At 32.4% G+C, this 72,089-nt stretch overlaps 5 protein-coding genes, 1 long non-coding RNA gene and 1 other non-coding gene across 7 annotated transcripts; 5 read left to right on the top strand and 2 right to left on the bottom strand.

Annotated features, from left to right (window-relative positions):
- Positions 1-2,343: 2,343 nt before the first annotated feature.
- LOC124848873 (18.1 kDa class I heat shock protein-like) lies at positions 2,344-3,135 on the bottom strand. The gene has a single exon (XM_047326689.2). The coding sequence runs from the start codon at positions 2,919-2,921 to the stop codon at positions 2,496-2,498; it is 426 nt and encodes a 141-aa protein (XP_047182645.1). The 5' UTR covers positions 2,922-3,135; the 3' UTR covers positions 2,344-2,495.
- Positions 3,136-19,780: 16,645 nt separating this feature from the next.
- On the top strand, positions 19,781-22,357 carry LOC148200340 (uncharacterized). The gene is made up of 3 exons (XR_015786283.1): positions 19,781-20,021; positions 20,177-20,721; positions 22,059-22,357. It is a non-coding gene; the product is annotated as an uncharacterized LOC148200340 (long non-coding RNA).
- A 2,258-nt stretch (positions 22,358-24,615) lies between these two features.
- On the top strand, positions 24,616-31,065 carry LOC124848871 (uncharacterized). Its single transcript, XM_088112137.1, has 2 exons — positions 24,616-24,780; positions 25,105-31,065. The coding sequence occupies exon 2, from the start codon at positions 29,745-29,747 to the stop codon at positions 30,918-30,920; it is 1,176 nt and encodes a 391-aa protein (XP_087968263.1). The 5' UTR covers positions 24,616-24,780; positions 25,105-29,744; the 3' UTR covers positions 30,921-31,065.
- A 3,238-nt stretch (positions 31,066-34,303) lies between these two features.
- LOC124832159 (uncharacterized) lies at positions 34,304-35,527 on the top strand. Its single transcript, XM_088112906.1, has 3 exons — positions 34,304-34,438; positions 34,531-34,754; positions 35,197-35,527. Exons 1-3 carry the CDS (start codon positions 34,304-34,306, stop codon positions 35,525-35,527), a joined length of 690 nt encoding a protein of 229 aa, XP_087969032.1.
- Positions 35,528-41,330: 5,803 nt separating this feature from the next.
- On the bottom strand, positions 41,331-41,402 carry TRNAP-AGG (transfer RNA proline (anticodon AGG)). Its single transcript has one exon. It is a non-coding gene; the product is annotated as a tRNA-Pro (tRNA).
- Positions 41,403-51,274: 9,872 nt separating this feature from the next.
- LOC124832161 (pectate lyase-like) lies at positions 51,275-54,107 on the top strand. Its single transcript, XM_047306296.2, has 3 exons — positions 51,275-51,438; positions 52,734-53,474; positions 53,580-54,107. Exons 1-3 carry the CDS (start codon positions 51,326-51,328, stop codon positions 53,938-53,940), a joined length of 1,215 nt encoding a protein of 404 aa, XP_047162252.1. The 5' UTR covers positions 51,275-51,325; the 3' UTR covers positions 53,941-54,107.
- Positions 54,108-69,609: 15,502 nt separating this feature from the next.
- Positions 69,610-70,625, top strand: LOC148200342 (uncharacterized). The gene is made up of 3 exons (XM_088112907.1): positions 69,610-70,059; positions 70,142-70,333; positions 70,461-70,625. Exons 1-3 carry the CDS (start codon positions 69,610-69,612, stop codon positions 70,623-70,625), a joined length of 807 nt encoding a protein of 268 aa, XP_087969033.1.
- The last annotated feature ends 1,464 nt before the right edge of the window (positions 70,626-72,089 follow it).

Raw genomic sequence — 72,089 nt, forward strand, 5'->3', positions numbered from 1 at the left:
AATAATAATAATATATGATTAAATTATTCTATTTAACTACTAGTTTAGTTGTTCACATTAATTACCCAAGATATATCTTCCTCACTCTTGTCGCTATGGTTGGATTGATGGCCTTAGAGCTCATAGTGAGAGACATGTAAAACTGGAATGAAATCCTTTTATTTGTATCATATTAAGAAATATGTAAAATTTGAAGGTAAAACATGTAAAATTTATAATTTAATGGCCTATTTGATTTCTTAGTTTTTGTGATTTTGACTCTTGATTAATTTACCTATTATTATAGTTGTTTTATAAGTGCGTGGTATATAAAAAAGTTATGATGTTTAGGTTAAATGAAAATTTAATTATTAATACTGTTTTTATCATCTTAAAAAATAATTTTAAATAAAATAAATAATTTAATTATTTACTTAAAATTAATAAAAAATAATTAATAATTGAAATTTTTAAAATTTTAAAACATATTTTAAATAATTCGTGGTGGTTATAAATAAATATTAAATAATAATAAAATATAATATACTTTCTGACGGTTTTTAATTGTTAGAATATAATAAATTATAAAAAAAAGAGTAAATTTAGTGATATTTAACTGTTAGATTTTTTCCCCCCTTTTTCTAGCAAAAATACAGTTAAAATATTCTTGTCTTTTGACATATGCAATTTTTGTGGTTGGTTTAACCACTAAACTTTTAATTGTGACAATTTTTAACGTTTAATTTAGAATTTTAATTGTCATAAATATCATATTATTTTTATTGGTCAACTCATAAAAATCCATCAACCTAGATATCAAATACTGAATTTTAGTGAAACATTAGACAATTAAAACTAGGGGGAAGACATAGAAAACTACAAGATGTAAATAATTAGCTACCTTAAAATAGCATTAGACATATAATAGAAGCTAATTGTGTTTGGTGAAATAAGTCAATGCCAGCATTTAATAACTTTTAAAAAATAAAAAATTTAGTTAGAGGGTAGGCTGATGCTAAAAAGTTAATTTTTGAATCAAAAAGAAATAATGAGTCTGGTCGACGCTAAAATTTAATGATTTTTAAAAGTTAAAAAATTCAGTTATATTGGACTCCAATGATGTTAAGAAGTTAATTTTTGAATTAAAAAAATAAAAAGTTAGCATGTGTTAGGTCAACACTAAATAGATAAAATTAATAAATAAATAAAAACATTAATTAAAGATTGGTTAAGCCCATTCTAAATGGACGCATAACAAATTAATATAAAATAATAACATTAAATATGGCATGGGCCAAGCCGACACTACAAAATATTGTAAATTCGTTATGTTGGTTGGAACGAATAAAAATGTTGATTAATTTTATATAATGGTCCATTATATAAAAACGATTATTGTAAACATTTACATTATCATCATCTATCTCCAAATCACCATCACCATTAACATCTTTCTCTTTCTTTTCTTCATTTTCTTTTTCTTCGTCTTTCTCATAAGATATTTTCAATAATGCAAATTTTAAAAACTAATCATCAAAAGTGTTCCTTAGGTCGATGCTATCACTCATATAGTTCTTTTTGGGAAATATAAACACTAGAGGTAGTCGAACAATTTAATTAAGCTTGTCAATTTAAAAACTTTATAACATTATAAAATTCAAAATTAACAAATCAAAGAGATCTTTAATATTTTTTTAATCTTATTTTCTATCAAATTTTAATATATTTTAAATTAATTATATTAAAAATGATACAAAATTTAATAAGTTATTTGATATTTATTGAAAATGATTTAACTGAATATGGTATAATAAATTGAAAAGTTTTAAAACTAAAGAGGATAATACTAAAATGTTAGGTCTCTATTTCAAAATAATAAATAAACTTCAAGTTAGAGTAATTAAAAGAGCTAAAATTCAATATATCCATTTATAAATAAAATAAAATTTAAAGATGAATTAAGATAAAATTAAAGTTTAGGATATTTCTTTTAAAATAAATTCAACTTTAGAAGGTTGAATATTTCTTTTCCATTTGATATTATTAACTGCTTATTTCTAAATATGTGCATAAAAGATTCCTTGTAAGTATCACTCTATATAACAGAGAAAGTAAGGATTGAAATTAGAATAACAACTCCAAGAACGTAGGAAGTAAACCAATCTATACATCATTTTATAATAAAGAAAGTAAACATTGAAACTAGGATCATAACTCCAAGAACTTTGGAAGTAAACCATATATTATATATATATATATATATATATATATATATATATATATATATATATATATATATATATATATATATATATATATATATATATATATATATATATATATATATAACACTCTAGACGATCATATCAAACACAGTACAAAACACAACAATGAACAATGTCACAAACATGTAAGGTACATAGCAAAACCCGTTTATTTTCTAATTCACACATCTTTCACACAGAACAACAACAAAGTCTAGTGTTGAATTTGCCATGGAAGGTTCCGAAATTCTCTTAGTTTCCTTCAATTTGAATCAGCTTGGTTTGTGGTTGCTTGACCTCCTGCTTAGGGACAGTGACAACAAGAACACCATTCTCCATGCTAGCCCTAACTTGATCGACCTTAGCATTCTCTGGAAGCTTGAACCTTCTTTGAAACTTGCCATGGAAACGTTCAACGTGATGCCATTTGTTGTTCTTGTCATCATCATCATGATCATCAACATGTTTTTTCCTCTCACCACTGATGTGAAGCACCCTTCCTTCATCAATCTCAACCTTCACATCTTCTTTCTTCATCCCTGGAAGGTCAGATATGAAGATGTGAGCATCCTTGGTCTCTTTCCAATCTGTTGGGGTGCTTAGAACAGGACACCTGTTGATCATAGAAAGGAAAGGGTCGTAGCTTTCATCACCAAGAAGTTGATGAATGAGAGACATGCTTATTTCTGTATTCAACACACAATTTAGAAAGCAAAGATGAAAACTTTTGGAAGATAAAATCAAATGAGAGAGAAAGTAGTTGGTGATCTTCAATTGGGTTTTTTTGGGATGTGGTAGGTTTTTATTAAGAGAAAGACTGAAAATCTTGAAGGTTCATGGAGTTTCTTTAGTTTTTGCTGATGTTCCACCATTTTCGAAACCTTCTCGTTTCTTCCGCCATGTTCTTGCTCATTCTTTTCCTTTTGGTGTCTTTATTAAATTTTTATCATATAGCAATAATAGTTCAGGTCAGAAAATGACTTAATTGCCATTTTGTCTTCATGTACCATAACTGTTGGATGCCAATTTCTTTGCATAATTTAAAAGTTTTTTTTTAATTTTTAAATTGTGTAATTTAAAATTTGAAATATGTTGCTGTGTAATCAAGAAATAAAAAACAATTTTGGATTATATAATTTAAATTTTTTGTAAAAAAATAAATTTTGAATTATGTAATTTAAAAACTAAAAATAATTTTCAAATTATCTAATCTGAAATAAAAATAACTATTAGATTTATTTTAAAGTTATTATTTTTTAAAATTATTTTTGTATTACACAATAAAATTATTTCACTTTTGGATTACATAATTTAAAAATACTTTTTGTTTTAGATGGTAGAATTTAAAAGTATTTTTTTTAATTTGAATTATATAACCCAAAATTTATTTTTACTTTTCATATTGTATAATTTAAAAATAAATATGACTTTCAAAAATTATAATCTAAAATAAAAAACATGGGAATTTTTTTTATAAAGACAAAAGTTACAAGTTGCAGGAAGAAAGTGCCTTGTTCAGTAATAGTATATTTAGTTTTCATGGGTTCAATTCGGTCTCTTCAATTTCATTACATCAATTATATCTATCACATACCACAATAATAGACATATTTTTAGTAAAAAAAAAATCTAATACTTTACCATTTTATCCGACACAATATACTCTAAAATTTAATTAATAAAATTAAAACTTGAGATCAGCCACATTCCAATATTGGAATAGGCAATATTAAAATTCTAATTAATCAATTATATTTTATATATATATATATATATATATATATATATATATATATGTTAGGGATAATTATAAAATTTTCCTCCTCATTTCTCAACTTTTTTTCTCTATTTTTTTTTCTTTAAGTTCCTGTTAAATTAAATTACTTATTGAATCTATTTTATTAATAAGCAAAATACTGATAAACGATGGGAATAACTTATTGAGAGTTGTTGCTAAAGTAATTTGATTTGATTTTACTCGTATATAAATAATAGAGAAGAAGAAAGAAAAAAGAAAAACAAAAAACCTGTTTGTCAAATGAGATTGACAATTAGTAGCGAAGGAGAAAGAGAATTTCTTCACGCACCCCCATATTTTCTTCCTAGACCTCATACTTTTAAATCCCGAAAACACCCCTGCTCCTAAAATATGATAGGGTTTTGGACAGCTGATGTTCGTCACTTTGAGTTGGTCTTCTACTTCTTTGTGGTGATTGAATTTGGATGGTGGAATACCTTTTGTAGATTGACAAATTTGTAACATATTTTAAGTTATTTAACATGCTATAATGTGATTTTGAATTGAAAAGTATTTTGAATTGCACAATCTAGCATATAAAATACATTTTGGATTATACTATCAGAAATACTTTCAAATCCAAAATCTACTTGCAAGGTAAACTTTCGGTAATGGAGGTACAGCAGCTCTATGGAGGTGTCGCGACTTGTCTGAGAGGTTTTTAATAATTTTTAAGTCAAGGGCAGTTAGGCCATTTCCTCTGTACTGTGTGCGTGCAGAAAGAAAATATGATGGTGTAGGAAGAAACACTCAAGGAAAAATTTTCATATTAGACAAGAATGTAATCAAGTTCTATACCATATGTGACCGTTGCTTCCTGCATCCTCATCAATTTTTACATGCACCCTATGATTCTTTAAAATTCAGTTTTTACCCTTGATTATTTTATATGAAAGTTATCACCTTTGTAGATATAGTGGTGACTATGAATTCTCGTGGGTTTTTCTGGAAAGCTTTATTGGAAGTGCATAGTGAGTGAAGTGTTGAAGGCAAGGTTTTCGAAAAAAGTATCATTCCAAAAAAAACTCAATACAAAAGTAATTGAAATGACCATGAGACTTCCGAAAAATGAATTTCGTATTATATTGTTGAATATGTTACGGAAAGCGAAATCCAGAAGCATAGATGTGCTTTATGGAAATGTCAGTCCGGAAATGAGAAAATGTTATTCGAGAATTCGTTATCGAGAAGTAAAATTTACAATTCTGAAATCCATTTTGCATAGGTGTTTCGGTACCGGTGCGCCATAACCAAGGAGGGAGAATCTATGCAATCCACGATGGTGAAGCTAAAAGTTGAATCCAAATCCAAATTCCTCCAAAACGAATTGAAAATCATAATGGTTCTAATATAGGTTTTGGGAAGGGGATGGGTAGTGATAGAAATGAGGCTTTGTCACCCTCCAATGCATCATCAAGGGCTCAGTGGAAGTTCGAGAGGTGATCATAAAGAATTATGAAGATCCTCTTAAGGAGGTTGTTGAGGATGACTTACTCTTGAGGGGATTATTAGTGGGTAGATTCCTTAGTTAATATATAATTTTTCAAGTTTAGGTGACTGTCCATCTTGAACTCATGGTTAAACAATAAATATACTTTTAAGAATGAGGAGATGGAGGATCAAATATTTTTAGGGGGATTTGTGCTACAGAGAATGTATGTCATGGTCGTGAAGAGTACGAAAAGGACCTTTTCTTTGTTTGTATGACCTTTTTTACTCAATTTCATGTTTGGCTACCTTTTGACGAGTTCACCACGAGTTTTTATCTTCTTAATGTTTCATTCACCCAACTTCGTCGAAGTAGTTGGGTTGCCCCCAAGCCTTAGATTGGTATGTAGAGTTCTTTAGTTATTGTCGACACCTTAATGTTTTCTTCACTTCTACCTACTTACCTGTCTGAGGCCTCTCGTTACGTGGTTATCCTTAGTTAACCAATTGGGTACTTGTCTGCTTAACACATACTCCTAATTGTTTAAGAAATATAAGAATATACTTTTTAGGGTTGTAGTAAGCCCTACTTGCCAGTGTCATTTGATGAGAATAATAGGCCTAAGTTGCTTTTCTATTGGACATATGATCCTTTTATGTATAAGGAATGGCCAAAGGACATTATGTTTGACGAGGATAAAAGGATCCTGAGTATCTTGGACAAGCTACCTTGCAAACTACTTAGTAAAAGTATTATTAGTATTTACCTGTCTCCACAACTAATGACTGACCTATTCTTTAAGTTTTAAAATTCTTGTAACTTGGATATTTTTCTAAGCTTTGAAGGTGTTTTTTAATTTGTAAGTTACATGGCTCAACATAAGTTAAGTTAGGGACAAAAGACATGTTCCACCAATTGAGGAACAAGATGGCAATTGAATCTAAGAAAGGAGGGGCGACCAAAATGGTACCTAATTTGTTAGGACTTGTGGTGGGTGGGAAAGTCCTTTTGCTAGAGGTAGAAGAATCACATGGGGTTTGAAATCCTAAGGTTCAAGTGATTCATTAATGAACAAAGATCTACAAGTAAGAGTACTTCTCAAAAGATGAGATTAAATATAATCGTAGATAATAATTTTAAGCATCATAGACTTGATGTTTCAAAGTTATTGCTAGAAAAGCTCTCAGTTATTTATGCCCATTTGAAGTTAACAAGGTAAGTAACAAATGGTTCTGCAAATTGTTCAACTAGGTTGGCATGGTAGTCAATAGGGAATTTCGAATCTTCAACTAGGGCCAAGAGAAATTTTGGTAGGAAGCTTAGATGTCTAAACCAAATACATGTTGATTTAGTAAGCCAACATGTACTCGGTCAAGAATAAGTCTTATGCCATCATAGTTGAGGTGTACTTGGATGCATACAGTACAAGCACATTTGATCCTTTTGGGAGTGAACAATGACATCGATTCAAATTTGTTAGGTTAAATAGAGGATTTCTTGGTGTAAAGCCAATGACTTTGGTCCAACCAATGGATCCATTGCTAGGGGAATGATATGGAGAATGCAAGAGGAACTAGAAGATGAGACATCCAAGACAAGAACATGACACACCAAGCTTTCTTGGAAAACAGAGGATCGCCCAACGTATTTAGTAGGACGCCCAACAAGACCTACACCTAGCGGACATGACTTGCTACTTCACATTTTTCTTGTCTTCTAGACTTGTGCCAGTAGAGCCAACCCATGCCCAACGCTAGTGAGCAGATAACATAATCACATTTTATGTCTTTCTTTTACACGTGCCTAAACCATATAAAACGTGAATCTACGTGCTTATTGATCTGTGAGACATGGTTGATGATTGGTCAAGCATGATTGATAACTTTTTGGCAAGTATACCAAATCGTTCCAAGTAATACAGTGGATGAGTAAAAATGTATCGTTCTCCCAAGGGAATTTGAGTTACTTTAATCAATTAAAATTATTTATCAAGATCAATTACTGATGATATTTGTGATTTTAATTTGGATTTAAACATTAAATTAACAACGTAAACAAAATTAAGATTTGAAAAATGCGATAAAAGATCACTGAAATTGGTCTTTAACTAACATTACAGTAAGATCCTGGACAACATATATTCTCTGTTCAAGCATTCACATGAGAGTATCTTGTTTCAATTCCTTAAAAACAAGTTCTAAAATTATCTATTGAATTATTAATTCCTTAATTAATTCATCAGATAATTTTGCATTAAGTTCAGATGTTAGAATGACCAAAAGCACAGAAGCTATTCCTAGCGTAATTTACTTTTAGTTTCTTTTCTTACGTTTCTGGTTCCAAAAATACTTTCCAGTACAAACGAACTTTTAAAGAGATTAATACTTCCGTATAATCAAAAACAAGTCAAGAAAAGAACATGAACAAAAACATATATTGCACAGGAATTTTACATCAATGTTTCGTCATACAACCAATTCCAATGAACAGAAAATTTAGCCTATCCTAGACATCTCAAACGTACTCTTTACAGAAATTCCTTGCATAAAGTGAAGTCTTGATGTCTTGACAAGTCTCCTGATCGTCTCCTGAATTCTCCAGTCTTTCTCTGCTATTTTCGTGTGTCAGAAGATGGTTTTTGCCTTTCTGTCACGTCTTTTAAAACCAATAACTTCATTAATTCGTACAGCGCACAGATGTGTGCGCGCTATGCGAATTTCGTGTAACCGCTGCCTCTCAACTGATGTTATTCGCACAGCGCACAAGTAATGGTGCGCTATGCGAATTTTCATTTCCTGGCAGTGCGAGCTTTGGCATGCACTATGCGAGAATTAGTTGACAGACTCCCAATTATACATCCTTTCCTGTACAATAATTTACAAACAATCTACTTCAGATTACAACATTTCACTGAGTAATAACATGAATAATTAGAAGATTGAGATCATTTATAAGTGTAAAAACAACTCTTTCACACTTATCAATGATGCACGAGCAAGGGGGTTGAATTCACTATAAATTCAACACCCTACACCATGTAAAGACACTTTTGTGATGAATGCAAGGTTACTCTGTTAAGATCACTCCATAGCTTTCTTTCTCTTCTTGAGAGTCACAATTTTGTAGTCCTAACAGGCCTCCTCTAGCCACCTTCCATACACTGATATTCCCTACACTATAATTCTTAAATCTGCCTTTACTACTTGTACCAGCAGGGACCGAACGCCGTACGAAAGGACATCCACGTCATCCTACCGGCCGCCCACATTACCATACGAGACCTAGAAAACTACCCTTTTACTTACTGATTGGGAAGGGTTACGTGGTGAAGGGCGGACGCCCATGTACCCGTAATTACTCACTGTTGTGAAAGGTTGTGTGGCAGGGTGGACACCCGTCCGCCCATATTCAAGGCTCACCCGAAGCCGGCCGCCCAGGCCGGACACCCGTCAGGACCGGCCGATCTTGAGGATAAGACATGCGAGGGCAGCCAATCGCGCTATTAATCATCTGAGTTTAAGGTAAGTAGGGTTTAAAAGCTACTGGGCTGAATTGGGCCGTGATTAACTTTTCACTAATCCCAAGCCCATAGCGAAAACTATAAATACAGATCCAGGGTGAGTGGTAGATAGGTTGCATTTACTGCACATTTATTAGTGTCTGAGAAAAACGCCATAGCTCTCAACTGACTTTGGCATCGGAGAATCTTTTGCAGGTCTCCCACCAGTAGACTGAAGAGTGCACCGAGGAGTGAACACGGAGGATAGGACGTACGGAACAGGAGTAGAGAGTGACGTGGAAACGTGGAACCAGCACAACCCCTCACATTCGAAACACTACTTGACCAACTAATTCAAACCGTCCTTCATCACTTCTTCATTTTGTTGCTTGTGTTCGTTGAACATTGCTTTTGGATTCTTCTAGTTTGAAGCTCATCATAGCTCATTTGTAAATTACTCTCTTTTTTTTCAAAAAAATATACACATTATAAAAACATTATACCAATTTCTAAGTATAATTCTAATTAGTGCTGCCAAAACGGGTAGCCCGGCCCGAGGTCCGGTCCATTGTGGGTTAGTCACTTAGTGAGTCAACCTAACCCGACTCACTTATTAGCGAGCCAAAAAAATTCAAACTCGATCCAACCCACCATGGGTTGGTGGGTTAAACGAGTTGGTGGGTTCACTTAATTGCAAGTTTTTTTTTCAAAACCAAACAAAAAATTACAAAGCTTTGTAATTGAAATATAAAAAAAATTTCACTTTAAAATAATGTTAAACTCCAAAGAGAATTAAAAAAAAGTACCATACAATCCAAATGTAATTCAAAAGTGAGTACAAAAGACGAACAAATAAGCTTCTAATATTGATCATTTTTGTGTTACTTATCTATTTATAATATTAGAGTCTTGTAACATCCCAAAAATACAGCAATAAACCATATGATAGAATAATTACATTAATAATAATCCAGATTAGTCTTACACTAGAGACGAGCGTACGCTCATGGCCGAACGACCTTACAGAAAGAGTTACAAATTAAAGTCGTACCTCACTACCCAAACTATGCGACCGGTTTACAAAATAACAATACCGATCGTTCATACTTAAACAAAAGGAAAGGTGAGCGGACGTCCACCTTACTATAATTAGACTATTGCCTGAACGTCCTACTCTCCGGTCTTGACTTCGATTTCTTCCAAATTTTCTTCTTCCAGCGCCTTATCCAGCAGCTCGACTCCTTCTGCTCACATCCACACGGATGATCATTGCAATGACAAGGACGGACGTACAAAACCAGACACGACAGGAAACGCAGGGTAAGCTTATGTAATTTAATTCATGCATAAACATACATTTCAAATAATTCAACACCAAATAAATTTCAACGTACGTATTACACAAGCCTATCACTAGACTGACTGTCCGGACTGTATGAAATCTGCGTAGCTACAGGCGTTCGTGCACCCGGGTGATGTAGTAACTGGAATACTCTCATCAGCTTCCGTCCAAAGTACCCCTAAGGACTAGGACCTCCTGTCGTTCCCACACATGACTTACCCTCCTCTACGTGAGGACGAGTACTCACGGAACATCAGGATGAACTGCCAGCATTAGCATGCCCACAGTCATATTTTACCAATTCCAATATTCATCCATGAGTCGTTCCTCCCTGGAACGCTCGTTCAAATCCACATCATTTCATTCATATCACATTCTCTTCCTATTTCATTCATAATCATTCTCAATTTCATCTTTCATTATCATTTTTCTCAAATTCATCTTTCATTACCAATAAGTTAAATTTCATCTTTGTTCAAAAATTCTTACAGATACTCGATACCGAACGTTCAATCCTCACTCAGAACAAGGACGAACACTTGGAACGAGACAGAGAGGTCTCCAGTTCCAGAATAGAATAAGACCGAGAGAGTTACTATCGAATTACGAAAGAAACCAAGGTCAACTACATATCGCAAGAATGACTAGAACGGACGTTACTTACAAAGTGAGTCAATTAGATGAACTGACCCTTGAGAGTTCTAACCGAACGCAGAAAGAACTAGGCCAAATACTAAAGCTCTAAGCCGGAACCAAATGGACGTATATACTTCAAGACTTTCATAGTAGAATACTTAAAAGGATTCACCTGAAGAAACCGAACGCTTAAGAATCTTTAGCTTATTTAAATTTACATCAAGAATTCTGAATGCCAGTCAATGACCGAGCACGGTGAAGGAGAAGATTTTATTTAGACGAACGTTACTTTGCATCAAAATAAATTATATAAGAAACGAGAACGAGCGCTTGGTGTAAGACCAAGCACTACTCAGTACGAGCGCTTGGTGTAAGACCGAGCACTAATGAATTATAATAAAAGGCTTAATAAATATAATAAGATATTATCGAAGCAGTGTTTACGAACAACAAAATATACCGTTACATATAGAAATTTAGTTTATTATAGGATACCCAGATACAACTGTGCTTGGTCGAACGCTCAAGCATAGTATTACCACACGAGGACGCTCGTCCTCAACTAGGAATCTCTCCAAATGAAAGAATCTCATTTCAACTATATTTACCAGAAGAACCGAACGGTCAAAGACCGTTCAATTACGAACGTACACTATCATGGCGAATACATATTCAGATTTCATTTATATTCAATTCATTTCTCAATACATAGTTTCATAACTTTATAAAATTCTAATCATAATCAATTTGATTACTTCATACAATCCATATCATACCAAGAAATCATATTCCACATCAACCACCATATCAGTATTCATACTTGATACATACATTCAACCATTCATCAACAAGCATTCATTATCAACGAACGTACAACAACATACAATTAAATTAGATAAGCTTCCCTTACCTCTGAGCGTGAACGTACGTCCTACAAACTGAGACTCAGTTCGCCGAACTACGATTCTTTCTACCCTCAACGCTCAACAACTCTTCGAACCAAAATAAAACAACAGTCCAAACTCGTTCAGAATGAAACTAAGGACCCATGCAACCAGAACTTGGTTTGCATGTTTTCAAGAACGAACGGTTAAAGACAAGGAAAACTTACCCGTTCAGAATTTGAAACCAATCGGATCAAACTAAAGCTTGGGACGCCGGAAGTGCTCCTACGGTGCCTGAATGGAGATCGGAGAAGGGAAATTATGCATGTTCTTAGAGAGAAGATGAAGAGGAGGTAGAGAGAAGGAGGAGAAAATGAGGTTCTTCAGAAACGTGAAAAGAGGGTGCCTGCAAAGAGTGGAGCAGATTTTCTGAAAATCCAAGTTTTTTCTGCACACGTCACAACGAACGTCCCCTCTTCAGTCGACACCTGCTTTCCACTAACTGATTCCCTGGGTCTCCTTTGCTTGACACCTGGCGTTCTTCACCTGAGTGTCGAGCCTTCCTCTTGACACGTGAATTCCACTAACGACACGTGTTTGGATTTTACTGGTTCTGATATTTGATTTTACTGGTTCTGACAAGTCTTGAATGGATAAATCATATCTCTTCAAAACAATTATAAAAGATAAAGTTAAAAGAAATTAACAAATATCTCATAATATGCTGGTATTTTAAATATAGGCAAAATATAAAAAACCAAATTATGTTATTGACTTTTGATAATAAATTATCAAATTTTACTTTTAATTCTTAATGATTTCTTGAATATCCTTTTTTTCTAATACGTTCTTATTGATGTTAAATGTTGAAATGAAATATTTTAAGTAGTACTTTAAGCACACAAAAAAGTATTATAGATGAACAAAGGTTTAAGAAATGTTGGGTTAAAAAAAGAAAAATCCTGTTATTTACCAACACGTTTAATTAATTATAAAAAATATATAGAATACTACAAATTAAAAATGTCTTACCTGCTTATTCTATTATGAGTGAATAAAAATTTGAGCCCCATAATACTGTTTAATGGGAGTGAGTTTTTTTTATAATAAATTGCTCTATTGGGATTCTTGTTTGATCAATGCAAAATCGAAACGTAGCAAAGCATATATAGTAAAAAAACAGTGACAGTTTGAGATGAGACAATGAATGAAGGACAACGTTAAAGTACATTGAATAGAAAAAGGTGATAACAGTGCATAGATCTTATCTTTTTTTTTGCGTCGCTTTCTTCCCTAACTAAGTTAAATGTAGCTGGTGGGATCATAAAGAATCATTCTTCCGGCTTTTACGTCTGCTGTTGGTAACCAAAAAGCTGTTCCTAATTTTATCATACACTTCTCTTTTATCCAATAGTTAAGACCAACAAATTACTACTCTTTAGAGCGAAAATATAAAACAAAAAGATAAATTTCATAACATTAAGATTAATCTGTCACTAAATCATAAAAATGGGATATGAAACTACAACATGCACACATATGTATAGTTTGATGGGTCATTTTGTTTTACAAAAGAATATAATCAAAAATAAAAAAAAATATAATATGTAAATAAATAGGATAATAATAATGTGACAACATTTTAACACTATCTACGTGTCATTCTGTGATTGGTCCAAAAATTACTTTACAATCAATAATAATAATTATAAACACCAACATAAACCGATCACATAATAACATGTAAATAGTGTTAAAATGTTGTCAAAAAATACTGTATACGTATCATTATGTGTAAACCTTATAAATTGATTTTATAAAGTTGAATTAAATCTAAAATATATCTATATAATAAAATACAACACGTTGTAATGAAAAACTAATAGGTTTATTATTTTTTCTAATGATATATTATTTATTTTTATTTATTTTTCTAATAATATAAATTCATTACTCTTATAAGAATTGGTTATAATTTAGAAGAGCACCTATTGTGAAAATAATGATATAAAAACAAGTAAAATGCTTCAGAAAATAAACAAAAATAGATTAAACTTTTGTTTTTTAAGAAGAAAATAATTGAGTAATTGGCTAAGATATATATCATGATAAATATATTTTTTTTTTGTGCAATTATGCTATCCATTTTCTCCTAGTGTAATAAGAATTATGACTAAATTAATAGTTTTTCAGTATATTAACTTTTTTTTGTCAGTTGTTTTAATTCATGATTCTTTTTCTTCGTTTTTTTTAACCGACAAAGATGCATTATTGATCAACGAAAAGGCATAGGAAGAAGTGCCAAAACTCACAAACAACCATGGGTCTGAACATTGGTTCAAAACAAACTAGAATAACGTGTTCTCTAACATTGTAAACAAACAAATACAAACCATAAACAGAAGGCCATATAAGGTAATAAAACTTCACTAAATACTTGGGATTTTTTCCCACTCACATGGGAATTTTCTTTATGATTCTTCTGGATTTGTTTTCCCAAAAAAATCCATAGGAGTTTTTTTGTGTATTCACTCTAACAAGAGAAATTATTATTTTAATATGTGAAAAAAAATGGTGCATTATGAAATTTACTTAACATTAATTATCCACAAGGGAATTTCTTAGGAATTGAAATTAAGAAGAAAAAATCCGTATAAAAAGTAAAATTCTCTTAGTCTTATAGCTGTTGAAAGTACGTTGAAAAATAGGCATAGGAATAAAGCAATAAAAGGAATGGTATGATAAAAGCGACTTTCACTCTTGAAGGAAAGAGGCAGTGCATCTTTGAAGTAGCTATAAGTGTATGGGTTTCTTTTTCTTAGTCCTTTTCTACGATCAAGGGACCTTATTAAAAAAAACCTCAATTCTATAATCAGAATAAATTTTTTGATGAATTTTCATTAATCTGATTCATTTTTCAATCTATTTTTACTTAGCTTATTTCTTAAGATATTTATATTTGTCTCACTAAATAAGTGGAAAGAGATCAAATTAAAAATATGGCCAAGAGGTACCAGAGAACAAAATATTCTTATGGTAAATTTTTGAATTATAAACGATAATTGTGTATAAAATCATCTTATTAAAGTGTTGCTAAATAGATTGTTTTGAAAAATTATAGATAATTCACATTCAATAATCATTAAAGGGAGAAGAATGCTAGATAACAGCTTTCGAGATAATAAAGTTTTGAAAGAGAACAGGAGGAAGAAAAAAAACATGATTGTTACTGTGGATCGACAGGGTGACAAAGTGCAGGACAAAACGGAGTGGGTGAATGTGTAAGAAAGTGTCTAGTAACCGTTCGGTCTGATAACCGTTGAACAAAGTTAAGACGTAATTAATGTCGCAACGACTACTGTTAAGCAGTTAAGATTTGTATTAATGATCATTAAGAGGTAAAATTAATTAGTCAGATTCTTCTAAACTCTATAAATAGGGGTATACTTTCGAGGTAAACAAACTTTTGGACTTACTATTGAATCATAAAAGACCTATAGAGAATGCTCGTTATAGAATCAGCACAAGCGATTATTCTCATCCCATTTCAGCAGAAACATTTTGGTGCCCACATGGGGCCGAGAATTTTCGAACACACCCTAACAAGACCATAAGGATGGCTCAGGACCCAACGACATTTATGTAGGAGATGAGGAGGAGGATGGAGGCCATGCAAGCTGAGATTGAGACCTTGAGAGTCGAACGTGATGCGGCATGGGGGGCTCAGTCGAATCAGCAGTCGTCTGCACGCACCCGAACCCAACCCATTGTAGAATTTCCAAAAACTGATCAAGATACTGATACGAACACTGATCAAAACGCCGACCAGAGCGATGATCAGGGGAAAATAGTTCGAGAAGGAGTTTGGTCCGCCCAGTTAACGCCGCTCGAGCAAGGGCATTTCATCCCTTTACGGCTGCAGTCTTGGAGGAGCCAATGCTTGAAAGGGCATTCCCCACTCTGGAAAAATATGACGGGTCGGGGGACCTAGAGGAGCATCTGAGGTCGTTTATCGATGCCATGGCTATCTCTCCCCTAGTGAGAATGTGTGGTGCAGGGTTTTTTCCCTGTCAATTAAAGGAGAAGCTCTAGCATGGTTCCATTCGCTTCGGCCTATAACCTAACAACTTTGCAACCCTGAGAAACCTGTTTGAACAACAATTTTCTTCCAGGAAGACGCGAAATCTTACGTACTTGGAGTTAACTAACATCAAGCAGGAGAAGGGAGAAAACCTCAGAGATTTTATAGATCGTTATAATCGGATCGCACGACAAGTGAAAGACGTGGGCAAAAAATTCATAACAAGTACTTTGGCTACTTCGTTGAGACCTAATTCTTTTGCGGACAGCCTGTTCATAGAGCCACCTATGACCGTGGATGAATTGCAAGATAAGGCGGCCAAGTTCATCAGAATTAAGGAGATGCGAGCTGTCCAGAAAAGGTAGCATGAGCAAAATACTTTGGTTTCAGTCCAAGAGAAGAAAGAGGGAAAGAAGACATTCGCCCCAAACGAACAGAAAAAAGGGCAAAAAGTTCAAAGATGGTCCGAAAGGGCCCATATTTGAACGGTATACCCAGTTAAACGCACTAAGGGCAAGAATCTTGGAGGAAGCCTTGAGCGTGACTCTCCTCCCGCCCTTGAAGCCAGCACGGACGCCCAAGAATGCGGATGATACTAAACATTGCACCTATCATCTGAGCATAGGGCACACGACTGAAGAATGCACCACTATGAGGGATAAGGTTGAGGAATTGGTACAAGCGGGACATTTGAGGAGGTTCGTGAGAAGTGACCAGGTGGAGAGAAGTCCGCCCAGGAGGGGAAGATCCAAATGGACCGATCGTAGAGATGATCGTAGTCCCGACCGCTGACGTAGCAGAAGTCGGAGTCATGATCGACCGCTAAGTGGCATTATTAATACTATTTCTAGAGGTTTTGATGGAGGAGGATCGTCGGCGTTGGCGAGGAATAAGAGTTTGAGGGATTTGAAGAGTGTTCATGGGGTAGATGTAAAGAAACGCTCAATGCCACCAATTACTTTTACGGATGAAGATTTTCATGCTCCCAATCCCGAGCAGGACGATCCTATGGTAATCACCGCTGTTATCGCTCGGTACAACGTCGGAAAAGTTTTGATCGATTAGGGCAGTTCGGTCAATATCCTGTATTGGAAGCGTTCCAGCAAATGGATTTGTCGGAAGACTTGATCGTTCCCTACAACGAGCAAATTGTAGGGTTTGCGGGAGAAAGAGTGGAAAACCGGGGGTACGTAGACTTAGTAGCGTGCCTAGGGACCGAGCGGGGTGCTAAAGAGCTGAGGACCATATTTTTGTTGGTAGAAGCTAGCACTCCTTACAATGTGCTTATAGGCAGACCTTGCCTAAACGCTTTTGGGGCAATCGTTTCGATGCCACGCCTCATTCTTATGTTTCCTTCTGATAAGGGGACCATTTGCACTGTTCGGGCGAATCAGAAAGTCGCTCGGGAATGTTATGTGGCGGGGCTAAAGGTTGAACCCTCATCCTCGCGGAAAAAGATCAAGCGGTCGAAAGTAGCCATGGCAGACTTGGATCCAAGGGCCAATACAAATGACCGAATGGAATCACTGGGAGAAACAAGACCGTTCGGTCTTGGGCGCAAGGAAGACCAAGTTACTTCCATTGGGAGTGAGTTGAAGGATGAACAAGCCAAGTTGATAAACGACGAGCTGACGAAAAATAAAGACCTGTTCACTTGGACTGTAGTCGACATGCCGGGGATTCACTCAAGAGTCATGTCGCATAAGTTTTATCTCAAATCAAGAGGGGGGGGGGAGGAATTTGATTTTGCTTTAAAAAATGATTTCTTCAAAATCTTTGCAAAATCTTTTATTTTCTTGAAATCAATAAAACAAGAATTGATGAATCAATCAATAAAAGAGAAACAGTAGAGAAAGATTAACACTAGCAATTTATACTGGTTCTGTCAAGCCTACATCTAGTCTTCCTTCAACAACCATAGTTGAAGGGATTCCACTATAATGATAGAGTTTACAAGAATACAAAGATAGCCCCTCTCAATGTACTTCTCTCTACACTTAAAGTCACTATAGCAAAACAAGAGGTGAACACCCTCACATACTTACAACACAGAGAACAATCACAACTCTCTCAACACCCTGAGAACAATCACAACTCTCTCCCCTAGCACACTCGCACAGGTACACAATACTCATATTGTATAAGACGTATCTGATCTTCCAAGCACACTTCAGCAGTGTAGATCGAATCAGAATTGTTCTAGCTCACTTTCTTGAATGAATCTTTATGGGTAATCAACCTTTGATGCTTTGAATCTTCAAGAATACTTCTTGGATGCTCCTGTAATTAAAACTCAATTAAATCGTTAGTATTTGAAAGTGATAGCCTTTTTTTTTCAAGCAGCGTGTAAGACAATTATTTATAGGATTTTTTTTAATCCTGACGCAATATAACCGATTAAGGTATTTAAGTAATCTGTTAAGTTTTTCCTTCTGCTTTAGCAGATTCTCTTAAGTTTTCTTGTTTTAATTTTAACATATTATACAGCGCATACAATGGATTATATAATTCTCATAAGCCAACATTAAATTTATTTGACCGTTAAAACAATTTAGGCTATCAAATGAAATGGATTTGAACAAAGTAAATTGATTTAATCGATTAAATAACTTATGTAATCGATTAATCTTGTACTTAAGCAAATTTTCAATCTAATTTCCATTTTAAACATATCAATTCACATATTAAACATATAATAACATAGTTTCGTGTTTTAATCGATTATACAACTTATGTAATCGATTACTACAGAGTTGTTATGCCGGTTAAGTATACAATGATATCTGGAGAAATCTAATCAATTATACATTTTGTTAAATCGATTATTTCTACCAGAAATGATATATTCAATCTGTTTAAAGCATGATTCATTTACAAATAATGAATTTATATATCAAGCACACAATAAAGATAAAACAATTGTTATGTCATTTCTTATACAAGAAACTATAAAATCATTCTTTTATTCATCATAAATAAACATAGATATAAAGAGTAGGTTTAGCTCTTCCTATCAATAGTTTTCATTCTATTTGTTGAATTTATATTAGGATTAGATATGTGTTTCTTTTGTTCGGTTGAATTTTTTTATTGCTTTTCGATTTATAGGTTTTAATAGTTTTTCTACATATATTTTGACCAGAAATTGATATTTTTGTTTGGATTGAATTTATAAAAAAAAAACTTAAAAAATTAATTTTTTAATAAAAAAACCTTGTTTTTAAGTTTGTTTTAGACCTTCCAAATTTTCTAGTCGTTTGTGGCTGTTATTTAGTTTGGTTATGTAAATTTTGAAACACAGGGTTAATGCCATAGCTAGCTTATATATGTTTATATATGTATATGTGTAGTTGATAGTGTGGAAAAATTTTAGTACATTTTGAAGCTACACTAAATATGTATATATATTACATGTTTCATGTTGAAGAGCTTAATTAAAAGTGTTGAATATCCAAATGGAATAGCTTATTAATTATTAATTAAATCTATATTTTTTGGGCTGTTACGAAAGATCTTTATATATTTGTTTCCTTTATGCACGTAACGTATAAAATTATGTTTATTTTTTTACAGCAAAATTCACCAAAACAAATAGATTATAAAAAAGAAAAAAAAAACCCGAAAGGTCTAAAACCCTTGGAAAATCAATAAGTTTTTTGGATTGGTTTAGTTTGAAATTTCTAAAAGAATTTAAAAAAAAAATTAAATAAATGAAAACTCTGTTAAAATTTAACTTTTCTTGGAATATCCAATCTGAAGCTAGCTGTAAAGATTTATAAGAAATAATAGTAACAATTGATTTTCCTTTTTCGTAGTTATATATAGTTGCCATTGTCGAAATTAAACACGAACCACTTGATTGAAAACATGTCTTCTTGAATGTTCTCTTTCCTTATCTCACTCTGGAATTGTCATTATCTATTTTTCAACTACTTTTTCAACACCTAAACCGATTCTTCTCCAACTTGTCTCCTTCCATAGCCCAAAACTCTCTCTCACTGGTTTCTTCCTTCTTCTATTCCGATTAAAACACCTTTTAATATTCAGTCACTGTTCTTTTCAACTCCTCACTCCTGTATGTGTGAATTCCATCAACAACTCTTGTGAAGGTATATATTCTATATATTCCCTTACTGATTTTTCCCTGTCATGTGCTTGTTCGTCATCCTATAATCCAAATTAATATAGCTTAATCAGTTTCTTTATTTTTCTATATATATATATCTTAATTTCTTGCTTTCTTATATATATGTTATATGTGCAGAGAGTGCGAATGAATGAAGTGGTGGACCGTTGAACAGTTTGTTGACAGAAGATAGAGAGCACAGATGAACATACCCAAAAGGCTTTGTGTGTGTGCAGTTTTGTGCTCTCTGATCTTCTGTCAATGTACTCAGTTTCTCACCAACTCTTGTTAGTTTCTTGATTTCATATGAGAATTGAATACCCTTTGGTTTGATTTTCTTGAACATGCAAATTTCTCAATGAAAAAACTCAGGTAAGTACTTGCTGTATGTAAGCATACACATACACATATCTGTGTTGTTTGTGCTGCACAAACTGTGACACTGCATTCGAAAGCTATAAGAAAACACTCAAAATTTGTCTTTGCTTTTTCAGCAGTTTCTTTCTTGAATCATTGGCTGCATGATGATTTTGTTGTTTAGTTAACTATATTTATGTATAAAATATGAAGTGTTCACTCAACGCAGCACTGAGCAAGCAAAGCCCATTTTCACCTTCAGCAGTTGACTTGACTGAGTCAGATGTGCTTTGTGAGCGGTTAGAGTTGAAGTTTACCTAACACAGGTATTGTATACTTAATACATAACTATATCTTTTAATTACATAGACAAGAGTTTGAACCTGTGATTAAAATCTCTTAATAAGGTCTCAGAAAAGGTTAATTAGATGACAGAGTAATTAGCAACAAGAGAAAAGGGAGAGTTAAGGTAAATATATAGAATTGCTATCAGAGCCATAACCGGAATCTATGTATCTATCTATTTTATTCAGATGTTGTTGATATGATAGAACATATATGACAAATGATAAAATATATTTTATTTCATTCATTTCCGTACATTTTTTTTATTAAATGTAGATAAATCTTATTTGGATCTCATTTTTGTAGTTATGTTGAGTATTATTAAAAAGAAATATCAGTAGAAACTACAAAAATCTTCATGTTCATTGGTCTTGTTTTCCTTTTAATGTGACCCACTTGCCCTTTACTTAAAATAATATGCTAAAAATACTATAGGAGAGTGACATTCTAGCTTACAAATCAACCTGACTTATCAACAATATTGGCTTTAATGGAAACCTAGTATCTTCACATCTAGTTGTAATTTATTAACCAAATTTTCCTTTTTCTTGCTTTTTTAAGAATTTTTTCAGTAAAACTAGTTTAATACCGATCAAAGTGTTCCATACTGTCATCCTTTTAACTTAAAACATCAAAACTATGTGTTTATGAGATTACTTTATGTTATTCAATTTTTTTTTATTTATATATTTAATATAGATATTTTAACCCATACTTAAATTCATAACTGAGATATATAGTACAAACTTAGTTAAAAAAATGGGGGAGAAAAGAAACATATCAATGAGTTTATATTATAAATTGGGACATTGAGAAATTTGGATTCTTGACTAAATTTTTTTGTTTTTTCTCTCTACATTACCTTTAAAAATACACTGATTAACACTAATTTTAATGTTTTAAAATTTATTAAAAGAAATTATAATATTTCAACATCAATATATTTTAATGTTCAACATATGAAAGCACAAAAAAAAAGGAATCTAGACTCCATATTGGATAGCATATGTACTGTGTGAATGAATCCAAAATGTTTGAACAGGAAGGGTTGATATATCCATTGTATTTTGGTAGATTGCATGGAGAAATGTTTGTTTGTAACGGTGACTTTTGATGCTTTTCTAAACAGGTTGTTATTTAGGAGTTTTTCTATAGCTTAAAATTATATATATATATATATATATATATATATATATATATATATATATATATTATAAAAAATGGACTTTAAATCTAATATAATTTTATAAAATTAGTTTATAAACTTATCTATTATAAATTGGTCTTGATTTCTAACAATAAAAATATATATATATAGTTATAGGTTGAGAGAATCTTGAGAATGCGTTGGAGATTGAAGGGAAACAAAATTTAGCTGTCACAGCAGAAAAGTAAGGATACGTGCTCCCTGCTCACATCTATTTTGGACAAATTGGAAAAGCCTTGTCTTTTGTCCTTTCTCACTCCAAATTTGAAACTTCAACCTCTGCTTGTACTCCTCTTTTGGCCTCTTCCTCCATTTTTTTCTTTCAAGGTTTTGGTCTATCAGACTACAAAATATGCAACAGAATCTTTTATTATTTACAAATGCATAAACAATCATGCCAATTCACCAAACCCATGCACACACACAACTCTTTAATCTTCAAACTATTAAATACCCATTATTGCTTTCCCTCCACTCAAATCTACTCTAATATCATTTCTAATATTTTCCTAAGGCTGTTAAAAAAAATTAACCAAACTAAAGATAATGTATTTAGGAATGAAAATAAGTTCTTAGAGGGACATCTTTGCTTGTAAAATAGGTAACATGTAAGAGAAACTAAAACAATATAAATAACCATGAATAATGGTTGTGGGTATTTTAATTATCTTGTTCTTGAAAGAATGGATAATAATATCATGATATCTAACTTCCAATTAACCGTTATATGATAATAATTGTTAATTGAATTTTATTTGAGTATTTTAAAAAAATTAAGAAATGAATTTAAGTCTAATTCAATATTACAAAACCAAGTTATTAGCTGTATTCATCTATACATTTTAAATTTGTTTTATATCTGATCAATTGATGGATTTGCAACAAAAGTAAAATTATTGTAAAAGAAATATTCATCATTAAAAATTGTTTAAAATTTGATTTATATTTGTGATTAAGATTATGAAATTGAAGTTAGTTTAAAAAAAATTAAATATATACTTTGATGCAACTCATTTAAATTTGTTTTTCTTAACATTAAATTTGTTTTACATTAATGTTTTAATACCCAATTTTACTTGAATTTTATTTTTAAACTAGTTTTTTTATTCAGGTTTATATTTTTTTGAATAATTTATTTTAAAACAAAAAGTGTAAAAAATAACTGGTATAATATAAAATAGTTCATGTGTATTTTTTCACATATATGTTATGGGTAATCAAACGAGTAAGAGATCAAATTATTTTTTAGAAAAGTACTATCTATAATTACTCCTACTTGTCTTTTCTAGTTGTATTGGATATAAAGAAGAACACTGAATTATTTTTAAAGAAATTAAGGTGAAGTTCCTTTTAGTTTAGTCTTTAGTAATTCCTGAATAAAATTACTTATCTAAACTATAATTTACATATTTAGAAAACATGTTATAAAATAAGATTTATATTTTAATAACTAAATCAGTTCAGCTAGTTCAAAAGTGTAGCTTGATTTTATTCACTTAAATTATAATTCAGTTCAATAAATCTGAATAATTTTACAATTTAGTTTAATTCACTCTATTTCTAGATTTTAGTTTGATTTAAAATAGTTTATTTCAGATATTTTATTCCGTAACTATAATTGTATTAATTGGAAGAATAATCTCTATTAGTTAAGGGAACCATATTACTTAAATATTAACCTAAAACATCCATGATTTATACTTGTTTTTCAAAGGTTATTTTAGACCATACAATGCTCCTAAATTTAAATATCTCTCATATAATCATTATAATTCTAAGGTTAAGTTAACATTGCAATGTCAGTTCTAAATTAATTTTATGAATCTTATATTCAACTTATTTTTTTAGTAGTTTGATTTTTATTTTTTTCATTAATATGTCCCTTTTAAAACGTAACTCGTAAGCAATATTTGTTTTCATAATTCACAGGATTTTACTTAAGAAATCAATCATGTGTTTTAATAATAAATTTTATTAAATAATATTGGTTAAAATAAAATAACATTGAAAAACAATGAGGAGATGATGGAATATCTCTTGAAAGGAAATTTCTTCCTGCAATACCACGTTTTCTTCCTGCATGTCCACACTTTCTAAAAATCCAATTATATCCCTACTGAAATTAATAAAAATGGACAGCGTATGATTTTATATTTATTTTAATTATAGTTTTGGATTGGGTAACCCGTAATATAAATTTACATTATGAATTGTCTAACTCAAATTTGTAAGACAATTCAAAATATAAATTATATTTTAAATATATAAAATATATTTTAAATTTGTAAGAATGCACCTATGGGCCCACATATTCGATTTTCCTTTTTATCATAGGGGACTTCTTTCTATATCTCCATTGTTTTCTTATAATAGTTAATGACGTTTAAACAAAATTAAATATTTTATACTAAAACTTATTTTTTATTTATTCTACTACTATTTATCCTTAATTTTATGTATGATGTATGATGTCTAACTTATCTAGAAAATCTTTAGAATGAAATAAGCACAAGTGATAATGGAAAGTACTCTTCATATACCACACAAATCCTATCATTGAGGCTGGCAATTCCATCTAACCCGTACTAAAATTATTGTTCTAACCTTGGAATATAATATGCCATTAATAAATTTACGCCGGAATGGATTGAATAACTAGATAATGCAATACCTGATTTTGAATAGTATATGTTTTCTCGTTCATATGTGCAAATCTTTTCATGTATACATCTAGAGAATTTCTTTCTGCACAAGTATATGTTTTCTTCTTGCACTTTCATCTCTACTCAATGCCTTCGCATTGCTCTTGCCACACACCAACTACTACTACAAGGTATGTTTAATTGATTTTCTTCCAATTAATTTATTTTGCACTGATTAACTTTAGTTTACACCGATTAAATTTCATTTGCACCGATTAAATTTTGTTTGCACCGATTAAATTTTGCTTATGATTCAGTTTTGTGCAAGACTTGATGGATCTTAATGGTGACATTAAGTGTTCAATCTTGATTGCTTGAAACTCATAGTATATACAATTTTTTGGACGTTGCTCCCTACACCACCACTCCTTGCTCCCAGTACCTCTCCGTTTCTGGTTTGCCCTTGAGTCAAATTTAATTTAACGTTTGTCTTCTTCGTCGTTGTGCTTTTGCAGTCACTCTATGCCTCTGAAGGAATCTCCCACAATGGGCCTCTCACCGACGCAGAAACCACCTACATCAAGCAGCGCCAGCTTCTGTACTACAAGGACGAGTTCGGTGACAGAGGAGAAAAAGTAACCGTAGATCCCTCTTTCGAACGACCGTTTGAGAAATGCGAAATGGAAGCAGGACATTCTCTCTAATCCCAAAAGCCTCATGCTAGACTGGGTGGGGCCCGATGTCTGCAACTACACCTACGTCTTCTACGCTCAAGCACTTGACAACCCTAAGATCCGCACCGTCGTCGGAATCGACCTCAACCACGACGACATTGTCGGGTATGTCCCCGAGGAGCTCGACTTGCTCACTAACCTTACGCTCCTCCACATCAACACCAACCGCGTCTGCGGCACCGTGTCGCACAAGTGTGACAAGCTCAAACTCCTCTTCGAGTTGGATCTCAGCAACAACCAATTTGCCTGGAAGAGCTCCTTGGGGACCGTGTGTTGGAAGACAGTGCAGTATGTATTATTCCAGACACAAGACAATCCTCGTTGGAACATGGAACTTAAAAGCAACCAAATCCTACCCAAAACAGTGTAGGTTGTTTCCATAGTTTTGCTTCGCAATGTTATAGTCCCATTGCAACCACCAATTGTTAAATACACAACCCTCTTTCACTAACAATCACTACTCTCCGATGCCTCTTTCCAGAAAATTGCTTTCCACCGGAGCCCACCTCAACGATGCCGGACCTGATGACAGCACTCCGCCACGGCGGTTGACCAGGCAGAGGACGCTCCGCCACCTCAGCAACCATGACATTGGTTTCTCCCTCTTCCACTCCGCTGAATCTTTTTCTGCCTCGTTGGAGCCCCGCTACGCTTTCGAACACTGCTCCCTCTCTAATTTTCCACAACCGCTGCCTCTCCCTGAAGTGTCGTTGACCCATCGAGCCAAGTCAATCAATTCCAGTTCCGTACATCCTCCCTTCTCTGCTTCCTTAGAACATCCTAATTTTTCTTCTTCCGAGTAAACTTTGTTTCATCGTTCAAAATTCTTTGTACTCTAATTCAATTTACAAAATTGAAAACAAGCATGCAAGTATAGTAGAGGCTTTGAATTCTAAAGCTTGCCAACAAGCGCTTCCATGGCTGCATGCCGGCTGGAATCGGCAACATGAAGGGGTTGAACGAGATTATTCTGAAGAAAAACGCTTTCAGGTCGTGCTTCCCCGAGGAGATAGGGTTGCTGAAGAACTTGACGGTGTTCGATGTGAGCTTCAAACTGTTGTACTCGCCGTTGTACTTCCCCTGTTCCCCTCCGCCCCCACCGCCGGTGTACTCGCCTCCACCACCAGTGTACTCGCCGCCACCACCACCTCTAGTGTATTCGCTTCCTCCACACCAGGAATCAACAACATTGGAAGCAATGGGGAAGAGAAGAATGATCGAAAAGAAAGAGAAAGATGAAGAAAAACTCAAACGGAAATGGGAAGAGAAAAGAAAATACGTTAGAGATGTGGTGGTGGGGTGTAGGCGTGTAAAATTAGAGTTTTGAATATATTATAAAATCCTAAATGGTAAAAGTAATAAAATTTTATCAGAAGGATAATTTTGGAAATAAAAAAAAGGTTTAATACCCAATTTTATCCCTAGTTTGGTTGGAAAATCTCAATTTAGTCCCTCGTTAGAAAAGTAATTGAAATGGATCCTTTGTTGTAAATTTGTGAGTGAAGTTAGTCACTTCTGTTAAATATAAGCAAACGGAGTTAATGGGATGATGATGTGACAGTAGTTAGTGGTTACGTGTCAAAATGTAATTGTGTGCGTGCTTACGTGTTGGTGAATTAGAGAAGAAAGGGTTTTATTAGAAATTGGGTTTATTTTAATTGGGGATAAATTGGCAGCAGTTAGGGTTTTTAAGTAATTTTGTGCAATTCAATAGAAACAAAGTTAGGGCAACTGTTACAGAAATTGGGTTTTATTAGAAATTGGGGATAAATTGATTTAAGGGTGAATTGTGGCAAATTAGGGCATATTGGTTTGTGCGAAAGAAGAGAGAGTTGTTATCACATGAATCATTAACGTGAAGACAAAGATCATGTAGACATTGTTCTAGAGGGGATTTGGACGCGCATTCATGGAGATCGTGTTGGTGGGGTAAATTACGAAAAGCGGCATTCAAAGGTGCGTTTATGGTAGGTTTTGTTTTGTGTTTGGTTGCTTTCGGTGTGGTCCCCCCATAACTTTTTGATTTTTGTATGGTTTGTCTGTTTAGTGTCCCCCATTGTCGGTGCATTTGCTTGGTTTCTGTTGCGACATTGTGGTTGTGGTCTCCCCTGATAATGTGATATGATCATAAATGGGGCAACAATGAAGAGCTTTCAAAGTGACAACAAGCATAAAAAAGAGTAGAATAGGTTTCATAGGCGTGTATTTGCCTCTTTGATTTCTTTCTCTTAGTTCTTGTGAATAAACGCTTATAAACTCTTCTTTCTCTTTAAGAACAAGCAATGTGGGACTCTCCATGGCTTGGTCTTAAAAAGAAAAGAAGAGGAAATGGGCGTCCTAGGCGTGTAGCATTAGATAGCATAACTAGTTTTCATGTTTTGAACTATAGGAGAACTAGTTACCTTATAAACCCTTTGGAGTGGAGAGAATTGAGCATTGTGGGACTCAAAAGTCCCTAGAGGAACTGCAGCAGCTACTGGACGGCCTCCACACTCATAAGTCCCACATCTCCTAGATCTTGCATCCTAGCTCACTCCAAAGGTTATATAAGAAGGCTTAGGGGTCTCATTTTTGTACCTTACCTTGATTCAATGAATTTGAGTTGATTTGCACTTTTGCAATCCTCTTTGAGATAGAATTCTGTCTCTAGAGTCCCAAATTTGGGCAGACCTTATCTTGTTCAAGCAAGTGGCGATCCTCCTCTTGATGTTTATCTTGGAAGCTTGTTCAAGTGGCGCATCTCTAAATCATAAGTTTCCTTTTCCTTAATCTCTTCCATTTTTAATTTCTTTCCCATTCTCTTAAATGTCATTTAGTATATTCTCTCTAGGTATGCACTTCCCATCATGTGGTATCATGAGCCTTAGGTTTTTGATCTCTTAGGAATTGCATGTTGGAGTAGAATAGCTTAGATATGTTCATTTTCGCTGAGCCATTTTCTGTCTCGCCAGCCTCTACGTGAAAATACAGTCGACTTGTATGATTTAGTTTAGCTTCATTTCTAGTCCGTTTTCCATGCAATTTTTTTTTCAAAGTTTCGTCTGGATGTCTAGTTTTATGTACAATTTTTACTTTGTTCAAATTCGTTCTGTGTTGTTCCCAGTAAAATTTTTGCTCCACTATGTCAGTCCAGTGCTTACTGTTGTGTGACTTCTAATCTGTTTGCATTGTTTGCTTGTTGTTTGGTACTTATGGTGGCTGAATTTGATCTGTGGACGGTGCTAAGGCCTACCAATACTCTTAAGCAAGGATTAAACACTTCATATCACAGCTTGGAGGTGATTATCCGTAGCTGTCCAGAGCATTATACAAACAGTCATTTCTTCAAAACAGCAACAATGCTATTGGAGGTCTTCCACAAGTAGGTGTCCTATTTCCTTTTGTTTGTTTTTCCAGCTTATAATTCTTATCTTGGATGGCTTATTTGCGTCTTTCTTGCTTGCTTAGCTTTGATTTTGAGTCATATGTGTTTCCTCCTTAGGAGTTTTCTAGCAAATAATTCTTGAAATTGCACTTCTTAAGAGTCTTGTTGCATCTTGGTTCTTGTATGATGAATTGAGTTTGATAAACCTAGGATTTAAGTGTGTAGACTTTGCTTGTATGTTCTGTATTAGTAGAGGCGTTACTTACATCCAATTTTAGCTTTAATCAAATACACATACTTAATTAAATCCTCCTTGGCCGAGACTAGTGATATCAATTATGTATGATTAAAATAAAAATCAAACCAACACCAAATTTGGTTGTTGTTTTGTGCTAGTCTGGCTGAGAAGTTTGCCCACTGTTTTGGTGTGTTTGATAGCTAATTTTGCAGCCTCTTCTGTCATAAAATTACAGAATATATAGGTTTGAAGTTTGCCAAATTAATTCCATCCGTTGCTAGATCTTACTCTTCATGTATGCATAGAATTTTGGTGTGACTTGTTTCTTAGTTGTGTTAATTTTTCTTTCCTGTCTTGTTCATTTGTGCCACTGTTTTGCCTCCATTTTTCTTGTTGTTTTGTCTTCATAAAATCATTAGATTGCTGCCTCCTTTTTCTTTTTTGTGCCAAGTTTCTTGAGCTTTTAGGTTCCATTTTCATCATTTGTCTTGTAGTTTTCATTCATTCTTTGGCTTCTACCATGTGCTGTCTTGATTTGGCTTCTTTGCATTGAGGGTGGATTGTACATCTTTCCATTTGCTTTGGACTTGAGTTGGTGCTCTCAAAGTGGACTTGTGAGACATTACTATTTTGAAAGAAGAGTGCATGTGAGTAGAGTGATCTTGCTTTGTTTCACTAAAACCGTGAGTCTTGAGCCTAAATTTTTGGTGCTATTGGAGTGAACCTTGGCTGCTGTTTGCGCGACTTTTGTTGTTGTTTTAATATTGTTTCTAACTTGTTTTGTTTTGAAAGTGTTGTTGCTGTTTGCATTAGAACACCATGTCTGCAGGTTCAAGCAATTCTTCTTCCACTAGAAGTAGCCATCAAGAAAGTGCCTCTAGCAAACTTGACTGGATAAAGGCCTTTCAACAAAAGCAACATAAACTTGACTCCATTAGTAAACGGCTGGACAAGGACGCGAAAGCAAAAGGGGAGCAACCTCATGGTCATGATCATGGTTTCTACAAGAAGAAGCAAGAAGCTAGAACCGTAAATGTATACCTTCCTTCGCCAAAGAAGCATCCAGAAGATAAAGTTATGGACCAAGGCCTTACACTACCAAAGTTGAACTTGCCTACTTTCAAAGGGGAAGCCAAGCCGTCTATTTTTCTAGATTGGATAGCTAAAGTAGACCAAATTTTTGATTTGTATAGTGTAAATGGACCTTTGCGTGTAAAGTTAGCTTGTTTAGCTTTAGAGGGATACGCCAAACAATGGCTAAATAAGAGATATTTAACCATGGCCTCACCCGCGAGTACATGGGAACATTGCAGGGACATTTTGTACCAACGTTTCGTACCTCCATACTACCATAGGGACCTCTTGATTAAGCTCCAACGACTTACTCAAGGTAGACGAAGTGTGGAGGAGTATGCTCGTGAGCTCGAAGTTCTCCTACATCATACTAACCTTAAAGAAAATGATCATGCAAAAATAGTTAGATTTATTAGTGGACTTAATAGCAACATCCAAGATATAATTGAATTCCATGATGATGAGACTTTAGATGTAGTGGTTCATAGAGCCATGAAAGTAGAGAAGAAACTCTTGAAAAAAGAAGCTTGTCACAACAAATTTTCCAAATCTTCAAGAGATGTTTTCTACAAATCCTCATCATCAAAGGATAAAACCAAGGATGTTTCTAAGGAGCCCACTAACAAATCGTTTCCTCATTCTTCTTCTAACCATTTCTCTTCCTCACCTAAATCTCCTTCTAGACCAAGTCACATTAAATGTTTTAAATGTTTAGGACATGGTCATATAGCCTCTGCTTGCCCCACCAAAAAGGCAACATGCATTGAGGGTGAAGTAATTATGACTAATGAGTCTACCTCTTCCTTAACTTCACCAACCTATAGCTCTTCTTCCTCATCAAGTGATGCCAAAGAGAAGGTCATGCTTACTTGTTTAAATGAAGAAAGAAAAGAAAGAGGAGAGAGTAAAAGAAGAGATTGAGAGAAAAGAAAGAGAGGAGAGAGAAAAGAAAGAAAAAGAAGAACTTGTGAGAGAAATGGAGAAGGACAAAGTCTTAGTCAAAAAGGAAGTGTTACTGAAGGCACCATCCACTCCCATCATTCAAATAGATCTAAACCATGACAGGGGAGTTTTTCAATCATTCTACTTTTCTCCTTTTACTAAGTTTTCTTTCTTTGTTCCAAAAATATTTTGCACAACTCTTTCACCTCCCTCTTTCCTTCTTTCCAAATATTCCATAAACATTTGTGAAACATATCATGAGTTAGTGTTACCCCTTTGGTTCCATTCAACTCAAGACAAAAATAATTTTTTCTCTAAAAATGGTCTCCTAGTTTTCACCACTAAATGCAATAAAAATATCAGGAGACTTTCTTTTACTATTACTTGTTTATATACATTTATTAGTCAACATAAATTCATTCACAAAATGTTTAATGATTTTTGCAGGTTGACATTTGATCCAGGAGGAGTTGCTTTGGTTTATACACGAAATAAGTCACTAATCTCTCTTTGTTGCAGGTTTTTCAAGATTCGCGGTCGAATCCTCTCCAACCTCGGGAGGATGATATGATCATAAATGGGGCAACAATGAAGAGCTTTCAAAGTGACAACAAGCATAAAAAAGAGTAGAATAGGTTTCATAGGCGTGTATTTGCCTCTTTGATTTCTTTCTCTTAATTCTTGTGAATAAACACTTATAAACTCTTCTTTCTCTTTAAGAACAAGCAATGTGGGACTCTCCATGGCTTGGTCTTAAAAAGAAAAGAAGAGGAAATGGGCGTCCTAGGCGTGTAGCATTAGATAGCATAACTAGTTTTCATGTTTTGAACTATAGGAGAACTAGTTACCTTATAAACCCTTTGGAGTGGAGAGAATTGAGCATTGTGGGACTCAAAAGTCCCTAGAGGAACTGCAGCAGCTGTTGGACGGCCTCCACACTCATAAGTCCCACATCTCCTAGATCTTGCATCCTAGCTCACTCCAAAGGTTATATAAGAAGGCTTAGGGGTCTCCTTTTTGTACCTTACCTTGATTCAATGAATTTGAGTTGATTTGCACTTTTGCAATCCTCTTTGAGATAGAATTCTGTCTCTAAAGTCCCAAATTTGGACAGACCTTATCTTGTTCAAGCAAGTGGCGGTCCTCCTCTTGATGCTTATCTTGGAAGGTTGTTCAAGTGGCGCATCTTCAAATCATAAGTTTCCTCTTCCTTAATCTCTTCCATTTTTAATTTCTTTCCCATTCTCTTAAATGTCATTTAGTATATTCTCTCTAGGTATGCATTTCCCCATCATAGTGTGTGGTATTGTGTTGTGCCATATGCTTTGTTTATTGTGGTAAATGTGCTTTTGCTTTGTTTGACTTGTTAATGGTCTGTATAGTGGTATGTTTATGCTTTGTTTTTTGCTTAGATAACATTTGGGTTAAGGGTTAAGCATAGATTAACTGTGAACAATTTTTATATTAGATAATATGGCCAACTCAGACATTGAAGTCGTGTTTCACCATGGAGGGAAATTTGAGAATAATGGGACATTCAGATATCACTATGGTCAAACCACAACTTTAAAAATAGACCCTGATCGATGGAGTTATTTTGAAATATTAAGCATTCTAAAGGAGATGGGTTATAGGAATGTAAAGGAGTTATGGTATTCATTGGGTCGTGGTCCTGTATTAGAAGATTGTTTGGAACCTTTATTTGATGACAAAGGTGCTTGTCATGTGATCAATATTGCTATGTTGAATGGTGAAGCTCACCTTTATGTTATACACATAGTGTGTGAACCTCAGTATCTTCTAGAGTTGAAATATTTTTTTGAACCCCAAATTGATAACCTAGTGGTGAAGGACAAGTTGAGAAAGAGAGTGCTGAAAAGCAAGTTGAGATAGAGGTTGGTGAAGTAGATGTTGAGGCAGTGGGTGAAGCAGAGGTTCAAACAGTAGCACTTGAGATAGAAGTTGAGGTTGAGGTAGTGGGTGATGTAGAGGCTATGGTAGAAGTTCAGACAGAGGCAGTGATTGATGTACAGCCTCAGGTAGAACCTGAATTACAAGTAGCCCTAGAATTGATAGAAGTTGAGGTTGATGTAGTGTCTGATGTACAAGGTGTGGTAGAAGTACAAACAGAGGCAGTGGTTGATGTACAACCTCAAGTAGAACCTGAATTAGACGTAGCAGGTGAGGTAGAAGTTGAGGTTGATGTATTGGCTAATGTATGAGCTGTGGTAGAATTACAAACAGAGGCAGTGGTTGATGTACAGCCTGAGGGAGAAGTTGAGGTAGAGGATGATGGTGTGAAGGCATAGGGTGAGGCAGAGAGTGAGTCAGATGCTGAGGGAAACATGCATGTTGGTGTGAATGTAGACGGGCAGTCTGATGTAGAGGGGCAGGTAGAGGGTAATGGTGTGCAAGGACAACGTCGGGGTGATGTAGAAGCTGATGAGTATGATGTTAGAAGTGTGAATGGGTCCGAAGAGGATGTATTGACTGACCATGGAGATGAAGTGGGATTTGATATATTTGAAGCTATTAATCAAGTTCAATTTGGTGGACCTAGGGGTTTATCTGATAGTGATTGGGAATCCGAGAGTTTGAACAGTGTTCTGGAAAGTGAGAACACAGATGATGATAGGGATGGGTATGGAGATTTTGGTGTTTTTTCAATTCCCAAAAGTATGGAACAATATAAATGGGAAGTGGGCACGTACTTCACTGAGAAAAAAGATTTTACAGAAGCTATAAGATCGTATGGAGTAGAGAATGGTAGAAAATTAAAAGTTTATAAAAATGACAAAAGAAGAGTACGTGTCAGATGTTGTGGGGCAAAAGGGAAATGTCCTTGGAATGCATATTGTGCATATAAGACAACTGAAAATACATGGCAGCTAAGGAAAATTATAGACAAGCACACATGCAGTAGAGAATTTAACATTCGTGTAATGACTTCAAAATGGTTGAGTGGGAGGTTAGAGAAGACTATAAAAGAGAATCCCAATATTAATTTGTATAACCTCCATAACAAAGTTTCTAAGAAGTGGAACATTGGTGTTTCTCAGTCCACAACCTACAGGGCAAAAGCAATGGCTTTTAAACAAATAGAAGGTGATTTTAAAGAACAATATAGAAGAGTGTATGACTATGCCAATGAGTTGCTTCGGTCAAATCCTGGTTCAACTGTCAAAGTTAATGTTGAACCTAATGAGGACACTCCAATTTTCAAGAGACTATATGTGTGTTTGAAGGCCTGTAAGGACAGCTTCGTGTAATGTAGGCCTATTATAGGTTTGGATGGTTGTTTCTTAAAAGGAAAATATGGAGGTGAGTTGTTAACTGCAGTAGCAAGATATGGGAATGACCAAATGTGTCCTTTGGCATATACTGTTGTGGAGGTGGAGAATAAGGACAGTTGGGGTTGGTTTTTACAATTGTTCATTGATGATCTTGGTGGTGTGGAGCTTTCTTCAACCATTACATTTATTTCAGATCAACAAAAAGTGAGTAACATAGCCCATTGCATTTTTTTTATCTTTTAAACCTTCGTGTGTTTTATTTTAACTTGTATACCTTTATGCTTTTACTTGAATAGGGACTTTTACCAGCATTACAAGAACTTCTTCCTGGTGTGGAGCAAAGGTTTTGTGTGCGCCACATTTATGCTAATTTCAGGAAGAGGTTTCTTGGCCAAATTATAAAACGTCTATTATGGAAGGCAACAACATTAACACACCCTCAAAGATGGGAGGTAGTGATGAGAGAAATTAAAGAGGTGAATCCAGATGCCTTTAAATACTTACTAGCCATTCCACTAAGGTATGTCAATCCAGATGCCTTTAAAATTCATTGTTCCTATTTACTTTTGTTTGTTTTCGTAGCTGATATTTTTCACTTCTTATTTGCTTAAGTAGATTTTGGTCACGGTCAAGGTTTACGAGTAATGCTGTTTGTGACACCTTAGTGAATAATATGTCTGAAGCATTTAATAGTGTAATATTACATGCAAGAGGTAAGTCCATCATCACAATGATGGAAGACATTCGTATGTACCTCATGAAGAGATGGGCAACAAATAGACACAAAATAACTACATATGAAGGTAGTCTTTGCCCAAAGATTAAAAACAGATTTGAAAAGGAATTGCACTTGACTAAATATTGGATACCTAGGTATGTCGACATGACTACATTACCATATGGACTTCTTTATGTATTCAATTTTGTACTATAAATACTGATTTCTTTTTTTATCATTGTAGTTGGTCAGGACAAAAAAATGTTGAGGTCAGACACATTTCAATGATGAGTGACAAGTATGTGGTTGACATATATAAACTGGAATGTAGTTGCAGAAAGTGGACTTTAACAGCCATCCCATGCTGTCATGCACTAGCTGCCATGACATTTATCAACATCAATGGAGAAGACTACGTCCCACATTGGTTTACAAAGTCAACATACCAAGAAACATACATTCCAATCATATACCCTGTCAATGGTCCTCAGCTATGGGAAATGACTTCTCAGCTTGATGTTTTGCCTCCAGCTAAAAGAGTGTTGCCTGGTAGACCAAAAAGAAAAGAAGGCTAGAGGCTTGGGAGCTAAAGAAGGATGATACACAACTCAAGCAAAATGGAACTCGTAAGAGATGTTCCATACATAGACAACTTGGTCATAAAACAAATAGTTGTCCACAAGCTCCTCCAACAAACCAAAGTCAATATCAATCAACTCAGCAACCTCAAACCCAAGTTGAACAAAGTCAGCCAACTACTGGACCAAGTCAGCTTACTCAATGCGTATTGGAACAAACTCAGCCATCTACAACACAAGTTTAAAAGTGATTTAGAACTGACTTTATGTTTAGGTTAAGTATGTTTAGCTTAAGTGATGGCTATTTTGTAAACCTTGACATGTATTTTGAGACCAATTTTGAATTGGATATTTTGTAAACTGTCAGACGTGCATTTGAAGTCCACTTTGTAATCTCAATGACAGATTTTCTTTTCATTATGATGTAATTATGAATAGATGTGCATTATCAACTTGAACAGAGTCTTGTATAATTTATTCACAGTAAAGTGTAGTGGATTTGTTCTTGAATTATCATACAAACAATGACACTGTCTAAAAAGTTCCTTACAGTGACACTGTCTAAAAAGTCCCTTATTATACACAAATCTCTTTTTGATTTCGTCTTGCTTTAGTCCAATGCAATTTCAGAAGCCACTTCCTCATTTTATTGTCAGTTACACACCACTTCCTCATTTTATGTTCTATATATCAAACAAAATGTAAATTGAAACCATAATTTCAAATGCTTCAATTCAGATTTCACATTCATTTCAAAACATCATATTACAATTTGCCCAAAGTGCTCTTCACATAAACTGTCTAATAGAACACATCATGGACTTTTAAACAAAATACATACAAGAATGATGTTAATGAATCCTAGAAAACATATCATTGATATTAACATCTTCTCCCTTTTCTGACAATCCCTAACACATTTCTCGAGGCTATTAATCTTCTCCTTTGCCAAGCAATAGTACTAGCATCATCATCTACATAATCTTCATTACGCCATTTAAAGAAATTGCATCCTTGAAGTTCTTTATTTCTTGTCCGCTGTTCAAAGTATCCAACCACAAAAATTTCATTAATAAACAAAAAAAATTATCATAAACATTAAACTACGAACCTTGTAATTAGGGCAGCCCCAGAATTGTTTCCCCTCGTTCTTAACTATTTTTGTCACTCTCAACACAGCAGCCTCCCCACAATTGCATATTTGGCTTCCAACAAATCGTCTAGATGAACCACCACGAGAGCTCTCCCATGAGCAAGACTAACAACCTTGATTCGAAGACATTGTGAAGCCCAAAGCGAGACAACCACAAACCACGAACCACTAAGCCAAGCAATTGCGAAAGAGGGAAGAACAACTCGCCAACCACGAACCACCGCCAAGTACTAAGCTAAGCACAACCCGTAAACAACAACAACACAAATGAGAAGAAGTCCAACAAGAAGAAGAACACCCACCACTGTTCTGTGTTCGCAATCTACGTGAAGAACTCCAACTGCCTTAACTTTGTTTCTATTGAATTGCACAAAATTACTTAAAAACCCTAACTGCTGCCAATTTATCCCCAATTAAAATAAACTCAATTTCTAATAAAACCCTTTCTTCTCTAATTCACCAACACGTAAGCACGCACACAATTACATTTTGACACGTAACCACTACTGTCACGTCATCATCCCATTAACTTCGTTTGCTTATATTTAACGGAAAGGACTAACTTGACTCACAAATTTACAACTAAGGATCTATTTCAATTACTTATCTAACGAGGGACTAAATTGATATTTCCCAACCAAACTGGGGACAAAATTGGGTATTAAACCTAAAAAAAATTGGGGAGGTGGAAGGAGCAAGGGTGGCGGTGGAAGGAGCAACATTCACAATTTTTTTATGTGTTGGAATCGTTTTTGGTATTTCAGGTGTGGTAATATTGTAAAAACAAATTAATTTTTTTAAAAAAATGGTCATTGGTTTAAGAGAGGTTCGACGTCAAAATTGACGTCCGGAGAAGGGGATCTGACGTCAAATTGACGTCTTCCTATAAGACATCGAATCTAGATTAGAGGTTGAATATCGAAAATATAAGACGTCAAAAGTTTTTTTTACAATAGTAATTTGACGTTGTTTTAAAATTTACATGACGAATTATACAATATATAATTTTGTATTATAAATTAAATGATTTGGAATTAATCAAATTTCAATTATCTTTTAAATGTACATTAAAATTATATAATTTAAAATATAAATTTGTATTATGGATTACCTAATGTATTTTACATTAGGATTGTAGGATCAGATAGGATTATGTAATTGGAATATCTACAATTTGTAATGTCCAAAACTATATAATTAGAGTAGGCGAGAATTTTGGAATTTTAAAAATATGGGTACAAGAACAAAACGTGAGAGTGAAGAAAGAAAAAAAACTTACTAGAAGTGTTTACTTGAGTTTTAAAAATTGATTTTTTACCCAATTTATAATTCCTTTGTCTAATTTTAATAAATGTAATTTTTATAGTATAAATTCATATTATTATATTAGCTAAGTTTAACATACTATACATTTTAAAATTATAATATTTTAATTTTATATTTGACTCAAACAATCAAACATTTCAACTTGCAACGATTCAACTTCAACAATTGTGTTCTACGGCATATCATACCTCTTTTTTTGTTTTCAAATTTTGTATCCTTTGACAAGAATAAAAAACTTTTACCATGGACGGCAACTACCACAAGCTTTTAAAAGAAGTATATTTTGTGCTTGATATTGTTTGCAGATATACTTTATTCTTGTTATATTTAAATTTATTAATTAAAACGCTATTTGTAACATCCCAAAATTTATACAGTCAGCAACTATATAATAGAATATTAACATGTATTAATATGATAAAACAGTTTTACAATTAAAATAGAGCAGTGTGCAAAAATGGCCGAACGGCCTTACATATACACACGAAATAACGAGCGTTCACAAAAGAGTGAGAACGAACGGTTTACAAAACAATGACCGAACGTCCAACTATTTACAACCAGAAAAAGAGCGCTCGCTCACAGCCACTCGCTCTACTAACTAAGCTAACTAAAACCGAACGCCTCTACTGTTCGGCCTTCACTTCCACGTCTACTAGATTTTCTTCAATCAGAATTTCTTCTTCAAGCGCTTGCTCCAGAGAAGCATCTCCATCTGCTCACATCCACACGGATGATCATTGCAAGGACATGACGGATATACATATACAGACAACACAATGGAAAATGCAAGGGTAAGCTTATTGAATTTAATTCAAGTCAACAGATATTTCATACTTATCAAATCCAGAAAGTACATTCACAACATATACATTCAATTCATACATAAATTTCATCCAAAATCCTGATGCTAGACAGACCGTCCGGACTGTATGAATCCTGTGTAGCTAAGGCGTCCGTGCACTCAGGTGGGGTAACTGGAATGCTCATCAGTAGCCACCTGAGGTTAGTCTGTTCTGTCCAAGTTACAGTTATGGACTAGACCTCCTGCCATTCCCACGCATGACATACTCCTCTCTACTTGAGAACGAGCACTCACGGAATATCAGGATGAACCACCATCTAAGCTTACCACGTTCATACTTACAAATCTCAATTTCCAACCAAGAGTCGTTCCTCCCTGGAACGCTCGTTCAAATTCCACAATCACAATTCCAGTTTTCATAGTGTTCACACATCTTAATTCTTCCTCTTAAATACATTTTCATTCTATGTTCCACTTTCATAAAAAGACGAACGTTCAATCCTCTTCATAACGAGGACGAACGTCAAAAGCGAGACCGAAAGGACTTCATTTACAAAGGAATAAAGCTAACTCATCTTTCATGACGAACGTTATTAAAGTTGAATCAGTTAAATGAACTGATCCTAGAACAATTCAAATTATACTTAGAAGATTTCACTTGACAAAATTTCAGATTCAATTCAACTGAAAGCAGATAAAATATGAGTACTAAATGTACTAAGTACCATTTAGTTGGAATAACCGCTTGCCAGTAAATGACCGAACGCGATACGCAATTTACTGAATTTTAGGACGAACGCTATTTTAAGTTTATGGACGAACGCTATTTCAATTCAGGACGAACGCTATTACCGCTCGTTGATAATTACGGAAGGAACGAACGTTCGGTATAGGACCGAGCGTTCTTTACCACATACGAATTTGGACGAGCGTTCGGTATAAGACCGAGCGCTACTTAGGACGTACGCTTTGGGTCGAGACCCATAGCTAATTCAATACATTTGAAATAAGATTTTTCATAAGTTATAATGTTGAAGTTACATTTGGAACAATATGACTAAGTGTTTAAATATATTCTCAGGCTTCTCAAATTTCTCACAAACACTCAGGGTATTTACGTTTGGCCGAACGCGCAAACGTAAGGCTAATATAAGAGGGCGTTCGTCCTCAAAGAGAATCCTTCCCAAATGAAAGGGTTCAACTACTACAAAGAATTTACTTAGGACTACCGAACGGTCAAAGACCGTTTCGATAACGAACGTTCATTTTCATATGATTTTCATAATCAATTTCAACATACAGTAACCATATTTTTCAGTATAAACTTTCATGCATTTAATCACTCATATCATGGCACAAATTCATACTTCTTCATACATCATCTCATCATACAACTCATTTTTCAATTTAATCCAACCATAGCACATTTCATCATTTACACGCATCATTTCAGAATCATATTCGCATACCAAAATACAATATCATGAATCATACATTCAAGCAACACTTAAACGCACATGCAGTACAACACAATCACATGAATTAAATCTAATAAGCTTCCCTTACCCGGACTTAGCAGTGTGCGTTCTAAAAGTGAGTTGTTTCTACTCGTCCAAAGGTGGCTTTCTATTCTCAAGGTTCCTCTTAAACTCTTCAACTAAAAATTAACAAAAAGAAAACGAAAGAACTGAGTTTACACCCATGCATGCAGCTGGATCAGGGTTTGTAGTAAATCCAGAAACGATCGCCCAAGGAAACTTACCAGAACTGGAAGTGGTTCGGTCCAAAATGAAGCTCACGTCGCAGTGGTCGTTCTCACGGTGCTGAAACGTGAACGGAGTAGAGAATGGTGAGTTACAGAAGAGAGAAGAGGAGGGGTTCTAGAGAGAAGAAGGAGAAAATGGAGGTTTGGATTTTCTGAGGAAGATGAAGGTGCACGCAGGGAAAGGGAAGAGTGTTTCAGAAAACTTAATTTTCTTCCCAAGTCAAACGGACGATCCCTCCTGCAATGACACCTGGCTTCCAAATTAAATTCAGAACCTTCTAATTTGACACATGGCAAAGAGGGGTCAGGGAATGTGAGTACGTTTTAATGGCACTACACGTGGAGCGTGGGCGCATTTATGGCAGCACAGTGGTGACTCAGCACACACATTAATGGGACGTGACACTATTACTTTTAATATATATATATATATATATATATATATATATATATATATATATATATATATATATATATATATATATATATATATATATTAAAATAGATTAATTTAATTTAATTATCAAAAGCATCTATTTGTTATGAGCATTTAATCTAAGATAATTTAGCTTTAAAACTTATAAATTAAATTTAGCATAATATATTTAAAAAAAAAGTATTTTGGTATATAAGTTACAGCCTAAAACATGTTAAAAAATAATTATATCGGGTATCGTAACCCATAAATAAAGAAAAAAAACAAAAAATTTTATTTCATTTTAAATTCTTGTACGTTAAAAATTATATAAGAGGGGCATTCCGAGAATTGAACTCGGGACCTCTCGCACCCTAAGCGAGAATCATACCACTAGACCAAATGCCCACATTTGCTTCATGCTTTTGATAGATTCATATTTATCTCTTTATACGACACTACTATTGAATTTGTTTTAATTGTATAGTTTGGTAAATATGTAATTTTGGTTCTTATGAATCACAATTAATATACACGTTGAAATTTTAATTTAGATGTTTAACTTAAAATCATTGATTTTACAAAACTAAATGCTTCTATTTTAATTTAAAAAGGTAAAGTTACATATTAGAATATCGAAATTATATTTAAGTGATTAAAAAAAAATACAATATTAAGTCACTTAAGGTGTTCAAAATATAACTGCCAAGATATAAATAATAATTTACATTATTAGATACAAGTTTAAATTTAAGATTTTTATCAAAACCATCATAACAAATAATATCATATTTAAATGTGTCTAAAAATATTATTTAGTGTGTAACATATTTTATAAATATATATAAGACTGAAACATTGTGCTAGAAAGAAGTGTTTCAAATGTAAACTAGTACTAGATACAAGTTTAATAAAGTGCTAGACCCGTACAAAGAAGGATTAAATGCAGTCTATAAGATGAAGCAACGCAAGTGAATGAAGATTAGACATATTTATTAAGTAATAAGAGTATACATTACTCAAAGAGTAGGAAAATTTGGTTGAGAAGACTAAATCCTAGGTGTAGCATGTAGATGAAACTAGTTGGAATTATATCATGCAAGTTCATTAATAGACGAAGCTAAGATGTCAAACTCACAAATGGGATAACATACCCTTGAAGCAAGTTGACTAAGTTTCCAAAGATGATCTTGACAGAGGAATCATAGAAAAAAGAAATTTATAAATAAATTACATAAACAAAAGACATAAAGAAGAAAAGAACAAATTTATTACTAATGGAAGAAAGAATCATCCTTCTATATGTCATTTCGTTTTTTTTCAATTTGATTTAAATTTTATTTTAAAACTATTATTACTCAAGATAGAGAGAATTAGTTAAAAAATAGAATTAGTTTTTCAAGATAGAGTGATTTTATGTAAATCATATTTTTCCTTTATATGAAATAGTTGAATTGTTGATAGAGATCAAAGAGAGATTCACATGTAAAAGAACTTTCAATACTCAAGTGAGTAAAAGCATAAGAAAATAAATGAGTGTAAAAGTACGAGAATTGAAATAGTACTCCCTCTAGAGTTACGTTGTGTGTACATAAGTGTTTTCGGAATTTGGCTTAAATGTGTAAAAGATATAAAAAAAACAAATAAAATGTATTTTCACAATCCTTTTATGGAGGTTTTATTTTCATAATTTAAAAATATTTTCATCTTTCAATCTTTTTAAGACATATTTTAACGACAAAATCATGAAAGAATTTTCAGACAATAAATAGATAATGTTTTAGATGCATATCCAAATGATATTATCTCAAGAAACTTGCACTAGTGTAGAATTGAGCTTTAACGTCATCCCGTAGACGTCAGACCACAAAATAACAAACGTAAATTATTGACCGGTGGCATTTTCGTAAATAAGTAGACATATAGACGTCTGTTAGGCGGGGCCCCGGCGTCTATAATATTATAGACGCCGGGTCCCCCTTAAAAGACGTACATATGGTTGATAGGTAGGTGAAAAGTCATTTTTTTCAGCCTTAGCGACGTCTGATCCCGCCACCCCGACGTCTATATTCCGATTATAGACGTCGGTGCCCCTCCCAACGGACGTGTATATGTTTGACAGGTAGATGAAAAGTTATTTTTTTTCGTCATGCCGACGTCGGATCACGTCATCCGATGTCTAAATGGCTTGATGAAAAGTTGTTTTGGACGTCATATTAGTGAGGGCCCCGACGTCTAGGCCAGAATAGACGTCGGTTCACCTCGGGAGCCGACGTCTAACTGTTAAATCAAACTCGCGGTTATGAGCACCACTTCATCGTCTTCCCTCTCACCTTTTCTCTCCGCGGCATTGCTTTTCCAGGTGCGCTTTTGTCTCTTTTGAACCGTTTAAACGTACTTTTATTCCGATTATATTATTCTTTGCTTGATTATCTTTCACTTGAACCGATTAAAATGAGTTTTTGTTGGGTTTTGGTGCATTTTTTTCTCGTGTCTTTGGATAGCGTTGTACCACATTCTCTCTTTGCTAGTTTCCTCGTAAGAAAAGCTTGCGTCTTTTGGATGTCTTATAGCATTTCAACCCAAAACCGAACTTCGGTCCTTGCCTAGTTCTATTGTCACCGTTCGTTTTCATTGGCGGTTTTAATGGAACTAGGCAAGGACCCAGATTCAGTTTTCGGTTGAAATTCCATAAGAGATCTAAAAGACACAACTTTTTTTATGACGAAACTAGTAAAGAAAGAAGGTGCTACTACGCTACTCAAAGACACGAGTTGCAGTAGACGTCGGTTAATGCAATGTCCGACGTCTAAGGGGCTACATAGACGTCGGACATTGCATTGTCCGACGTCTATGGAGCCCTTTAGACATCAGACATTGCATTAACCAAGTCTATGGAGCCCCTTAGACGTCGGGGTCATGCAGTAACCGACGTCTATAAAGAAGTCGAACCTGTTTGAGTCTAACGTTTGATTAACGTCACTCACAAAGACGTTGGTTCTGGAGCTGACATTAAAATACCAAAATAACATACGTTAAATGCTCTTTTTACACTATTATTGAGATAAAAACATTGGCAATGTTTGTGAGAACAAAAACTTTCTAAGTTCTCAACTCGGGTGAGAGACGAGGGAGATTGTTTTGATATACTTAATAATTTCATATCATTTAGAAATTCAAACTAATGATTTGAAATATATCTTTCTCCTTTTACCTTTTTAAGTGTATTTAAGAAAGAAAATTGTAATAAAAGTTTTAGTTTTTAAAACATTATATGTTTTAGAGTATGAAACTCCTATTATAATTTTATCTTTAAAAATATTTTCAAAAAAATTAAAAAAAAAGTTATATTTAAATTATTTTTAATATCGATTTTGAATATTTACAAACAAAAGAAGAAATACATAAAATTTGGTAACATCTAAAACCTGTTTAGACCACTCCATTGTTTTGAGTATGTTTAAAGTATATTCAAATATCAAACCAATAGTACCTATATTAAATTATAATACTTATTTATAAGAAAATGTGCACTGTATTATGAAGTATAGTCAAACCAATTTATTCTTGTAAATTTTAAAAAAGTGCTGCGCAATATTCTTCTGTCACTCTATCTTGTCTGATCATATGAGGGAATCGATTTTCTTATTAAAATTTATAAAGCCTCTTATGTTACTATTTTTTCATAGTAATTTAGATCATATATATATATATATATATATATATATATATATATATATATATATATATATATATATATATATATATATATGAGATTGATAATAAATATTAATATTTCTATAAATTTCTCTCACAACTTGTGAAAAAAACATGCATTATTTATTTGGTTTATGTTTTTGTCATCGAAGTTTCCACATAATGAATAGTGATTGCTAGAAATGATCATGTGCTCGGCTTCACTTTTCTAATTTATTCTTCACCAACCTCCAACCTCTTTCTGACCTGAAATATTCCTGACCAGTTAATGGTTGTATGCAAGTATGTTTTCTATAGTTTAGAAATTCATAAATTTTTATATTTTTAATTAAATTTATACCAATTTTTTATTGAGTATTCTAAATATATTTTAGTTGTTTTAAGCATCTTTTTTTCAATTTTTAATAAAATGATATAGTTATTATTTTCGTTTTTTCTCCAACTCAGTATTTAACATGTTTTCCTCTTCTTCAATTTTCTTCAACTAATTTTTTTCTTCTCTAAAAATGAGTAGATCTACAAGTTAAAGGAAATTGAAAAAAGAAAAAATAATTTGATTAACAAACATGTAAGTAGTGTATTTTATGCTAAAAATACAGAAGGAAAATATGGGTACTTGGAGGAATTTATTCATTAGAACTTTTGTGAAAGAAAATAAGAAAAATAGGAAATTGATTTTTTTATAAATTAAAATTATTTTATAAAAATTCTCTTATATGTTTTACTTTTACATTTTTATCTTTAAATTTAGATTAACTTTTGAAGAAAACAATATCATTTTTTTATATTTTTCTATTCTGGAAATAATTTTTTGGCAAATTTGTCCAGATAAACCGTAATTAGTGTGAATATGATTTGCAATTGATAACCATGCAAGTCAAATCTTTAACGATCTTAGAGATAAAATAGTAAAAACAAACATTCAATTTTTTCAAATATAACAAGAACTAAAAAATAATTCTCAATTTTGAAATCGATAGAAAAGTATCACAAATTAGATACACTAAAAGTAAATTAAGGGTTCTAGTATATTGAAAAAAATAATATTATTTTGGTTTTTGAATAGGAGTGAAAATATAGAGATAAAAATTGAACTAAATTTTTATGTGAATTAAATCAACGTTTTAAAATATTAGGAAGGACTACAAGACATTTTACGCTCATAATCAAATTTCACGTTTTTTTAAGCAAATTATTCCTTCCTAGCATTCATCATTGTGACGTGTGAAACATTGGTAAGTCAAATGTGTTCCGCAGTCAGTGGAAAAAAGTAAACAGCATCATGGTGAGCAATGGAAAATGTGAGTTTTGGCTAATGTTGCTGCTTCCACGACTTGGTCTGCCAAATATATGATAATTTATTAGAAAAAAACATTAAAACAAAAGCATTATGATATTCATGAATGTCCATAACTAATAATTATTATGAGGTGAGAAAAATATATTTAAATTAAACATATTTTTTTAGCCTTTTGAGAAGAAATGATATAATTTTTAATTAAAAATTTTAAAACAATAAATTTAAGAGTCTCATTTTAGAAGTAGCAAAATGGATAATTGTATTCGGTCCATCAAGAAAAAAGTTTCATGTGAATTATACAAACACTACTAAGAGCTGAGCCAACTATATAAAGGATCAACACCACTCTTTATTTAAAATCTTAAAACAATGAGTTAATTGGTCTTTCACCTTTATATACCACTCTACTTTCTTATTTTTATCCAATGTAAGACTTAAACTCACAGTTGGATCTCCTGATCCGCAAAGAAAATTAAACATTAGTTTGCAAGAAATTTAAAACACTGTTCAAACGTCATTTCTAAAATTTTCCTATTTGAACAAAATAATTGGAAGTCATTATCCACTCATAGTTGACAAACTTCTCTTCCTTTCATATTTGTATTCACCACTATTATAAAATAATTACACATTCCTTAATCATCATCAACACTAATCCCTATTTCACTCTTAGAAAAAAAAAATTGACAATGAATTTAGAAAATCAAAATTCTTTCTTCCTACTAAAATCCGCCCGTAACAAGTGAGACCATGGTTATGTATATATGTGCTTAAATTAGGGCATCACTAAGTCAACAACAGCCATGATAATAAAGTAGGGTTGAGAAAATATGTCCCAATAATAGAAAGTGGCAAAATCAATTGGAATTGGTTGTTCGATTGGCCCAAGATAAAGGAAATGTTGCCCAACCAGCACACAAACACGATAAAGTTAGGGTTGTTTAATTATGTGTACCATGTGTACTGCCTACTCTTTTTATTTCAGTTTCTACTGCTTTGATCACGCCAAAAAGTAAAATCTCTTTGCTCTCAATACAAAATAAAACCATTTATAATTATTTTAATTTTATCATTTATTTATTTTATTCAATTTAGTAAAAAAAGTGTCAATTATGGCGTTTTCAAGGTTCAATCAAATTTCTCTTTTATTGAAAAAATACAGTAATGTTATATTTTTATGATTGAAATTCAAATTGCTAGTTTTAGAATTAAACTGTCCATATTTGATTATTAATGATTTTATTAATAGTGAAATCAACCTGAAATGTGATCAAGAGTGAGACCAAACTGATTAAAAAAAATAAATTGGACTAACATAGTCCACTTCTTTCAACTTTGATTCACCATATAACAATGTATGATTTTTTTTTTTTTAAAAATGTTGCTTTGCCTATTACGGAAAGATTAGCTTTTGTTAAGCTTGAGACGACTACCGTCATCTCCAGCTTGAGGGAGACTACTGCAATTTCGTTTGGGATCATTTTTTGGAATGTTTCTCTATCTTCCTATATTGAGTATTAAATTTATATTTTTTTTCTATTGTTTCGACTTTTTATTCTAATATGTTTAACTTAATTTTCAATCGAGATGGACTCGTTTGGTTCAATAGATTTGAGTCGACCTTTGGTTTAAGTCAATTTAGATATTGACATGAGTTAGTGGATCGACATTTGTTTACATGGATTCATGTCAACATTTGGACCGAATTGACTTGTCTCGACCTTAGATCATAATTGACTCGACTCAACCTTTATTTGGATTAACATGACTTGATTATTTGATTAGGTTAACCTTTGACCCAGACTAACTTGACTTGACTTTTGTCGAACTAACTCAAATTAACCTTAGGTTGCTGATTCTATTTGACCTTCAAACTAGGCCTCTACTTGACCTTCGAACCAAGTCAACTCTAATAGACCTTCAGTCCGATAGCTTGACTCGATTCTTTAGCTTAATTGACTTGGCTTGACTTTCAGCTCCAATTGATTGAGCTTAACCTTTGATCCGGTCTAGGTCGACTTAATTCTTTAACCTAACCGATTTCACTCAACCTTTAGTCAGGCCATCTCATCTCGATCTTCAGCCCAAGGCCAATTCAACTGGACATTTGTTGAAGTTGGCTTGGCTTGACCTTTGGTCTAGGCCTACTTGACTCAACTTTTTGAATAGTCTACCTCGACTTCATTCTGTCTTGAATAACTTAGTCCGACCTCAAGCTCCAACTATCTTAACTCAATCTTCATTTTGGACTAACTCAAATTGACCTTCGACTTAACTTAACTATTTTAGTCTTTATTACTCTTTTGATACTGTGGACTTTTTGATCTATTGAGATTTTTTAGCTTCAACTAATCATCAGGACCAAATGCTTTGAGTTAGGCCGAGATAGTTTTACTTTCTATACACACTATACATATATATATATATATATATATATATATATATATATATATATATAAAGAATATTAAATCCCCAAATAAACTCATACTAAGTATTACGGTGAGAGTTGATATCTCAGTTACAAGACACTTCAAAGTCCATTTGATCTATTTATTTATTAAAAAAATATTGAATTATTAAATGTTACTTTAATTTTGAAAGTTAACTACCATTTTTTTTGTTAATTTTAATTTAAAAATATGCATTTTTATTGTGAAATTTTATCTTAGAAGAAATAAATTCAATTGCTTTATCAAAACAATAAAATTGAAATTAAGATATTTTATTTACTCGATCTAAACAAAATTTTTAAAAAATTGAAAATAATTTGATAACAAAAACTTAAATATTATAGTTTATATTTTTTAAAATGGTTGAAATCCCTTGTGTAAATACGCAGTGATAGATAATAAAATATGTTTCATTCTTATTCTCATCCTCTTCGTTATAGTTTTGTTATCATGACAATATTATACTGATTTTATATTTTAAATTATATTAATAAGAATTAATATATCACAAAAATATATTTAAAATGCGGACATCATAAAACATATAGTAGAAAATCTGAATTCATTCATAAGAACTATGCATATACCAAAGTAATATTGAAGACAAAGAAAGAATGCAGTGTGAACATTAATTCACCCGTGTCCTAAATTTGGCCACATGCTACATCGATACTAATTCATAAAGAATAAAACAAATGTTATATATATATATATATATATATATATATATATATATATATATATAACTACAAAAATATTTAATTAGAAGTACGTTAACTTATTTAAAAGAAAGTTGTGAGGTGGCTATCTTCCAAAACAGACAAGTAGATAGTCTTACTCTTTACAATAATATCTTTAATTTAAAAATTTTGTTTTACTGAAATTCTATTTTTTTCTCCTAACTTTCATAAAAAAAAATTCAATTAAATTTTTAATTTTTATTTGATTCAATTTAATATTTTAATTTTTAAAAATAAATTAGACCGTTTTCGTTAAATTAATATTAAATTTTTGTTAGAATTTATACATTAAATAATTTTATTTATAAAATAAAATTAATTTAAATATTTATATTATCTAAGTGAAAAGATTTAATGTATAAGTTTTAATGGAAATCTAAGACCAATCTAATAAAAAAACCCTAATTGAATAAGTTTTAAAAACTAAAAAATTAAATTAAACTAAATAAAAATTAAGAATCTAATTAAATTTTTCATAAGATTTAGCAGGAAAAAAAAGAATTTTAAGCCATGTTTTATAAGAAACTTTCATTAAAATAAGATAAAAGTTTAAAAATGAATAATAAAATACTGTACAAAGTTTTAAGATGAGTCTTAAGAAGAAAATTCATATTTTTTTAACACCAATTCCAGACATGCGATGCATTTTTAGTTCTTATAAATTCTCATAAATAGAAAGCAAAAACCTATAAAAAGATATAAACTTATATTATTTAATATTTTTATATTATTTTATTTAATGTGAGCATCTCAAAGTATTTAATAAATATCCAAACCACTTAGACTCTTTTACACCATATAGAGTGTGGATGGGGTCACACAATCCCTAATTAAAATGATGATATTGGAAGAGCCAAAGCCATAATGTAGCTAAGTATGGTGTATACATGTGGATCACACCCTAATGAAACATGCCACAATTTAAGGGAAGAAGAACCGTAGAAAGGGGAGATAATAACCATATACTGTAACAACTCCAGTCAACATAATCCAATACCATACCAATCATCGACAACAAAATTTTCAACGGAGAATATAAACAGTTTCTTGTATTCCAAAATTTAGGAAAAACAATATTTAAAAAATTTCTTTAATTAAATCACATATTTAATTTCATCTTATTCTAAACCAAGGCTTCAACATTATACTTCCTTTTGGACAATTAGTATTGTCAAAACAGGTCACTCAACTCACGCTCATTTGACTCACCCTCATTGACTCATCCTCATTTAACTTACCCTGGATTGATCACTTAGTGAGTCAATCTAATTTGGTTCACCTCAAAAAATTTCAAATTCGACCAGTTAAACAAATTGAATTACTGACTCTTACTGACTCATTTAATTAATTTTTTTTTCAATTTAATTTTTTTTTCTAATTCAAATCTAAACAAATTTCAATCCAAAATAAGATTAAATTCCAAAGATAATTCAAAATGAAAAAAATATACTACAATCCAAAATCATCCTCTAAATATAATCCAAAAACAAATACAAAACAAAATTAGATGGATTGACGAGCCAATCTGTCCTCACTACGGCCTAAATGAACCAGATTCTAAGACTAAATTCAAAATTGGTCCATATCAAAATTTTAATTTTTTTCAACCCAACTCAACTCAAATTCTGGGTGGACCAGATTAGTTTATGTCAGTGGATCAACATTTTTATGACTCAATGACTATTTAAAAGCAATTAAAATACAATGAACCAAAAAAGCAATTTAAAAAAAAATGCAATTCTTGAAATGGTAATGGAAAAACAATAAATTAAAATTGAGTGGGGCAGTGGCTTTCACTGTCTTCCTTATATGGTTCCTTTCCACTGAGGTCAACGAATTTGACTTTGTGGCTTCCACAGTGGAACTAATATAACGGTTTCAAACCATGTCTACTTGTACAACAACCAACGAACAAAGCGTAAAACACCTTTTACCTTAAACCTCAAATTACGATAACGAGGACCCACTTCAAAAAATTTAATCACGCCATTACTCTCGGCTTTTTTTCTTCTCTCTCTCTATATTTTTATTATTATTTTTTCATTCTATAAAACTCTCACAATTCAGCCAAAGTTCCCCACCCACTTCACCACTAAGAACTAAGAAGAAAGAGAAGAGAAATAATGGCTGCCCTTTCATGTTTCATTCTTCTTTTTGCTCTTTCTCTTCTCACACCCTCTTTTGTTTCTTCCTCTGCAGTTCCAGACCCTGAATTGGTTGTTCAAGAGGTACAAAGGTAAGACCGTTTACCTCATTTTCTGCTTCTCTTCTCAATCTGCATTTTCCTTTAGCTTCATAAATCTTCTGCTTTTAACTTCATTTTAGAAATCTCATAAATAAAAGTATCTACTTCTCTTAAGTAAATATAATTAACAGTTTAATATATGTAGTGTGAAAGTTTGACTTCCTTACACCCTTTGTTCTTAGTTTTCCCATTTAGCAAATTTAGTCATCCCTCCATTTTCTTTTTTGATGAATTTAGCTGTATAATTTTTGTTTTTTTATGAACTTTGTATCCATATTATTTGAAGAAAATGTTGACAATGTAGTAGAATATCATGCCTTGATTGTGATAACAAAGCAGAATCTTGAGTGGATATTTTCGCTAAATAGTATTATTTTTTAAGTTAATAGATTTCTAAAATTGTATAAATCAAAATTTAAATTTCCTAACATCTAACTGGGAGAGGAAATTCACATTAGAAGACAAAATTCACGAAATTTAGGAAGCATAATGTCAAAACTGCAATTATAGTTATGAGGTTTTACATGTAATTTCTTACAAATTTCATTATAGTTATCATAGAGTATTCGGATACTCTAATATAGTAGTAAGAATGTTTTGGAAATAATATATATATATATATATATATATATATATATATATATATATATATATATATATATATATATATATATATATTTCTATTGTCTGTACATAATTCTCTTAAAATTGTTATTATAATGTTAAAAAACTATCTCAATCACTATCATCTTTTATGTATTTTAATATTGATAGATCTTCAAAAGTTGTTTTAGAATTACAATACTAAATATAACTATGTAGCAATGGAAAAAAATATCTTAGATATTTCAATATATTTATATATAACTAATACATTTATATAATTAGTTGTTGAAATGTATTATTTTGTGTTCCTTTTCTCATTCTTTTTGTAATACAAAAATTTATTAAGGTGTGAAGATATCATTATCTCTTTTTTCTCCCTTAAAATACATTGTAAAGAGAATTTGTTTTAATACCATATAACTGACATGGAGTATTCATAAGAAAAATAATGCTAAGACACATTATTAACCACTTAAGGACTTAATTTTAGGAATAATATACCCATTAAGAAATAAATTTTGTATTTTTAAAAGTAAAGAGAAAAGAAAAAGTAAAATAAAGTGAGTGTAAAATTTGATTGGTCTCTATCAACATCTTCCTTGGAACAAATGCATATGAAACATTTTCCATCTAACAAAAGCATGAAAAATCCGACATTGTAACTTGTTTTGTGATTGCAGAAGCATCAATGCCTCAAGGAGAAACTTGGGTTATTTATCATGCGGAACCGGGAATCCCATCGACGACTGCTGGCGGTGCAACCCAAACTGGGAGAACAACCGCCAGAGACTAGCGGACTGCGCCATCGGGTTCGGCAAGGACGCCATCGGCGGAAGAAACGGCCGAATATACGAGGTCACAGACTCCGGCAACGACGACGCCGTGAACCCAAAGCCGGGAACCCTCCGTTACGCCGCCATACAAGACGAACCCCTGTGGATAATCTTCAAGAGGGACATGGTCATCACGCTAAAGCAAGAGCTTCTGGTGAACTCTTTCAAGACAATCGACGGCAGAGGCGCGAGCGTGCACATCGCCGGCGGGGGCTGCATCACCATACACTACGTAAGCAACGTGATCGTTCATGGGATTCACATTCACGATTGCAAGCCCACCGGGAACACCAACATCAGAGACTCGCCGGAGCACTCCGGGTTTTGGACGAAATCGGACGGCGACGGAATCTCCATCTTTAACTCGAAGCATATTTGGATCGATCATAACTCGCTGTCGAATTGTCAGGATGGGCTGATCGATGCCATTCATGGATCCACCGCCATCACCATCTCCAACAATTACATGACCCACCATGACAAGGTTATGCTTTTGGGACACAGTGATTCCTACACGCAGGACAAGAACATGCAGGTCACCATAGCCTTCAATCATTTTGGAGAAGGTCTTGTCCAAAGAATGCCAAGGTATATATGTGCCATTTGTTTACATACATTAAACAATGCAACTACTCAAGAAAAGATGATTAAACTTTGGTGACACTAACAAAAAGAATGTGACTGTTGTTGCAGATGCAGACACGGGTATTTTCATGTGGTGAACAACGACTACACACACTGGGAAATGTATGCCATTGGAGGGAGTGCGAACCCGACCATCAACAGCCAAGGAAACAGGTTTCTTGCTCCAGACATTAGGTTCAGCAAAGAGGTAACAAAGCATGAGGATGCTCCACAGAGTGAGTGGATGAGCTGGAATTGGAGATCAGAGGGTGACATGTTCTTGAATGGAGCATACTTCAGGCAATCTGGTGCTGGTGCTTCTTCCATCTATGCTAGAGCTTCAAGTCTCAGTGCAAGACCTTCTTCTCTTGTTGGATCCATGACCGTCACTGCTGGTGCACTTACCTGCAGAAAGGGAAACCGTTGCTGATGATGAACACATTATCACTTCAACTATTAGCCAACAAATTAATCAAATATAACTGCTGGGGACACCACAAACAAATTAATGTGTATTAATTTAATTCACCTTATGCTTAAATTGCTTCCCCTTCAGTTACCTATATATATATATTAATAGAAATTAAGTTATACCCACTTGTTTATTTGCCTTGAGGACTTAAATACAGCCTCTGCTATTTGCTTTCCAAGTGCTTTTTCTTCGTTTTAATTGCAATTTTGATTCCTATATAGTTACCATTACTTTACTTTTTAATCCATCTAGTTAACAAAATCTTTTTTAGTTCATTTAAATATACTTTCTTTTATCTATTTTGATCTTCGTTGAAAGACTAAAATGGATTCAAATAATGTGTTGGAACGAAAAAAAAATGTATATGTGTAGAAACTAAAATAAATGTTTTTAAATAAGAAAGACTAAAAAAATATAATTTTGGAAATAATGGTTATTATAATAAAAAAATAGTAAAAAAATTGTATAAACCAAAAATGTTTTGGAAATTAGTATCCCACATAGTTGAAAGATAATATTAAGTGTTTGATTTCATAACTATGGAAAAGTATATCATGAAATTTTATTCATTTTAATACTTTAAAAGATTAACCTAGAGTCCAACTTTATAATAACTCATGTTAAGGACTATATTTAAGAGACCTAGATTTTTGTTTTGTGTTTGTATTCTTAATGGTTATAATATAGTGCCCAGAAATGTGATAACATTGACAATCTTGCAGGTACAAGGGAAAGGAAAGTGTAGTAAGTGTTGGTGTAATTGAATGATCTTTTTCTGCTTTTTGATATGCACGCTTACTTCTGCCACAAAAGTCCCATGCTTTATAATTTTTTGCTTTGGTGTTCCAGGAAGAGGCTTCTGTTTGATTACTGCCTGACCCATCTACCCAATGGTGTCCTTCCTTCTTCTGCATGCGTAGCTGTCAAAGTGAAAGTTGGTACCAATTAACATAGAAAGAATCAACAAATCCATATAATATTCTAAAAGGTCATGGCAAATAATTAGAAGGACCACATTTAAAAAATCACTCTAGGACTCTCATTACATTAATTACTTTGTTTTGGGTGAATAAGTACATTATTCTCTTCATCTTATACATTTAATTAGCTATTTTAGGCGACAATTAAAAAAATTCAGAAAAAAAAATAGTGTTGGAGAGACAATTAGGTATCCCAATCACTATCTCGAAGTAAACAATATCCAAAAACAATATTCATAAATTGAAGAAATTTAGATGACATAATGTAGATGTTCCACTAAGAGTTACCAAAACTTTTGCTGAAATTTATGAAAGATGTAACATTACTACATTGAAACTTAAAAAGTATTAGGAATTTGTTGAAATAGATAGGTGGAGATATGCTATATACGCATGAGGAGATAAATGTGATTAAAAATATAAAACACGACAACTTCTACACAAGGCAACTAATCACAAGGTTACTGATTCAATCTTAATGGTTAAATACATAAACTAAAGGCTAGATTGGTTATCAAAGGCTATCATGAACAATACGAAGTTGATTTTTCAAATGTATTTACTTTGGTGCCAAAGGCATGATACTATCAAGTTGCTAGTTGCATTTAGGTTAGAAATTTATTAATTTTGATGCAAAATTATATTTTTTAAATGGTTTTGATTGAAGAGGACTTCTATATCAAGCAACCTAAAGACTTCGTTGTTTTAGGCGATGAAAACAATCAATAACATTAAAAAGCTCTTTGTGAATTGAATAGACTACAAGGATTTATAATAGAATTGATAATTATCTGTCATAAGGTGTTTAAACAAAATAAGAATGAAGCTATTCTGTATGTGAATATTTCAAGCAATAAAGCGTAGTCCATTGTCTCTTTGTATGCTGATGATTTACTAGTCATTGATAATTCCAATTCTTGAGCAAATTTAAGTATGACATAGAAACTCAATTTGAAATGATTGATTTAGGAGAAATGAATTACTTTATTAGAATGTAAATACACCAAAAATAACGTAGGAATGTTCATTACAAAAAAAAAAATTATACGTTTTAGGAATATTGAAGAAGTTTCTCATGTAGAACTGTGAAGGTGTAAATGAGAAAGTGTCATTTAATGATAGTAGAAACTTCTATTTATAAAAGCTTAATTGTAATTTTGTTGTATCTTATAACTACTAAGACCAAACATAACAGTTGTTGTAAGTTTGCTAAACAACTTTATGATTGTCCTAGTCAAGCTCATTATCATGTAGGAAATTGAGTATCGAGATACATAAGAACAAAAACGTTCTATGGTCTATGGTTTTCAAAGGATTAAAGTAGATATAATTAAAGATATGTGCAAATAATGATACAACAATTTAGATGGTGTGAAGATTACCTTAGGTTTTGTTCTCTCACTCATATGCCTCATCTAGACAAACTTGTACCTATAAATCTTGTGATTGGACTACCAAGCATAAAGTATGATTATGATAGGCTTTGTGATGCTTGCGAAAAGGAGAAGCAAACCAAATCTTCTTTCAAACCCAAGAGAGTGATGTCTACTACTAGGCCTCTTGAATTGTTACATATGGATCTGTTTGGCTCCTCATGGATCAAAAGTATGGGAGGAAACCTTTATGCCCTTAACATTATTGATGATTATTCTAGATATACCTGAACTTTCTTTCTTGCTACCAAAAGTGATACTTTAAGGACATTTAAGAACTTTGCATTTATTATTCAGAATGAGAAAGATCTCAAAATTAAATCTATCAGAAGTGATCATGGTAGGGAATTTAAAAATAAGAATTTTGAGAAATGAACAGGGTATATCTCATAAATTCTTTGCACTAAGGACAACTCAACAAAATAGTGTTGTTGAGGGAAAGAACAGGGCTCTTGAAGAGCTTGTTAAGACCATGCTCAATGAGAGGTCTTTGCCTAAATATTTTTGGGCCAATGCTGTGAGCACAACTTGCTACGTGCTAAACAGAACCATCATTAGATCCTTGTTGAAGCTTACTCCTTACAAGCTGTTTAAAGGCATAAAACCTAATATCACTCATCTTAGAGTCTTTGGTTGCAAGTATTTTGTTTTGAACAACGGTGAATGCAATCTTGGAAAATTTAATTCCAAAGCTGATGAAGCTATTTTTATTGGATACTCTCTAACTAGCAAAGCTTACAGGGTTGTATAATAAGAGAACTCTATGTGTTGAAGAATCTATTCATGTTGGTTTTGATGAACATGCTGATTATATTACTAACAAGATGCATCCAAGAGATTGTATAAATGCAAGAGATTCTACAGGAGAAGAACCTGAGTGTGAAAAGACTTAAGAGACTCATACTTCAGATGCAATTGAACTGCTACTAGCACCGATTCAATTAAGGAATGGAAGGCTCTCAGACACATGTCAACCAATAACATCATTGGAGATATCTCAAAGGGTGTATCTACAAGAAGGCAACTAAACCAGTTCTGTATGAATGTTGCCTTTGTCTCACAAGTTGAACCCAAGAACGTAAATGATGCCTTGAATGATGAAAATTGGTTTCTAGCCATGCAAGAGGAGTTGAATCAATTCAAGCGAAATGATGTATGGGAATTGGTTCCAAGAAAGACTGCTAAACAGGTTATAAGAACCAAATGGGTCTTTCGAAATAAGATGGATGATTCCGGTGCTATAATAATAAACAAAAGCAAGGTTGGTAGTAAAAGGGTACAGTCAAGTAGAAGGGGCTGACTATGATGAAACATTTTCTCTAGTGCCTAGATTAGAAGCTATAAGGATACTCCTTGCTATAGCACCTTTATTGAACTTCAAACTATACCAGATGGATGTAAAAAGTGCCTTCTTAAATGGTTACATCAAAGAGGAAGTGTATGTGGAACAGCCCCCTGGCTTCCAGGATTTTGAGTTCCCTGACCATGTATTCAAACTAAGGAAAACATTGTATGGTCTCAAATAGGCTCCTAGATCATAGTACGAAAGGTTGAGAAAGTTTCTTCTGAAAAAGGACTTCCAAAGGGGTAAACTTGACTCAACTTTATTCATTAAAAAATCTGGAGATGACTTATTATTTGTATAGATTTATGTTGATGACATTGTATTTGGTTTACTAACTGTACTTTGTGTAAGCAAATATCTGAAAATATGAAAAAGAGTTTGAAATTTCCATGATTCTAATAACTCTACTTCCTTGGATTATAAGTGAAGCATGAAGGTGCTGGAATTTTTATACATGAATTAAAGTACTATGTTGACTTGTTGAAGAAGTTCAACATGAATGAGTGCAAAGAAGCAGCTACTCCTATGGCAACCAACTATTACCTGGACAAGGATGAAAAAGGTAAAGATGTAGATCAAAATCTGTATAGAGGTATGATTAGATCTCTCCTTTATCTTACTGCTAGTCGTCCTGACATTATGTACAATGTTTGTTTGCATGCCAGATTCCAATCATGTCTAAACGAATCACATCTAACTATATTAAAAAGAATTCTAAAATACCTTAAAGGGACCAAAAATCTTGGATTATGGTACCCTAGAGGTGCAAATATGTCCCTTCCAGGATATAGTGATTTAGATTGTGGAGGTTGCAAACTAGACAGGAAAACCACTAGTGACATTTGTCATCTTCTAGGATGTTCACTAATCTCTTGGCATTCGAAGAAATAAGCTTGTGTGGCATTGTCCACTTCTGAAGCCGAGTACATTGCAACAAGAAGTTGTTGTGCTCAGTCTCTTTGGATAAAAAGTCTGCTTGAAGATTATGGCATTCATTTAGATTATATTAAATTAAAGTGTGATAACACTAATGCTTGGTAAGGTAGGCCATATTGCAAAGTATTGTAAGGCAGAGACAAAGAGGGAGACAAATCTCCTTACTAAAGATGTGGAAGAAAAGTGTGGAATTCTGTTGATGGCTAAGAGCTCGGATGCAGTGGACATGGAGAGCCCAATCCCAAGAATGGATGAAGTGTTCTCGGTAAAGGATGCAACAATTGTGGAGAAAGAAAACCTAGAGAAAGAACTCAAATAAAAAGATGAAGAGATTCAGCGGATAGGGAGGCTTCTAGATGAAGCTAATGAAATTATGAATAAACAGAGGGTTGAGCTTGAGGAGCTAAAGAAGGCGGATGTTGGAGCATGCTTGAAATCAAAGACTGATGAGATTTCTACCAACTCGGTATGGTATCTAGATATTGGGGCAAGCAATCATATGTGTGGAAACGAGAACTTTTTGATAAACTCAGCAAGGTGTAGGCCAAATTTGTGTCTTTCGGAGATGACTCTAAGGTACCCGTGAAAGGGCGTGAAACAATTCGACATATGCAAAACAATGGACGAGTTTGAGAGATTAGGGATCTTTACTATGTTCCCGAGCTGAAAAGCAATATTTTAAGCATGGGTCAGATAATTGAAAAAGGTAATTCAATTTTTATGAAGGACCAGGTACTATATTTAAAGGATAAGTGTTGATGGATTGACAAGTATACCAAATCGCACAAGTAATATAAAATGGTAAGACGAAATATCGTATCCCAGATTGACTGTAACTGTAACACTCCCTTTGGTTGTGATGGAGTTCCTCTTTCATTGTGTATCACATTGTCATTGGGCCATGTTTTCAATTAATTCATAGGCTTCCTCTGGAGTCTTGCACCTGATATTGCCTCCAGTTGAGGCATCCAACATCAATTTAGTCTGTGAGCCAAGACCTCCAAGGAAAAGAATGACTACTGTTGCTTCATCAAAACCATGAGTAGGTGTCTTTCTTAGCAAGCCCTTGTATCTATCCCATGCTTGGCCTAATGTCTCCTCCATGCCTTGTCTGAAAGAAGGGATTTCTTGCTTCCCTTTGTTGATCTTTGTTTATGGGAAGTATTTATTCAAGAATTTTGCAACCACATCTTCCCACTCAGTAAAGCTATTTTTAAGAAAAGAGTTCAACCATAATTTAGCATTGCCTCCTAGTGAGAAAGGAAACAAGCTCAATCTAATAGCATCATCTGGCACTCCATTCAGCTTTACAGTATTACAGATCTCATTAAAAGTGGTCAGATGCTCATATGGACTTTCATGTGACAGTCCATTGAATTGGTTTCTCTTCACTAGATGGATCAACACAGGCTTCATCTCCATACTTGCGACATTGACCCTTGGCTTTGCAATGCTGTTAAAATGATGAGGGCCAACCATTGTTACATAATTTGCCAAAGTACGCCTAGCATCATTGTTGTCCATGCTTTCCTGATTAGATTGTAAGGCTTGTGAAATTCCCTCTAGAGAAGGTACTCTAGATAATCTCTTTCTTAGCGGCCTTATACTAGTCTCAAGTCCTTGAAGAAGAGGTTCAGAACTTTTGTTGCTCCTAGTCCTGACTGAATCATGCATAAACTAGACACAAAATCCTAGAAAATTTGTTAGCACAGAAACAAAAATAAACGACAGAAAACACAATTTAAAAATAAAAATTAAAAACAAAACTAAAGTCAAAGTTAATCACGAATCACACAAATAGAATAATTTAAACCGTGAGTCCCCGACAACGACGCCAAAAACTTGTTGATGGTTTGGCAAGTGTGCCAAATCACACAAGTAATATAAAATGGTAAGACCAAGTATCGTATCCCAGAGGACTCTCGGTACTAGATAGTCGTGTGACAACTCGATTAATTAAGACTTAAAGAAAACGAGATTGTTTGTTTCAAATGCAAAGACATAATAAAAAAAAAGTAAACCCGGTTTGGAATGATGCACATGGAAAGCTGAATGAAGGAAGGAAGAATTTAAGTTTATGGGAGAGTTTGTTGGGATAAACTTAAATTTTAGGGTTTTATTAATAATTTTTGTTTAAATCTTATTTTAGTAGTTTTTGGGTCTAGTAATATTTAGTTTAATTTGATAGAGATAAAATAGGGATACATAGTTATGATTTTTGATTTATCTAGGTACAATATTATTTTAGGATAGATTAAGCATATTTTATTTTTAAGATAATTGATAATTTATTTTCAGATTTTATTTTTATTCCCATAACATTATAAGTGTCATGGCTATTTAAAGCCTTCAATTATCAATGAATAATAAGACTCAATTTTAGGAAAAAAAAACCATTTGTAGGGAGGTTCAACACACACAGAGATTTAACTTTTAAGATAATTGATATTTTATTTTCATATTGTATTTTTATTCCCATAACATTATAAGTGTCACGACTATTTAAAGCCTTCAATTATCAATGAATAATAAGACTCAAATTTAGGAAAAAAAACCATTTGTAGGGAGGTTCAACACACACATACACATAGATCTCCACACTGGTAAGATATTGTCCGCTTTGGGTCAAGCCCTCACAGATTTGCTTTTGGTACCACTCCAAAAGGCCTCTTATCAATGGAGGTATCTTATGTGTATATAAACCCATGTTCATCTCTAATTTTATCTGATGTGCGACTTTGTTTGTACCCAACATAGACAAAAAATCCCATTTTTCATTTTGGAACTAAGCACATTGAAATAAGACATCACTCTATCAGAGATCATGTTTTAAATAGAGAAATTAAAGTTGAATTTATTGATACCTTACATCATGGACTGACATTTTCACGAAACCTCTATCTAAAGAGAGGTTTTACACTGTAAGAAATGAGCTTGGGATAATTCATCAAAGTTGTATCAAATAATATGATTGATTGATACTGAATTGTATGGATGTAATCTGATATATTTCACTGTCACATTCTTCGTTGCACATTCATACTCATTTAATATTACAATTGCATCACAACTATTGATTATTACTAGACTAACACTCAACATTGTTGAGAAAGTTGTGTTATGTAGGTTTAACACTGATCTTGGAAGATTTAATGATCATATATCAGTTCTTGAACATATTCATGAAATTTAACCGATTACATAGATCTGTAATCGATTAACATTCGCTTAGCAGAAAGCTTAATCAGTTAGCTTCATTATACAATCGACTAAAAATCGCTTCATTGGTTATATGTTTATATCTACTGATATATAACTGCTTAACATGTTTAAACTATTTCTTCATACATGTTTAGCATCAAGTGTTGCATATTATCTAAAAATGCTTTGAAAATCATTACATATGCATGATTTTTTTATCATTGAACAAAATGTTGCAGAATCTTTTACTCTGATATATTTATTATGGTGCTGTATAAGATAGTATCATGCATTTATCTTGCAATTATACTCTGAGCTTTATATCTGCTGCATAATCGTATTGAATATTTTTCAAATGGCATATCATGCATCATGATACATTTGGTTGAACTTAGTATATACTCTAATTTGTATAAATCTTTATATTGTCATACTATGTTCATCTGATGTTTTGAGCTCTGATTTAAACTGGTATAAATCTCATATTTGATCATACTATTTAAAGTGCTACACTGCTTTATGATAGCGGGAGCATCACATTCTTCAAATGGTCTGTAAGAATTTCTTTCTTGATGTATCTCCTATGCACTTTGTTTCCATGTTACTTGTATTGCCATTTTTTTGCTAATGCTCAAAGGGGGAAAAGTAACTGGAAAACAGTTTCTTGTTGTGCAAAAGAGTGGGAGATTGTTCGAGCTAGCTAAACCCATATCTCACATATGAGTTTTTGATGATGATAATAGAAATGTTTAATAGTTTCTTGCACAAGAATATGGCAAAAATGTCCTTGATTATATATATTTATGTGCTTGAACTATCTGTGATATGTATTCATTGTTTAAAAATGAATCATTGTCTAAAACTCTTTGCACATTGCATATGTATGAATTGATCGATTACATTGTTTGCATAATCAGTTAAATTCATCAGATCTTAGTATATGCTTAACAGTGCAAAACACCAAGTTTTAACCGATTAAAACTCGTGGTTATGCTTGCACATGTTTACTGAATGCATTGAGGAGTTTTTGAATGAGAAGTTCTCAAAATACTTAAGTAAGGAACTTAACCGATTATATTAATTTCTAATAAGTTAAAATGCATTTTGTATGAAAACCTTTTTCATGAATAGCCATTACTTGGTGAAGTTCTTTGACTTAAAGTGGGGTATCTTTAAGGGTGACTAAAAGAGGTTGTTCTTTCTGGGTTGCTATAGTTGGTTTGGAGTTAGGAAGGAGATTACATTGAGAGGATTGTTCTCTGTAAGTCTTGCTTTGTAAGAACTCAATCAATATAGTGGAATCCTTTCAATCTAAGGTTGATTGAAAGAAGACTGGACGTAGGCAGTGACTGAAATAGTCTAAACAATTGTGTGAATGTCTCTTTCGCTACACTTTTACATTGTTTTCATTCTTGATTAATTGCGTTCCAAGAAAGATCAAAACATTTCAAAAAGATTTTCAAAGAACTTATTTTTAAAAGGAAAACCAATTCACCCTCTTGGTTAAGACACTTGGCCTAATCTTTTTCTAGAATTACAAATTAAAATAAATAAGTAAATAAAACAAAAAAATAAAAGTAATAAAACTCAATTATGTTCCTAAATTCAAAAAATAATAACAAAATATTTAAAACATATTTATTTCTATAAAAGAGTAAAATATATAAATACAAAAGTCAAAATACTAAAATAAAAAATATAAATAAACATTACAAATTTTAAAAAAATTAAAAAACACAAATAATAAGAAAAGAAAAACACAAAATAAAGTTAGAAATAGTGAGGCCTCAATCAGTGTTACAACGCCCGTAATTACACTTTGAAGTACGATTAACGATTCGTTGGCGTTCAAACACCTGTTGAAGGTTTCACGGGCGTTCGAATGCCGATTAAAGATCCTATGTGATTCGAAATGTAGTGACTTTTTGATTTATTTTTTAAATTTACTTTATATATTTTTGTTTATTTAATTATGTCTTAGTTTGTTTTTATTTTTGTTTATTTAATTATATATGTTTTTATTTAGTTTATAATATTTTTGTTATTTAATTATTTTTAGTATTTGTTTAATAGTTAATTTATATATGTTAATATTTTTAATTTATTATTTAAATTTTAATTCGTTTTGTCATTTTTGATTTATTATTTAATTTTAAATTTTTTAACTTATATTATTTTTTAATATATTTGTTTTTATTTATTATTTAGTTTTGAATATTTTTTGTTATGTTTAATGTATTAGATAATTTTGTATTTATTAATTTACTTTTATACATGTTTATATTTTTGAGTAATATTTGATTTTAATAACTTTTGTTTTTTATTTAGTATTTAGTTTATAATATTTTTTGTTAATTTTTTATTAGTTAATTTTGTTTTACGTCTTAATCTTTTATAACTTTTTTTATTTTGTAATTATTGTTTAAATTTTAAACTGTTTTGCTATTTGTTATTTATTAGTTAATTTGCAGTATGTAATAATATTTTTAGCATTTAATGTAATTTCTAATATGTTAAATTGTTTAATTATAATATAATTGATATTAAGTATTGCTGTTTTTTATTTAATTTTGAATTTATGTCTTAGAGTTTATAATGTTTTATTTAATTTATAATATGTGTATGTTTTTATTTATTATAAAATGTTTAATATGCTATGTTGTTTTTATTGATTACTTTTAATGTGTTAATGTTTTTAATTTTTCATTTAATTTATAATATGTTTATGTTTTTTAATATGTGATGTTGTTTTTTTACGTATTATTTAATTTTGAATTTGTGTTCTTTTTGTTATTATTTGATTGAGAAATAATTAGTGATAATATGTTTATTGTGTGTTGTAATTAATATTATAAGATGAATAACTATCCATTTGAATTAATCGATTCTCAAATAGATTTGAGTTTTGTGTTCGAATTTTCTTCTTTCATGAATGAAGTCGCTAAGGGTGATTATACAAATAAGTTTTTCACTGATCAAATATTCCCCTCACGTGATTATTTAATTGAATGGGTTTGAAACATTGAATTCGACGTTGGATTTTTTCACGTCATTATAAGATCTGACACAACAACTAGTGAACAGGGAAGAAAGACATTCGTTTTGTTAGGTTGTGAAACGAGTGAAAAGTATAGGAAGTATAAACTAGATGTTCAACCTAGTGTATCCGACAAAAGAAAATAAGAATGTCCGTTTAGGTTGAGGGGTAAACCCAATTCTAAAGGAGAAGGTTGGGTTTCAAAAGCTTATGTGTGGCTATCACAAACATGAATTAGTAGAGACTTTGGTTGGTCATCCTTTTTTTAAGAGGTTAAATGTTGTTGAAAAATCAATTGTTGTTGACATGACTAAGAGTTAAGCAAGCCCTCAAATATTCTATGACTCTCAAAGAACATAATAATGCTAATGTGACAACTATAAATCAAATATATAACGCGAGGTATACATACAAACGATCTTTGAGAGGATCGAGAACTGAAATAGAGTTGTTTATGATGATGTTAGATAAAGATAAATACATCTAATGGAGTAGATCTTTGGACGATTCCGACATGGTAAGTGACCACGTACAAGACGAACAAATATCGTCTCCCCTTGCTTGAGATAGTTGGGGCTACATCAACTGGTTTGACATTCACAACCACCTTTATTACTTTGAAGTGAACGCCAAAATAATTTCACTTGGGCGTTAGATAGGTTCAAAGGATTATTTATGACATCAGAGGACGGTCTAAGTGTTGTTGTTAGTGATAGAGACCTTACTTTGATGAATTCCATGAGCAATGTATTTCATAACACTTATCACATGCTTTGTACGTTCCATATTATGAAAAATGTCAAAGTGAAATGCATGATGTTAGTCGATTCAATTGAGGCATGAGATGTCTTGATGAAAGTGTGGCAAAATGTGATGGACTGTGAGGAACAGTCGATGTTTGGTGCTTCTGTTGATCATCTTCAGTATGTCTCTGCTACATGGCCTCTATTTTTTGAATATGTGAACCATACTTGGATCATTCCATGCAATGCATACTTTGTTAAGGTGTTGACCAATAGAGTGATGCATCTAGGCAACACTACAACGAACGTGTAATTGTTTTTCTTAATTTTTGTACTTATTTATGTTATATTTCTTCTCATAGTATTAATATCTTTTGTAACAGGGTTGAGTATGTGCACTGGAGCCTCACGAGATTATTGGGGTCTAGTATGGGAGACATATGCTCGTGTTGGGATGTTATGCATAACGTTATTTTCCTACAACATAAAAAGATCAAAGTGTTGTTGGGCGTGTTTCACGATATTGTCTAAGACTTATTGCTGATGAAGTTGAGCGAATGAATCAAAGAGGTTTTGACTGTGGTCATTAGTGATGCATTCTGAGATCAACTTACGGGCTACCATGTGCTTTTGAATTAACATGATATGAGCTTGACATAATTTCTCTTGGTGAAATTCATTTTATGTGGATGATGACTGCATATTTATGCCCTCAGTTAGCCTTTAATATTGGATTCTTAATTGGTTTCTGAACTTTAATAGAATATTTTAATTAGAATTTGCTATAATTGGGTTCATTTAGCATGAGATACAAAAACATGTTAAAAATAACTTTTTAGTTGCATAAATGTTCTTTGAATATTTTGAGGTGTGTTAGTGCAACTACAACTAAGTTGAGCTCAATTAGGTGTTGAAATATATTGGTTAAAATTTCATAAAATCTTAAAGATAAATCTAACAATTGCAAATAATCAAGACTGTTGATAGGGGGAGCTATGTGAAAGCTAAACCCATATATCCCATATATGTTTTTGATGATGACAACAACAAAAATGTTTTCATAGTTTCTTCCACACACATTGAGCAAAGTTGTTGTTTATATTTGTAACTGTGCTTAAACTATATGTAATGCATATTCACTGTGCTTATACATTATGATTCATTAACTAATATTAACTTTGCAGGTTCACTTACAAGATGGTTGTCCATTACCCATGGTGGACATCATTTCCTCAACTCATTGTTACCTAGAGGCACGAGCATGGTCTTCATTTTATACACATAGGATACAATCATTTGTGGAGTTAATGGAAATTAGTACGACTTATATAGATATGGAAAACTTTAGAAATAAAGTTTGTGAAGTATTAATTTAAATTTTCAATTGTAAGCAGTTTATATTCATTCTTTCATGTAAGTAGCTCATATCCATTTTTTCGTTATATCTAGCTTATATCCATTCTTTCATTGTAAGTAGTTTATAAATATATGTTATTTTCATTTGGTTTCTGTATTATAAATATTCGAACATCCTTAACCGACATCACTACATTTTGTATTTATTAGTTTACTTTTAGACAGGTTTAGTTTTTTAAGTTGTATTTAATTTTTAATAACTTTTTTGTTTTCATAATATTTTTTCTTATTTTTTTATTTGTTAATTTTGTTTTACGTCTTAATCTTTTTTAACTTTTGATATTTTATAATTCTTATTTAAATTTTAAAGTGTTTTGTTATTTGTTATCTATTAGTTAACATGTAGTATGTAATAATTTTTTTAGCATTTAATTTAATTTAGAATATGTTAATTTTTTTAATTAGGGTTAAATATGTTTTTAGTCCATAAACTATTGGTCGTTTCTGGTTTTTGTCCCTCTTTTAAAGTAAGGTACAATTTGGTCCTCATTCTTTTCAAAACGTTCGTTTTAGTCCTTGGAATTTTGGTTTTAGTCCTCATTTGTTGCTAAATGAGGACCAAATTTTTAAACAGTGTTTAGTTTTCAATGACTAAAACGAACGTTTTGAAAAGAATGAGGACCAAATTGTACCTTACTTTGAAAGAAGGACGAAAACCAGAAACGACCCATAGTTTAGGGACTAAAAACATATTTAACCCTTTTAATTACAATATAATTGATATTAAGTTTTGTTGATTTTGTTTAATTTTGAGGTTAAGTCTTAATGTTTATAATTTTTTTACTTTAATAGGATATTTTAATTAGTATTTGCTATAATTGGGTTTATTTAGCATGAGATACAAAAACATGTTAAAAATAACTGTTTAGTTGCATAAATGTTCTTTGGATATTTTGCGGTGTCCTAGTGCAACTACAACTAAGTTGAGCTCTTTGAGCTGTGGAAATAAATTGGTTAAAGTTTCATAAAACCTTCAAGATTAATCCAGTGATAGCAAGTAATCAAGACCACAACGATTCAATCCAAGTATAGCATGAAAAAGTGAAGAAATTTGGCTAAGCCACACAGAGGGAAGATGCAATAAAATTTGGATCTTGCAGTTTTCTCTATTTTGTTCTACTAAAATGGCTTTGATAATTGATAAATGTTTATGATTAAAATAATGTGGGAAAAATATATCTTAAGATATTTTATTTGATATTGTTAAATAATTTCCTTATTTAAGTATATTAATAAATATCAAAAGATATTTACCAAATCTTTTTTAATCTAGCATATATCTTCTCAAATATTTTTAGATCTCCACAATAATCAAATATATTTTGAAGATATTCAATTATATAGAAGATAATTGAAGGAGATTACATTATCATAAAGAATATTACAACAATAGAATAGCCTGAAACAAAGCCCAATCCAATTTCTATATAAAGAGCCTTGGGGAAATAAATTAGGGAGCTTAGAAACACTTTGGGAGCTTTAAATTTCGTCCACCCTCTCTTCTCTCATGTTCTCCACCCTTTCTTCTTCTATTTTCATGTTATTTCAACATTCCATGGAGTGCTAAGCCTTTGGGTTGATTCTGCAGTAATTTCTTAACTGGATTCAAGTTAGATGAATAAATTTGTTAATTCTTTTGATTGTTGTTGTAATTTATTTTTATCTTTTGTTTTTTTCTTCTTCTTAGTCAAGTAAAAGTAATGATTTTTACATTACAGCAATTTAGCATGATTTAAATCTACATAATATAACAATCATAAGAGTCTAAGGGTTTTTATCTTTAATTGAGAAGTTACTTTATTAAAGTTAGAAACTTTTATGTGATTGAATGAGTTTTTACCAATAATTGAGAATGTAAATTGATTAAAGGTGAAAGCTTTAACAAGAATTAATCAAGAATTTACTTTGGTCAATTAGCTTGTTACTTGATTTAAGAAATCAAAAAAATAGACATGATTATGCATAGTAATATTAAATTGAGATTGTACCAAGGTTAAGATTGAGAATGCAAACAAATTAATTTACATTGATAAATTTCAAAATCTAAGATAATAATTAATTGAACAATAGTCTTTTAATAACAAATGATGATTCATATTTTGAGAAAACAGTGAAATGAACCTATTTTCTTTATCATTGTTTTTTTTATAGTTCGTTCTATAGTCTTTTCTTCATCTTTATCTTATTTATTATTTTACTAACCCTTTTGTATAGTTTTTATAATAACTAATTTTTTAATAATCAATTTTGTGTTTATTGGGAGACGACTTATGGTTGAATTTGCTGTTTTTATTTTGTTGGCTACTATATTAGCGATACTGAAGTTGGTATAGTTTAGTAATATTAGTGTGATCCCATCAACAACAACATTATCAGTGGACTCAATTGAGCTTTTCAAGTATTGTGTCAATTGAATGGCTTTTTAAACTTTATCATTGACCGTGAACTTTATATGGTTCAGGAACAATTAAAGAAGGTTGAAATTGGAGAAAAGGTTAACATTAAGTAGAACCTAGTCAAATTTGCTTGCCCAAAAATGACATCTGTGGTACCTCATTCGCATAGAGTGAAAACAAAACGTGCACAAAAGACTAAACTTGCACGTCATGAAAGGTTTACGAAACGTGACCTATCATATTTTGAGGACGTTGACACTTTCCATTTGATGACAGAGCCTTCATCACGGAAATCACAAGTCAAATCTAGGGCTAAACAAGTTCCACGAATGCGAGTACCGATGTTAGATCAGTTCCATCCGATATGTCATCCATACATTCTCGATGTTGTCGATGTTGTAGCCGATGGTCATTGCGGTTATCGATGCATTGCTGCTTTGTTGGGCCTAGGTGAAGAGGCATGGCCAATTATCCGACATGACCTCCTTGAAGAACTTACTCTATGGCGTGATGAATACACAACATTAGTGGGAAGCGACGATCGATATGAAGAACTACGACAATCCTTGATTGTCCACGATCAATCACAAGTATTTGTTTTTTAGCTAAAAAAGATTACTTATTATATGCTCTCTATTTGTTTGCATAAATACTTAACTTCATGTCTTACAGGTTAATCGTATGAAGTGGATGACGATACCGGACATTGGGTATGCCATTGCAAATCGATACAATGTCATCTTAGTCAGTTTGTCCTATGGTCAGAATTTTACCATATTCCCACTACGCAGTTCACCGCCTACAGATATGACACAACATCGATTGATATGCATTGGATTCATTAATGGATGTCATTTCGTACAGGTAAAGTTCCAATTTTTTTGTGCCATTACCAATTATGATTCATTTACTAATATCAACTTTGCAGGTTCACTTATAAAATGGTTGCCCATTACCCATTATGATTCATTAACTAATATTAACTTTGCAGGTTCACTTAGAAGATGGTTGTCCATTACCCATGGTGGACATCATTTCCTCAACTCATTGTTATCCAGAGGCGCGAGCATGGTCTTCATTTTATACACATAGGATGCAATCATTTGTTGAGTTAATGGAAATTAGTACGATTTATACAGATCTCGAAGACTTTTGAAATAAAGTTTGTGATGTATTAATTCAATTTTTCAATTCTAAGAAGTTTATATTCATTCTTTCATTGTAAGTAGCTCATATCCATTCTTTCGTTGTATCTAGTTTATATTCATTCTTTCATTGTAAGTAGTTTATAAATATTCGTTATTTTAATTTGGTTTTCGTAGTATAAATATTCGAACATCCTTAACCGACATCACCATTTTGTATTAATCAGTTTACTTTTATACATGTTTATGTTTTTAAGTTGTATTTAAATTTTAATAACTTTTTGTTTTTTTATTTAGTATTTAGTTCATAATATTTTTCTTATATTTTTATTTGTTAATTTTGTCTTACGTGTTAATATTTTTTACCTTTTGATATTTTGTAATTGTTATTTAAATTTTAAAGTATTTTGTTATTTGCTATTTATTAGTTAATATGTAGTATGTAATAATATTTTTAGCGTTTAATTTAATTTAGAATATATTAAATTTTTTAATCACAATATAATTGATATTAAGTTTTGTTGTTTTTTATTTAGATTTGACGTTATGTCTTAATGTTTGTAATTTTTTATTCAATTTATGATATGTGTATTTTTTATTTATTATATAATGTTTAATATGTTATGTGGTTTTTATTTATTAGTTAATTTTTAATGTGTTAATGATTTTAAATTTTTATTTAATTTATAATATGTTTATGTTTTTGTAATATGTGACGTTTTTTTTGTATTATTTAATTTTGAATTTGTTTTTTTTTTTTTGTGATTATTTGATAGACGAATATTTAGCTATAACTATGCTTCTTGTACGTTGTAATTAATATTATAAGATGGATAAATATCCATTTGAATTAGTCGATTCTCAAATAGATTTGGGGTTCGTGTCCGAATTTTCTTCTGTCTTACATGAAGTGGTTGAAGATGAGTACACAAATAACTTTTCCACTCATCAAATATTACCCACACGCGAATATTTAATTGAATGAGTTCAAAACATTGCATTCGACATTGGATTTGTTCTCGTCATTATAAGATCCAACACAACAACTTCTGAAGCTAGAAGAAAGACATTCGTTTTGTTCAGTTATGAAAGGATTGGAAAGTATAAGAAGTATAAACCAGATCTTAAACATAGTGTATCCGGTACAAAAATATGTGACTGTCCGTTTAGGTTGAGGGGTAAACCCTATTGTAAAGGAGAAGGTTGGGTTTCAAAAGCTTATGTGTGGCTATCAAAAACATGAATTAGTAGAGACTTTGGTTGTTCATCTTTTGTTGGGAGGTTAAATGCTTTTGAACAGTCAATTGTTGTTGACATGAGTAAGAGTTAAGAAATCCCTCAAATATTCTATCGACTCTCAAAGAACATAATGATGCTAATGTGACAACCATAAAGAAAATATATAAGGCAAGGTATACATAGAAACGATCTTTAAGAGGATCGAGAACTAAGATGCAGTTGTTTATGATGATGTT

Source organism: Vigna umbellata, chromosome 4 (genome assembly GCF_029865625.1).
Source record: "Vigna umbellata cultivar VRB3 chromosome 4, Vumbellata_1.0, whole genome shotgun sequence".
Classification (NCBI taxonomy): Eukaryota; Viridiplantae; Streptophyta; class Magnoliopsida; order Fabales; family Fabaceae; genus Vigna; species Vigna umbellata.

What these genes read in the sequence shown, in the direction of transcription:
- LOC124848871 (XM_088112137.1), top strand. Translation starts at nt 29,745, where the DNA reads ATGTCTGCAGGTTCAAGCAATTCTTCTTCCACTAGAAGTAGCCATCAA.
- LOC148200342 (XM_088112907.1), top strand. Translation starts at nt 69,610, where the DNA reads ATGACATCTGTGGTACCTCATTCGCATAGAGTGAAAACAAAACGTGCA. An exon ending in TTGTCCACGATCAATCACAA is followed by an intron (nt 70,060 to 70,141) that starts GTATTTGTTTTT and finishes CATGTCTTACAG; the next exon opens with GTTAATCGTATGAAGTGGAT. An exon ending in ATGGATGTCATTTCGTACAG is followed by an intron (nt 70,334 to 70,460) that starts GTAAAGTTCCAA and finishes TTAACTTTGCAG; the next exon opens with GTTCACTTAGAAGATGGTTG.
- LOC124832161 (XM_047306296.2), top strand. Translation starts at nt 51,326, where the DNA reads ATGGCTGCCCTTTCATGTTTCATTCTTCTTTTTGCTCTTTCTCTTCTC. An exon ending in GTTGTTCAAGAGGTACAAAG is followed by an intron (nt 51,439 to 52,733) that starts GTAAGACCGTTT and finishes TTGTGATTGCAG; the next exon opens with AAGCATCAATGCCTCAAGGA. An exon ending in CTTGTCCAAAGAATGCCAAG is followed by an intron (nt 53,475 to 53,579) that starts GTATATATGTGC and finishes CTGTTGTTGCAG; the next exon opens with ATGCAGACACGGGTATTTTC.
- LOC124832159 (XM_088112906.1), top strand. Translation starts at nt 34,304, where the DNA reads ATGTGTCCTTTGGCATATACTGTTGTGGAGGTGGAGAATAAGGACAGT. An exon ending in TTATTTCAGATCAACAAAAA is followed by an intron (nt 34,439 to 34,530) that starts GTGAGTAACATA and finishes TTACTTGAATAG; the next exon opens with GGACTTTTACCAGCATTACA. An exon ending in TTACTAGCCATTCCACTAAG is followed by an intron (nt 34,755 to 35,196) that starts GTATGTCAATCC and finishes TTATCATTGTAG; the next exon opens with TTGGTCAGGACAAAAAAATG.
- LOC124848873 (XM_047326689.2), bottom strand. Translation starts at nt 2,921, where the DNA reads ATGTCTCTCATTCATCAACTTCTTGGTGATGAAAGCTACGACCCTTTC.